Source organism: Aquarana catesbeiana, linkage group LG03 (genome assembly GCF_042186555.1).
Source record: "Aquarana catesbeiana isolate 2022-GZ linkage group LG03, ASM4218655v1, whole genome shotgun sequence".
Lineage (NCBI taxonomy): Eukaryota > Metazoa > Chordata > Amphibia > Anura > Ranidae > Aquarana > Aquarana catesbeiana.
The window spans coordinates 60,919,166-60,991,254 of NC_133326.1; the positions used below are offsets into that span (position 1 = coordinate 60,919,166).

A 72,089-nucleotide genomic window follows, 5' to 3' on the forward strand; every position below is an offset into this window, starting at 1 on the left:
GGGGGAGGCTACCGTCATGTGAGAAATCAAACATTAAGGCAGTCCCCAACTCAGAGATGAGCCACTTGTGTGCAGCAATAATGTACAAAGTAATTCTGTGAGATGTTTTGTCTCATGTCACTACACACTTAACTGAGATGTTTGCATTAGGAGGGACATGCAGAGCCTGCGCCCACTCCACCAGTCCAGTGCCCTCTGTTACCTCATTCCCAGTAACAGAATGAAGTCCCGCTGAGCACCTAGCGGGCCCCATGCATGCTCATTAACGCTATCCTTCCCATACTTCGTGACCAGGCTTTGAATCTCTGTAATGCCAGTCTGCTCCCAGTGACCAGAGGAAATGGACGCTACACCTAACCAGGTACCGTGCCAAATGACTGTTTGCTGTAGCTGTTGTACTTTTCGGTTACCCAGGACAATCACCTCCTCTTCCTTGCCTTTGCAGAGTTAACCTTCCATAGTGCTGTTACACATACTCCATAGTGCCTTTACAGACCTTGGTTCTTTGGGATACGCCAGAACCCAACATGCACTCCTTCTGAATAACTTCAGATTAGGCTCAAAGCAGCTAACACTCAATGCGGCTGCCCCAGCATACCTCTACAGGTAGAGTCCATAATTGGAAGATCCAGAGTGGTAGTGTCCATAATTACGACATTACGGCATGCCTGGAGCTGACAACAGGTCCCAGCAACCTTCCTCGTCTTCAATAGTTCCCACGTGCCCTGGGGCACTGACCTCTCTATTTCATAATACAAAAGGCCAGACCCCAAAAAAGCCTGTCAACTAACCCAGAGAAGGCGGTAAAACATTAACCTCTTCTCCCTGACTTGGGCAGCTGATCTGGCTAGCTAACTCACAGTAGTCGACCTGCCTACCAGCTCACACCAGAGCAATTAGATAACTGGTCTTAAGCTGGCCAAACATGAGTAGAATTTTTTTTAAAACATTTTTTCAAAACATTTGTTTTTCGAATAGGTAAATCAATATTGGTTTTCAACTGTAGTGCTAAGCACTACAATGCTCAGCTGTAGGTTTCTGTTCATATTGATGGACAAGGAAAGCAGCAAAGATGCCACCAGATAACTCAGGGTAAAAACAAAGTGATAAAGGCAGTTATTTTTTAACCAGCTCAATCAATAGTTGTCCCAGACAGCAGCTGGCTGGTGGGTTGTTGGCCTCCCATAGACATGAATTCAATGCCAGGACAAGGTCCTTTTGCACCCAAGACAAAACCACCAAACCACCCCATATATTGTGAATGGATTTAGCAATATAGTTTGTAGGTCTTGCTGTTTTTGTGCCTCTCTTCCTGCTAAATCGCCCAAGGCCTACCCCTCGGCCTGGCCCTGCATGAAATTATCACCCAATCCCACCGTAATGGCTTATTAGGTGACTGTTATCTCTTGTATATGAACAGCATTACTTATCCTTCTAGAAACAATTTAGTAAAACAGTCTGTCAGAAATCATGCTTAGTACTATGGAATTTGATTGGATGTGAATGATATATGACTATCTTACAGTCACCAGTTGTACCTATAATAACAGCTGCCAGTTTTATTCTGTAGCTGCATTATGTGTATTGGCCTGGCAGATTTTGCCTTGCTTTATGTTTTTACACATTAATTCCCACTGTCTTGCTGCAGCTAAAAAAGGGTAAAGGTGCTATATTTCTTGGAAGAGACACTTGCTAATCTGGGAATTTGTGACCTTTAGCTTTGACACTATCACCACCTGTTATCAGCAGCAGCCAATAGAGAGGGCTGGGGAGTTCATATAAAGAGCTTTTGCAGCTCAACTCTACCCAGACCACTTGGCTTGAGTTGTGGGATAACACAAGGCTTTTGAGCTGTCTCATTCATTGACAACATTCCTTCCTTTAGGTAGCCCAGGCACCATGCTGCGTGTAAGATGTGTGAGAGGAGGAAGCAGGGGAGCTGAAGCTGTCCACTACATAGGATCCATGGTCTGTATCCTTATAGTTCATACCTTAAATGCCATGACTGTTCACATTGCATAATCCTGGCTCAGATGTACTGGTTACTGCAACTTATGCCATATTACATCCGATCCAGTAATATAATTACATACAGCCAGATATATGTTTAGCTGCAGAAATCTTGCCATGTGATAGCTGCATTTTTGGTATAGTATCTTGTTATAGAACCATCACCCTTGATATGAATTTAGCCTTGTGAACTGACATCATCTTCCCTGATCACATTGCCAAGGCTGCGATTTGTAGAATGTCTGTTATCAGATTTGTGCTGTTCTTTCCATTTAGCTCATTCATTCATCAAATCCATGCAACTGTAAAGTGAGTCTGGGAACAGCTGATCAATTTTCACTCCAGTTTCAGAAGTAGGCATTGCTCCAAGTTCAATCTATGGAGCACGGGAGTTTAAAAATAGGGAGTTCCAAATTTCTTTTCATTCACATATGTTCTATCCCTCCCTAGTCTGCAGTAATATACAGAGAATACTACAATCCCTCAAAAATCAGTAAGGTTTACATGTTATATTGAGTGTTCCTAAAATGAAGGTTCAGCAGTTTTTCTACATGCTTGGTAAACCTGGACTAAGCCAATTTTTTTTTTTTTTTTGCAATCCGCAATCCCCTTGTTTTTTTTTAATTATCACAGCAGTTGAAAACAAATTACATTTTTGTACATATGTTTGGGGGAGATGCCGAAAGAAATGAAATACCCCAGCCCCCCCTAATCGATTTTTTTTTTATTCTATTTTTATCCATCCAATGGTAGTATAACACACAACAGAACCAACATTGCTTATATTATACTGAGCATTATCTATGCATCTATGTCTTTGGAGGAGGGAACAATTCAAACAATTGTCCATGGCTTCAACCTTGCCTGACTGATCATTGACCCTAGAACAGATGACCACGATGATTACTTTTCCATATGCATTTTGTTGCCCAATCTTTGGTCATCTCATTTCTGTTGCAAGCTAGGCTAAACTTAAATCACTTCCAAAATCGGGCTTTACAGCTTAAATACACAGAACTTTGTGTTTAAATGTTTTTGAATGGTTACGAAAATGTAAACAATATTTACCTGCCTTTGTGTTCTTACGTTACTACAGTTGTAAATATGCAGACAGAAGGGGATGTGTACATTGTGTAGGGATCCTTTTCAGAAATTGTGTTTCACACTTGCATTAAATAAATTGGACTGCTAAAAAAGTAACATGCACTGGTTTATGCATATCCTGAGGACGCGTGTCCTCTGTTAGTAAATAACCCCCCAAGTCCTTGCAATGCAATCCACTTAATGGACTCAGTGTGTGATTGTTTCAGGAAGGGCTGAAGCTCTCCAGCTGTTACTCAAAATACAGTTCCCCATGAGAAGGCCATTCTGGAATGTCCTCCTCCCAAATTCAGCACCAAGGCGTAAGAACGCCTTCTCTAGTTTGCAGGGGTCTAATTTAGTTTTCTTCTTTGTAGATAATGGTAGGAGGAGGACTAAACTTATTCAAGCTTTATTTCAGCAGTGAGTTCAGCAGCAGTGGCTGCTCTAGGCAGATCTAAATAAAACAGAAATTGCAATGCAGCTTTGCCACCAACAGTCTAGATTGCTGGGACCTTTAGTTCCACAGTGGCAGTAAATGAGTTACTGACCTTTAGCTTTTTACATTATTATATGGTTTTGTATTCCATTGATTGAAAATGTTTCCAGCAATTATATGGGGGGCAGTAATATGTTGGCCACAAGTTAATCAATTGTACCAGACAACAGTTATCACAAATTAGCCACAGAGGTCCATTAATGCTTAAAACTGTTTACTTAACAAAGTGAATGTTCTAATTTCAAAGTGAAATTCACTTTTAGTAAATAGGGTGAAGTTGTGTTCATTTCTTCATCCAATCATTTACAAGCAAAAATCAATTTTTTGAAATTCTCTTGCACATTATTGGGTGTTTAAAGTACGTTTTTTTTACGAAGCTAAGCGAACAATCACTGTTTGAGTGAACAGTTCCTACTTTAGTAAATCAACTATTAATTTTTTCATAGTAGAAATGAACTTCAGCCCATAGATTAGTATCCTTCCTTGTCATAACTGGCAATTCCCTTCATACCACTAGATAGAAAGCAGATGGTTTGATTGTTTGACTTTATACTGAACCCCATATGTTCCCTGTGAACAGCATTTTATTAGTTGTAATTCCATAAACATTAATATGGTCCAGGACCATAGTTCTGTGGTTAGCTTTAAGATCACATGCATGTGTATTGATGGAGCGATCCTTGTTGAAATTAAAATCACCCAAAGCAGCCAAGAACATGAATGTGTTGCAAACTGAGGACTCGTAATATGTGCAGACAGTGCGGCTGTACAAAGGTCCTCTGGGACTCTTTTTTAATAGAAGGGGGGTCATTGGGTGCCTGGGACCCCTCCCATAGTCACGTACATTTAAACATGGCTCGCTTCCATCATCTAGCTGTCACTTCATACACACAGAAGTCTTTTTATTTGACAAACAGTTCAATGGGGGGCAAAAAAAATTATTGGTTTTGCACAAGAGTCCGCCACTGGCTGCAAATGTACTATAAGACCATACTGTATTGCGCACATATCCTTAAATATTAAAGTGGCCATTGTAAAAGTTAATGAAGAACTTAACATAAAGACAAATCTATCACAATAATCAGCCATTCAACACAAGGGGTTTGATTTACTCAAGGCAAAGATGCTGATCACTTTACAATGTATTTTTTTCCTAGGGCTTATAGAATGTGGTGTAAATTCACTATGCAAAGAATACTAAGTCACATAAAAAAAAAAAACTGCATTTTTGCTTGCACATGATTGGATGATGGAAGTTAGCAGAGCTTCACCCCATTCACTAAGCTCTGCAAATTCCTCTGCAAACTTCCCTTCCATAGTGAGCAGCCTATTTGCCCTAGTAAATCAACCCCAAGGTCTATTGGATTAATATTGCTTCCTCTATTTCTGCTTATTTAAGGGAAGCGTTATTTTTTATGTTGCTGATTTTACTATTCCTACTATTTCTGTCCAGCAGTCCAAAGCAGCGTAGATTGAAAGGCAAGGGGTAACAAAGGGGTTAAACAAACAACTGTGCAAAGCAAGCTAGCTGTTACAGTCAGGCAACCATAGGAAGTTCTATGTCCATAGGAAGACCACATGCTCAGCTCAGAGGTCCCTGATAAGATAAGGGCTATAATCTTGTTTACAGCAGCTGTTACATGGTTTACTTTGACCACTGGTTCTCCAGGAGCACAGTGCAACTCTCTGGAGTGCTTGATAAAAATATGTCACATGTGTACGTGCAGTGTGGCATGAAAGACCTTTCTACATGGCCATTAATCTCAGCTCACACAAGAGGCCTTTATGCAGAAGCATGCATCCTAGCTATAATGTACAGCAATTGGGCATGAACGCTGCAGTGCCCCCAGCCACCACTAGGTGGATGCATGCGAACACACTCATTTCTACTTACAAATCTCAAAAGTGCATTATAACTTTTGGCTTTTTATTATTATTAATATTGGCATTTCTATAGCATGGATAATTTTCTTTACATACTGTATAGTCACATCAATCCCTGCTCTAAAGGAGCTTACACTCTAAGGTCCCTATCTCACATGCTTACATACTAGGGCCAATTTTAGACAAGATCCAATTGCTCTATCAGCACATAGTTGTAGCGTTTACACTTTTATTATAGAAAGAAGTTTGTATACCAATTGGAAGAATACATAAAATTTAAGCCATATCTAAATTTTGTCATTGGTAAATTATTATTAATATACAGGATTTATATAGCGCTAACAGTTTGCGCAGCGATTTACAACATGAGGGCAGACTAAGTGCACTTACAATACAAATCAACACAGGAGGGATCAGAGGGCCCTGCTCATTAGAGCTTACAATCTAGAAGAGCAAACTTATAAAGTATTTAAGTGCAGTTTTAGGTAGATATGATTTACTTAAAGGGTAACTCCATTTTTTGTGGGAAAAACAAGCAAATAAAAATAATATAGCAAATGCTATGCAAGCCATATTGTTGAATGTTTTTGAAAACTACATTTCCTTGTCAGTTTGCAGCTTTGTCATTGTCTGTAAAATTTAATGCAATATGGCAACTGGGCGGCCTTTTCATGTGCACACGGTAGGTGTACAGAACCCCCGGAAATGTACATTTCTGCTTGTGTGATTGTATCACTGATTTTCCCAGAAGTCTCCACTAAGATATAAGTGAAAATTCATTGTTATCCAGATTTACTCTGCAGACAACAAACTGATTTTTCTTCAGAGCAGAAACAGGTAGGACTCTGTAAAAAAAAAATTGCTACAATCCTTGCAATGTACATTGATCACCTAGAGGAGATTGTTTTCTCAACAAAAGTAGAGTCAGCCTGTAAGGACTAAAGACGATTTACTTTGCACTTCATGGTGAGATGGAGGGAGATTTACTAGAACTGGAGCTGGCAAAATCTGGTGCAGCTCTGCATAGAAACCAATCAGCTTCCAGTTTTTATTGCCATAACTCAATTGAACAAGTTAGAAGCTGATTGGCTACCATGCACAGCTGCACTAGATTTTGCACTCTCCACTTTTAGTAAATCCTCCCAAGTGTTTATTAAAGAAAAAAACATTTAGGTCTGCTTTGTCCTCACTGAGGTTCTTTTATCCTTTCAGCTGAGTAAAGGCCTCGTCGGATGGGTGCAGCGAACTTTCCAGAGCACCCAGGCAGCTGCAGCTACCCAGAAAGACTGCACTGCTGACGAAACCATCCTCCAAGACTCTCCTGTCTGCTCCTACAATGAGTGGGACCCGCTGGAAGAAGTCATTGTGGGGAGACCAGAAAATGCAAGCGTTCCTCCATTTACAGTGGAAGTCAAGGTAAGCTAATTGACGTCTATTTACACAGGATTTGATGCGAAGGTGCTAATTTATGCCAAGCTGTGGCAAACACAGAAAACTGTTGTCTCTACTTTCTCACAGTACAGTCATTAACCCCAATTGACACAACACGTTTTCCCAAAAGGCTGCAAAGCTGCCAAGAGTAATGTGTGCACAGCAGCTTGCATGAGCGGTGAAAGGATTCCAGAGCTTCTTTGCTATAGTGCCATCCAGTGCCAAAACAAATATTAAAGATCGCAAAAATGGTCTGTGCCTATAGCATAGCTCCCAACTGTCCCTGATTTTGAGGGACTGTCCCTGAGTGGGAACAAAGTCCCTCTGTCCCTTGTTCCTCCTCATTTGTCCCTCATTTTGGTTTGATCCATATTGTCGTATAAAGTTTTCCCCAGTGCTAAACCTTTCATCAAATTTCTAAATTGCTGCATTTGTACATTTGAAAAGCCAATATAAAGAAATAGTAGTGGTTAAAAAAAAGCCCTTAACTGACCTTTTTTTTGGTTAATTCTCCTTTAAGGGGGTGTGGCAGGGGGCGTGTTCTATGCCTACATACTTTTGCTAGTAGGTGTCTCTCATTCCCATCTCAAAATGTTGAAAAGTATGGATCCTTTATAGAAAAAGGTAATGCCTATAGGTATGCCTATAGTATGGATCCTTAAGAGCCCTTTCCAACTGGGGCGGTTTGCAGGCGCTATTGCGCTAATAATAGCGACTGCAAACCGACCCGAAAGTGCCGCTGCTTTCATTCCAGTGTGAAAGCCCCGAGGGCTTTCACACTGGAGCGATGCGCTGGCAGGACGGTAAAAAAAGTCCTGCAAGCAGCATCTTCGGAGTGGTGAAGGAGCGGAGTGTATACCGCTCCTTCACCGCTCCTGCCCATTGAAATCAATGGGATGGCGCGGCTATACCGCCGGCAAATCGCCTCTGCAGAGGCGCTTTGCGGTGGTATTTAACCCTTTCTCGGCCGCTAGCGGGGGTTAAAACCGCCCTGCTAGGGGCCGAATACCGACGGTAAAACGCCGCTAATAATAGCGGCGTTTTACCGCCGACGCCGCCCCCGCCCCAGTGTGCAAGGGCTCTTATAGAAAAAGGTCATGCCTATAGGTATGCCTATAGTATGGATCCTCTATAGAATTTGGCTAGTAGAAATTCCCGCAGTACACCTAAATGTACTGATAATTTATAGTCTCGGCTCACTGCTTTTCTCAGAGTACTGAGCCAATGAACGGGGTTACCCTCCTGTAAGCACATTCCTATTGGCACTGTAGCTTTTTTCCACTGCAACCTTTTTGGCAATATGTGACTTGGGGTAATTCCAGAAGCATTTAACTATGGTTTTTGTTCATAATGTGAATCACTTCCTTTATTTCATAAACAATTTTACGCCTTTTAGCATAAATACAGGACTTGTGACTTATCGATAATGATTTCCATAATGGTTAAATTAAATCAATCCACTCATTTATGTATTTTTAGCCACACAAAACATCAACAACAACATTTAAAGAGAATATATAATGCTTTCAAATATATATCATTTTTTTATGATTAAAGAGGAAGTACACCCTGATGGGTTTTACTTCCTCTTTTGTTCCCTGCAAAGCCTGCAAATTAAAAGCATAATGGGCTAGTATGCATTGCATTCTAGCCCATTTTGTGACACTTACCTGCAAACGAATCCATCACTGTCCCCTGTGCAGGCTGCGTCCATCTTCACACCTCTTCCTTCTGGGGACCGCAGACTCCGGCTCTGTGACTGGCCCGAGCCACATGACGTCACTTCCCGCATGCGCGCGGGAGCCATCAGTAACGGCACACGATGGGGGAAGAAACGTCAGGGAAGTCCATTTCTTCACAGCGCATGCGCTGATTACATCTTCGGCGCACTACAAGTGAAATATCTCATAGACCGTGCACGTTTAGGAGATATTTCCACTACCTATAGGTAAGCCTTATTCTAGGCTTACCTATAGTTAAAAGTCACTAGAGAGGGTTTACAACTTTTTCTTTTTAGAGGGATGTGAAATAATGCATACAAATTTTTCATATTAGCCAAGTGCAACTAGCAGGAGGCATAATCTTCAGGTTTTTTTTTTACCAAAAAGCAAGGTCCATAAAGACATGGAGAGTGAGTTTGGGGTAGAGGAACTTGACTGGCCTGCGCAGAGTCCTGACCTCAACCTGATAGAACACCTTTGTGATGAATTAGAGTGGAGACTGCGAGCCAGGCCTTCTCGTCCACATCAGTGCCTGACTTCACAAATGCGCTTCCAGAAGAATGGTCAAACGTTCCCATAGACACACTCCTAAACTTTGTGGACAGCCTCCCCAGATGGGTTGAAGCTGTTAAAGCTGCAAAGGGTGGGACAACTCAATGATGAACCTTACAAAGAAAGGGATGCCATTAAAGTTCATGTGCGTGTAAAGGCAGGAGTCACAATACTTTTGGTAATATAGTGTATATACTTCCTACTTTCAACCTGGTCTGGTCATGTGATCCACTATTCTAGCCAATAACAGCTGCAAGGGAGAGGAGAGGGCACACAACAGCTGGTAAAGCTTGGAGCAGGGACGTCGCCCATAGGCTTCAATGGCCTATCCGTTGTCAGAGCTCCCTCCTTTCCCCTGTAGCTGCTGCTGGCTGGCACAGGTGAACAGGATCACGTGACCGGAGCGGGCCAAAAATAGTTATGTATATACAGTAGATCTTACACAGGTTAGCCAGCATAGATGTTAGGAGGGGGAAGGGGGACATTTTCAAGACTAGTTAGTTTTATGCCAGAATTTTACTTTAAGTTCTGAACAGCAGAGAAAAACATGTAGCTTTTCTAATAGGCAAATGCAGCCAACAATTCAAAAGGATGAGCAAGGTCGAGTCGCACTGTGTGTCTATGGATGCACACAGCCTGGCTCGGGAGTGAGCATGCGCCTCCATAGAAAGCAGCTTCCTAGGGGAGCATATAGAAAAGAGGAGGAATGGATAGTACCAGTGGGAGACCTCAAGAGGAGGTTCGAGGCCACTCTGTGCAATGCCACAGAGTGGGTAAGTGTAACATATTTGTTATTTTAACCACTTGCGGACCTGCTACCATACATTTACTGTGGCAGGATGGCCACTCTGTGCCTAGTACATGATCTGACACTTCCAGGTCTGCAGGTGGCCCACTCCCACTGTGATTCTACACAGTGGAAGCCGATCGGCGGGTAAGGTGGACTCGATGTCCGCCAGCACCCGCCGATGCTTTGGTACACAGAAGGCCAGGATCCTGTGTTCCTGTAAAGCAGAAACACTGATCCTTGGCTTCCACTAGTAAAAGCACCTCCCCCACTATACTGAATCACTGGCTAGGCACACAGTTAACCCTTTGATCGCCCCTGATGTTAACCCCTTCCCAGCCAGTGTCATTAGTAAAGTGACAGTGCATATTTTTTTAGCACTGATCACTGTATTAGGGTCATTGGTCCCCCAAAAAAGTGTAAAAAGAGACAGTTAGTGTCTGATTTGTCTGACGCAATATTGCAGTCCCGCTATAAGTCGCTGATCGTGGCCTTTACTAGTAAAAAAAAATTTTGAATATCCATAGTTTGTAGATGCTATTGAGTATTTCGCTGAGTGTTTCTGTGTTTTTCATTTTGTTCTTCTTAAAGCCCTAAAATGCCACCCTAAGATGCTGCCCTTCATCTTCTAAGGCTACTGGCAATGAACCTAAGAAGCAGTTTAAAAATAGGCATTTTTTTGACCACATCCAAAATTCTCGGTTTTTCACAATTCGTGGGAGCTCTACGAACGTAACCCCATGAATTTCGGGGATCTTTTTATTTTACCAAAAACATGTAGTAGAATACATATTGGCCTAAACTGAAGAAAAAAATGTTATTTATTTTTTTCAGTTTTTTTATTGGATGTGTTTTATAGCAGAAAGCACAACATTTTATTTATTTTTTTCAAAATTGTCGGTCTATTTTTGTTTATCGCACAAAAAATAAAAAACGCAGAGGTGTTCAAATACCACCAAAAGAAAGCTTTATTTGTGGGGAAAAAAAATTATTTGGGTACAGCGTTGCACGACCACGCAATTGTTAGTTAAAATAACGCAGTGCCGTATCGGGGGGATAAATCTTCCGGAGGTCAAGTGGTTAAGGAAAAAAGTACTTTACAACCTCTTTAAACGTTCATAAAATAAAATGTATATACAATAAAAAGATCAGTTAATATGTAAATGTAAACAAAAATGTAAAATAATACTGATAGAGAAAGCATTATAGCTTCCTTCTAAAGCAAGCATTTTTTTAATTTATACTTATTATTTTAAGACTATAATATGCTGAAATGTTTGTTTTGCCTTTACATTAAAAACCATTTTTTTCCAATCTCTGTTGTCCACACATGTAAAATCATTAGAGTATATATGTTGAAATGAGAGGACTATAACAGTCGTTTTATATGCTGATCACTACATAGTCCCGGTTTGATTCTAATGTACATACGTGGACATGGGAGGAATGTGAGAAATATCACATGGGAAGCATGTGACAAAAGCACAGCTGGGGCTCTTGTTTGGCTGCAGAGCTCATTACATAGACAGGAACAGCGGACTGTACAAGACGTCTTCCCAGGGGACTCTTCCCGTCTGAATACACTGTGGTTTTTGAATGGGAAAACTGTAATATGCTACAAAATCATGTGCAAAATCAACTACGGAGCTTCCTTTACTTGTACTAGGGTGCAACTACCCCAATAGCCATGGGGGGGCCCAGCATAAATGGCCTATATCTTTTCTTTACCTCCCCTTACCATTCTATTTGTCAGCCCTATGAAAGCTTTCTACACATGCTACCCAGATAAATGTTAACACTTTAGCCCACTTTTTTTACATTTCACACATACTTAATTTTCCTTAAATACTGTAGTGGTTTTAGGCAATTTTTTTTTTTTTTTTTTTTTACACAATAAATTTTAAAGTATGTTTGTTTTATATCTGCTTTTACATGTGTATAAAATCTTAGTTTTACTAATAAAAAAGGATTCCCAGAGCACTATAGGTGATCTAAAGACACAGAACAGAGGTAGCTGTCTACCTTGAGGTTCGCTTTGTTGGACTGAAACCTCGGACAAAGTTGTTTGATATGGGAGTTATTGCTCTAACTCATGTATGTGCACATTTTTTTCTTTTCTTATGTAGGTGCTCAGGAAAAACATGTAAAAAGGAGCCTAGAGCTCCACCTCTTGGCTGCCTAGAAGACTACAGAATAAACATAGGAATTATTTTATTTTTACCTGATGAATAAGATGAATTTTAATATTTAACATGATCCTGATCTTAATAAAGTATACAAACTATACATTCCCTTTAAAAGAAGTAAATCTACCCAACTGTAGCAATTCATTAATAACAGTGGTAGAGACAGGCAGCATTCATCGCTAGTCTTTCTTCGTGATTGTGTGATAAAAAGCTACAGAATTTATTTCAGGCTAAAATAATTAGCGTAAAAATATCAATGCCTCATAATGGGACAATTAAAAAACATTGCTTTATGACAGTCCTTTAAAAAAAACAACCAAGAAATAGGAAGGGTTAAAAGCATAGTCGTCATAGTCGTCAACAGAGAAATGCAATGGTGACGGTGCTGGTCTGGCAAAGCCATTAACTAGCGTCAAGAGGCAGCTGCCTGTGACATCTAGTATTGCATCTGTTTCTTAAAATATTTTTGCCAGAGAGTAAGAGAAGCTGAAATTACTGTATTATATAACATAGAAGTCAGAGACGTTGACGAGGGTGACAGATGTCTGTTAGACAAATTACAATTTGCTAACTTGACATATCGCATTACCAGATTTGTGGTGGTTCCATCAGAAAATGATCTGCACATTATTTCTAAAGTACTAGCATAAAATGCGCATTTTCTTGTCCACATCAGGCAAACACGTATGAAAAGCACTGGCCTTTCTACCAGAACTATGGAGGACAGAGGTTTCCTCATGAGCACGTGAAGATAGCTGTACAGGAAATTGAGGAAATGTGCAATATTTTACGACACGAAGGCGTTATTGTCCAAAGACCTGAAGTAATCGATTGGTCAGTTCAGTATAAAACTCCTGACTTCGAATCTACAGGTAAGCTACTAATACAGTAAGTATTGGGCTTCAAATGAAATGAGCATAACACCTACTTTAAATTTGTTACATGTCCCCATTAACATTATTCCAGCATAACTTCAAAAACAATTACAAATTGCAGCTTACCTTTTTTAGATGCTCTATTTTGGGCTCTCCAGCAAGAAGAAAATCTATCAGGTACCTGGTAGCAGACCTTGAAATGATGAGGAAGGCCTCTCTTATCCCTCTGACTCAGGGCCCCTGTAGTGTGAACAGAAGGCGCAGGAGTGCAGGGTGGCACGAGTGCCTGCAGGTCTTGCTAGTAACAGAGTGGGTGTCCACGCTAGGCAGGAGAAGTCCTCAGTAGTCTTCAGTGAAGCAGGTGGGCTGAAAGACTGCTGGTGGGTGGCAGACAAGCAGCCTGGTACTGGCGACAGCGGGTGGGTGAGGCATACACTGGTAGCAGACTGTAAAACAGCAGGCACAGCAGAATGTAGGGCAAGTACTGGAAACCTCAGGAAGATTAGCAAAGTCGGGCAGGTATGGTCATACACTGGCAGGACGAATCGGGTACAGAGGAGCAAGCAAGAGCGTGGTCAGGGTACAAGCCGGGTCAGGAGCCAATCAGTGGAAGACAAGCAAATGGAGTGGACAAAGGTCAAGGACAAGCCGGGGTAGAGTTCAGAGAGTGGTCAGACAAGCTGGGTCAGCAACTGGAATCAGGATGTAGAATCACAGGGTCACAGGATACAGGGGAAGCTGAAGAAAAAGCAGCACTGATCCTGAGCACTGACACAATTTAAATAGCCCATTTATTGTCACGATCTGTGATGAGTGCACGTGAGCACTGCACACGAGCACGCTGATATGCATGTATGCGTGTGCCCATATGCAAGCACGCATAAGTATTAGCTAAATACCTACGGCTACGAGAGGAAGCACGAATTGGCCTTTGAAGAGGCCCAGAAGTCCATCCAAAGGAACCATGTTGCCTACTGGCATGCCCTTCCTGACAAAATCCTAGGTGGTTCTCTTTGTTTGAGGGAGCTGGGCAGCTGTGTTTGCCATAATTAACCCTGTCTGTACTGTGCAGGCAGATCTTTATTAATTGTAACTAGGTTTGAACCCTGGCTATCCTAACAAAGGGTTAAAGGTATAGAGGCTGGGCAGACATGGTACAGGCTCACTCTAACATTCTTCAAAAAACCTTGCAGTCAGCCATGATACCTCCTCCTGAAAAACCATCTAAAAGGTAAGAAATATATTTTTTTTTTAAAATGGTATTTGGTGTGTATGGGAACACATAAAAAACAGTGAGGTTTTCTCAAAATTGACTCTCTCGTGCTGACTGACTACATTGCACCTCCCATTAATGTTATGGACAAAAACAAAGGGAAGTGTTCTGTAGACCTGTCCTAGGGTGACTATGTTGCTCCTCCATAGATACAGTACAATGAGTGAGCGTTGTCATCCAAGGACAGGAAATGTGTTGCTGACAGGATTACTAAGTGAAAATAAAGTAAAAAAAACACTGCAAAGGAGAACTAATGCTGCCACCAGAACTGGTATGCTGTAATACATAACATTTTTATTTATTGGTTTCGATGCACTTAAAGATCATACATATTTACCATGTGACTGTAGCACAAGGGCCTACCCGATGGCCTATACATTGGATGGATTGTTTGGGTAGGACCTTGCAGTACATCATTCCTTCCTAAATCTAAATAAAATTGTACAGAGAGGTGTGTATATTTTAACTACAGGTTTTGTCAGAAATATGACTGTCCTTCTAGTGGACAATCACAGCTGAGCTAAGTCTGATAGCTATCTATACATTTCTCTATGATTACCATATGCCTGGTTCTCTAGTTGTATTTATTGTACCAACACCCGCTGATTTTATTTATAAATGCAAACCACCCATGAAGGATTCTTTCAGAAAAGGAAATCAGCGTCTCAGCGTAAATATAAGTACCTTCCTAAGGCCCTATTTACACCTCAGCGGATTGGAGGTTGAAGCTCCAAAATCCTGGAGGAGAAAAAAAATCTAATTATTATCTATGGAGATGGTTCACATCTTTACTACAAGTTGCCTGAAGCCAAACACCTGAAGCTCCAACTTCTGGAGCTTTTTTTGTAGCTTGAATTGGGCAGATTTGTGCGTTTTTTTTAAGTGTATTGTTTTAAAAAACAATGCATGGAAATGCTTGATTTGGGCGTTTTGAGCATTTTAGCGCAGTTTGTTGCGCATGTTTGAGCTTTTTCTGCTCAAATGCAATAATTAACCGGTTCCCGACCGACTCACGCATATTTACTGCGGCACAATAGCACCACTGCACGAAACCTCCTACGGGTACAGGGTTCCCTTTAAGAGCTGCCAGAGGGCGCGCGCGCCCGCTGCACGGCGAGGGAGACGCGATGTGCGTGGCCGGCGGGCGCAAACCCCGCCAGCCAAGTGCAATCGCATGCACAAGAGCCAGCATGGGGATTTGTGTGTGTAAAACACACAAATCCCTGTTCTGTCAGGGGAGAGGAGACATATTGTTGTTCCCCCAGTCAGTCCCATCCCTTCACAGTTAGAACATATCTAGGGAACACACATTTAACCCCTTGATCACCCCCTAGTGTTAACCCCTTCCCCACCAGTGACATTTACACAGTAATCAGTGCATATTTATAACACTGATCGCTGTATAACTGTCAATGGTCCCAGAGGTGATCAAATACCACCAAAAGAAGGCTCTATTAGTGGGAAAAAAAGGACATCAATTTTGTTTAGGTACAGCGTTGCATGACCGCGCAATTGTCAGTTAACCCCTTCCCGCCGACCTTACGCACATCTGCGTACTCGGCTTTCCGGGGTTATACCGGGATGATGCCCGCAGCTGCAGGCATCATCCCGGTACTGTTGTTTCGAGCGGGCGATCGGCTACCCGTATATAACAACCGATGCGGCTAAAAGCCGCTCGGCTGTTATACCGGAGGAGTGGGAGGGGACATCCCGCCTCCTCCCGCCGCTCTTACCAGGCCTCCCGTGCGATCGGGAGGCCCGGTGTCCAATCGTCTGCCTCCGGCGGCTGTGGGCGGGCTGGAACGAAGCTGTGGGCGGCTTCGTTCCAGCCTTCTCATTGTAAACCCTGAAGCAATGTCATGACATCACTTCCCGTTTACTCGGCTGCCAATGGTGCCGAATTTAAAAAAATACACAGTATTCAGAATCGCCGTTTTCGGCGATCTGAATACTTTGAAGTGTAAAGGAGGGATGGGGGGTCTTTTAGACCCCCCATCCCTCCATAAAGAGTACCTGTCACCACCTATTACTGTCACAAGGGATGTTTACATTCCTTGTGACAGCAATAAAAGTAAAAGAAAAACATTTTTTTTTTTTTTAAACACAATTTTTAAGTATAAAAATTAATAAAATAAATATAAAAAAAAAAATTTTAAACCGCTCCCGTCGCCGCGAGCTCGCGCAGCGAAGAAAACGCATACGGAAGTCGCGCACGCATATGTAAACGGTGTTCAAATCACACATGTGAGGTATCGCCGCGATCGTCAGAGCAAGAGCAATAATTCTAGCCCTATACCTCCTCTGTAACTCTAACCTGGTAACTGTAAAAAAAAATTTAAAGCGTCGCCTATGGAAATTCATAGCTACCATAGTTTGTCGCCATTCTACGAGTGCGTGCAATTATAAAGCATGACATGTTTGGTATCTATTTACTCGGCGTAACATCATCTTTCACATTATACAAAAAAATTGGGGTAACTTTACTGTTTGGATTTTTTAAAATTCGTGGAAGTGTCCCTTTTCCAAAAATTTGCGTTTAAAACACCGGTGCACAAATACCGTGTGATATAAAATATTGCAACAATCTCCTTTTTATTCTCTAGATTCTCTGCTAAAAAATATATATAATGTTTGGGGGTTCTAAGTAATTTTCTAGCAAAAAATATGGATTTTAACTTGTAAACACCAAATTTCAAAAATAGGCTTAGTCATGAAAGGGTTAAATCGACACAGTGCCGTATCGCAAGAAATGGCCTGGTCATTAAGGGGGAAAATCTTCCGGTCTGTAAGTGGTTAAACTGTCACATTTTAATGAAGGACCTGCTTTCGGACTTTGCTTTGTGTTATGCACAGCTTACTCAGAAGAGGTCAGCTTTGTCCAAATAAAAGTGACTAATCTTTTTCTCTAGCATGGGAAAATCACAGGAGGCTGATACGTCTTTGTGTAACGTCCCTCATGCTGTAAAAATCCTGGAAAGTTTGTACTGGTAACTTTTAATCAGGTTAAATGATATAAGCTGGCGTTGTATTTTGTTTTGAAGCATGCCAGTTAATTTTAGCCTAGGCAAGCCCCGGAGCATATTGGTCAGACCTTGTTGAGGTGGCAAAAGAACAGTAAGGGGCACTTGTATTCCCACAGGCGAGCATATGAAAAGGACATTCATTAAACAATCCACTCCGAGCTCATGACTAGAAGCTTTGTTGCTGGGATTCTCATGCCAGTGTGTGTGTGTTGTCATAGCAGCAAATGGCTTTCAACCATAATAACCAGTTCCACAAAATGCGTGGGCTTACGCTAACCATTGAGGGAATGTCTACTTCCTGACGTAACATAGATGGGTCAGATTAACCACTCCTCTGGCAGGTGACCAGATACACCCTGAAACATTCTTGAGTGCTCGTGATATTGCCGTATTACACTGTCAAAGTGTTCCGAGAAAAATTTTGTGTTTTTACTGGACAATGTTAAATCATCTAAAGGACGCTGAAAAAATAGTAGACTTTTGTGACCACTTAAAGTGTATTTCCACCTTTTGCTGTTAAATTTCAGAAAACCCAACTATGTTTGTCATGTTGCCATCCACACAGCATACCTAAAGAAAAAAAAAAACATTTCATTACATATTAGATGTTAGGAGAAGGTGTCACGGAAGACTGCAAGCATTTCTGAACAAGTTTATTATGAGTGTCGCAAAGTGAGGCTAAGGACTCACCCATTGTGGTTACTCTAACCGGTATCTAGCTATCATTTAGGGGTCCATCCCATGGGCAGGAGATTGACCCTGGCCCGGGCTCCAACCAATTACCCCGATCCCTTCACCTCTACTATTTTTCTGCTTTTTCTTCTGGTTTCTTTTCTTTTTTTCACCTGGACTCTATGGGGGGATTTATTAAAACTAGTGCACACAGAATCTGGTGCAGATTTGCATAGTAACCAATCAGCATCTAATTCAGCTTGTTCAATTGAACTTTGACAATTAGGCTAGGTTCAAACATATGCGATGCGGGAACCAGCGCGATTCCAGTGCGGGTTCCCGCATCGCATGTCTCTCGCAAGCAGTTCACACTGCCCTATGCGAAACCACTGCGGGTGTCATTACAAAGTTAATTACACGCCCAGATTGGTTACCAGCCCGCAGTAGGAACTGTGCAATGGTGCAGGAATCGGATTGCATAGGTGTGAGAACCCATGTAATCCAATTCCAGTGCAGACCAAAAAAAAGGTCCTGCACCATTTTGGTCCAAATGAAATGGGAATTCAGCCATACAATCTGTATGGCTGAATTTGCATCGCACAGACATCGCATGTGATTTGCACAGAAATGTGGTGCGAATCATATGCAATGTTTGATATTGCAATAATGTGAACCCAACCTAGAAGCTCATTGGTTACTATACACAGCTGCACCAGATTCTGGGCACACCAGTTTGGGCACACCCTCTGTCTATACTATGTTTCACATTTGTTCCCTGCACGTCACAGGGTTCTCACTGACCCTCTCCTGTGGGGTTGGGTCCCTCTTATAGCTACATGTATTCCTTCCCATGCCTCCTATAATTTTTGAAAGATGTGGTCCTCTTATGCCCTGTACACACGGTCGGATTTTCCAACGGAAAAAGTGCGATCGGATTGTGTTGTTGGAAATTCCGACCATGTGTGGGCTCCATCGGACTTTTTCCCTCTGAATTTCCGACACACAAGGTTTGAGAGCAGGCTATAAAATTTTCCGACAACAAAATCCGATCAGTTAAATTCCGATGGTGTGTACAAAAATCCGACGCACAAAATGCCATGCATGCTCGGAATAAATTAAGAGACAAAAGCTATTGGCTACTGCCCCGTTTATAGTCTCGACATACGTGTTTTACGTCACCGCATTCAGAACAATCAGATTTTCCGACAACATTGTGTGACTGTGTGTATGCAAGACAAGTTTGAGCCAACATCCGTCGGAAAAAATCCATGGATTTTGTTGTCGGAATGTCCGATCAATGTCCAACCGTGTGTACAGGGCAATACACTTGTGCCTTTTTGATAGGAGGCTCATATATTTTTGCTGCCCACCTTTGGCTGGAAAGATGGCCATTATCTGCTTTTGTGTGGGCTCATTATTATTATTATACACGATTTATATAGCGCCAACAGTTTACGCAGTGCTTTACAATGCTCTTAAACAGTTGTGAGGTTAAATATGCCTATTGTTTACCTTTAGTAAAAGAGTGCTTGTGTTTCATATACTAACTTTGTATTTATGTGAAACCTAATGTTTGATTGATAATTATATTCTCACTATTCTTAAATATCCAGTACAAAATCTAAAAACATACTAGGGACTGGCTGAGTTGCCACTCATTAATATATAATAGAGAAGCCCAGCTTCTAAATCTTTAATCTTAAGATAGACAGTGTTCATAACTAGTTTATAACTCGTAATGAGATCTGCCAGCACAGTACACACAGCGTTCATTATGGCAAACACAGTTTGCCAGTCCCCTTATAATAGAACTAAGTAGAATTTTTCAGTGCTGGGTTCAATCGTGCCACATACAGGTGTATAGATAACATCTGAAGACAGATTTAATACTGGATCAATATACTGGATCAATATACAATAATAGTGTATATGCATGAAGAGGGTCTGACCTTTTGGTTCCAAAAATATATCTAGATAAATCTAACTCTAAATTATGTTGGTAACACAAATCTATAATGATGATGAAATGTGATTTTATTCTATTGCAGGTCTGTATGCTGCTATGCCTAGAGACATCCTGCTGGTTGTTGGTAATGAGATCATTGAAGCTCCCATGGCATGGAGGTCCCGCTTCTTTGAATACAGGGCCTACCGTCCCTTAATTAAGGATTATTTCCGTCGTGGGGCAAAGTGGACCACAGCACCTAAACCAACAATGGCTGACGAGCTCTATGACCAGGTACATTCTCTGGATTTTTTTAAATGTATATGTTCTAAAATCTTACATTATAAAACAAATAGAACCAGAAAATATTGTCCTGATTCAGTTAGAGCATTGCAAAGAAATACAGAATGCACATTAGAAGTTGAAAGATTCAGAAAGAGAAAAAAGTGATGTATTCTATTAGCCAGGAATAAAGGGAACGTATTGTCAAAGTGATACCTTCAGTGGCTATGGAAATAAGAATGAGTTCAGAAATATGCATCCCCAAATCTTTTTCTTCTTCTCCAGGGCTTCTAAATGTAGCATCATACTGTAACATAGAGGATATATTTAGATGAGTCAACAGAAAAGTATCTCTATACAGTACATGGTTACAAAGCGTGAAAAGGCACAGTCTATGCAAAGCTGATAAGTCACTACTGGGGGGGGAAGCTGCAAATCAAATACTCTGCTTTACAGTAGTAGTACCTTGGATTATGAGCATAATCCGTTCCAGAAGCATGCTTGTAATCCAAAGCACTTGTATATCAAAGCAAGTTTCCCTATAGGAATTAATGGAAACTCATATAATTTGTTCCAGTGTCACTGCTAGTGTATGCAGTACTGCATGTGGCCAGAGGGGGGTTGGGGCCGGAGACACTCAGGAACCAAGTGTCTTTAAGTGTCTTCGAGTGGTCTTCAAGCGTCTCCAGCGCCCCCCACCTCTGGCCACATGCGGTACTGCACATCCCAGAGGCTTGAATCCTGCTCGTCTTGTGAGACAACGCTTGCAAATTGCGTCAGGATTTTTATAGAAAACGGCTCATATTGCAAAACGCTCGTAAACCGCATTACTCACAATCTGAGGTTTTACTGTATTCTGAGATCTGTCTGGGTTATCAGCAATTAGCTCTTCTTCCAGTCTGTAAAAAAAAAAAAAAATTAAGTCAGCAGCTACAAATACTGTAGCTGCTGACTTTTAATACAAGGACACTTACCTGTCCAGGGATCCCGCGATGTCGGCACATCTAGCCGATTCATCAATCCGCTTCGGGTGCAGGCAATGGCATCTATAGTAAGGGAAACGGGAAGTGAAGCCTTGCAGCCTGTTTCCTACTGTGCATGCATGAGTCGCGCCGTCTTCTGGGACATCTGTGTGTCCCAAAAGGCCGCGGGGGGAAGGAGGAGGGTCGAGAAAGGTCATAGATTGCCATGCAGTGATCATACCCGGAAGTGGGAGTGGGTACCTGTCAAAACCAGGTACCCGCTCCCCCTACAATCCAAAAATTACCAAATGTGGCAGTGGAGGGGGTGAAGGGGAGGTCCGAACAAGCGGAGCTTCCCTTTCTGGGTGAAGCTCCACTTTAAGTTCCTGGCAGTTCACCATAATTACTACCACCACCTCTAAAAAAAAAAACATACTGCTTGGATGTAATCATGGTCTGATACTACCAATTCATGAAGCTGACCATACATGGTCTGAATGATGATAATAATAATAATATTAATAATAAACTTTATTTTATATAGTGTCTTTTAAAGGTAGCTTCTCAAAGTGCTTTACAAGGAAACACAAGTAATACACAGGATAACATAAAGGAAAAAGGGACAATTAAGTGAAAGCTTGTCTAAAGAAAAACATTTTTAGATTTGATTTGAATTAGTTTAGAGATGACTCTCTGATGTTTTTTGGAAGTGAATTGCAGAGTTTTGGAGCATAGCAGAAGGCTCTGTCTCCCATCGAGTGTAGGTGAGTAGAGGGGACACACAGAAGACCACAATTTGACGAGCGGGGGTTATGAGGGGGGGAAATAAATTGATAAATTGACGTTCAGAGAGATAATAGGGTGCCAAGCCATGAACAGTCGTCATAGGTGTGCGCAGCCTCTTGCATTAGGGTGTGCACCCCAAAGCTCAAATACATATGCATGTGTATATGTACTGATGGTGTCAGTAGGGCAGTGGACAGTGTCAGTAGTTTTATTAGATTATTTTTTAAATTATTTTATTTTGTAACATTTTTTGGGGGGATGAAATATCAGTGGTCTAAACAGGGGGGAATGTGCACCACACAAAGCGATTAGGGTGTGCCCAGGCACACCTGGCACACCCTGTGCGCACGCCTATGACAGTCGTATAGATGAGCAAGAGGAATTAGGCCAAATCCTGCTGATTTTGCTGAAATTTCAGCCATGGGTAGCCCTGTCAAAGCCATCCAGCTTGACAAACTTTGAATTGAAAAATTGAAAGAGCCCGGTGGAAAATTGTTGGCTGAACAGTTACTGCATCTGACTGGTTCAGGCTTTCAGACAGCCATGGGAGCTGCACCTGTATGAATAAAATGAGTGGCAGGGAAGATTCCACTATGCACACTGTTTAGCATGGATGGAAGAGTCTCTTAGATTCCTATTAGAAATCTATGCCTGCATGGCCAGCTTGGGGAAAATCCAGCAGAGAAAGTGTGATTACGTGCCTTAGTTGGTCCAAAACCACATGTTCTTGATGGCCTCAGCAAATAGGAAGTGGAGCCTGGGCAATCTCACCTCGGAGTATGGGTAAGATCTAAGAAGCTTTTGGGTGCTTCAAGTAGCTATTATCCACCCAGTACTGTATTATCAGCTCCTAGTGGACATATCCTTTATATAGAACTAAGAAAAAGAATGCTCTTGGGGCAGAGGTGAGAATAGGATCTATTTCTAACAGCAAGATACATATTTTCATAATTTTTTTTTTACATTGTGCTGAAATTGTAGACCTAGAAAGGGCTAACATGCTACATTTTCCAGCTTTTATTCCTCTATTGGCACTATCTCTCATGTATCCTTGGTGGCAGGACTGAAAAAAGGGGAGAAAAGGAGAGGAGATGCTGGCAGTGTGTAGCTCTCTGCACTCCCCAACCACCAGAGGGTGCTGAAGAGCACAAGCCGCGGCTTCTTGCAGGGCCCTGGCTCCTCTCTGCAGCATGATGGCAGGTGTGTTTTGTGTGTGCTGCTATACTGTGTCCTGTGCAACCTGTGTTTATACCGCATGTGTTGTATATGTCTGTGTACAAACATGGTCACAACACCATTATCATTTCACATGAGCTCATATTACTTTGTATGTAACCATATACTTTATTTAAAGCAATGCATACTGAAGGTCTATATTCTTTGCCCAGGAAAGTTAATTTCATTAATGGCCAATCAGAAGAAGATATACTGGAAATTAAAATATTTGAATATACGCTGTACTAAGAGTCCATTCTACAGGGAACAATGAGGGTGATATTATGAGATTAGTAACATTTTATAGATACCTTGAGCAAATATCTTGAAATTTATAAGCACAACAATTTACAACACCCATATAAAATGGCTCAATACAAAGTATTTAGTAGTAATTTATATATAATCTGCTTTTTTATCACCATTCGCCATTAAACTTCACATATCATGGAACCATTGCAGCCACCAGAAACGGTCGTCCTAATCAAAAATATATATTCCCATTCTTACACATAATCTGGTCACCCCATGAGGTGCAGTTCATGTAATGTTTGCATTGAAAAGTTTTTCTTTTTTTTTTTTTTTTTTTTTTAGACTTAAATCAACTCCTGTGCATGACAGTTTTCTATTTTTTATCGCCCCAGACATTCCCAATAAGTCTGATTTTCTACGTTAGTTTACTGTCTACAAGAAAACAATAGTAGGAGGTGACATCATTATGGCATCCATCTCGAAATCCCTAGGTGACTCATAGCTTGACTGAGACTTTCATAGCAAATAGAATCATATTTTAGGATAACACTAAAATATCTAAAATACAAAAATTACTTTCAGCTGTTGTAATACAAAAAAATTATAGCTCTATATTATAAAGGAGCTGTATAAAACCTGTATTATAATAATACTAATAATACTACTACTAATAATAATAATAATAATAATAAATAAATAAAAAAGTAACAGCAAATATTAAGTAGCCCAAAAAAATCTTAGTCTGTCTAAATTGAATAGGCATTATGACGCTCTTGCTAATGTCTAAAATCCAGGCTGAAATCAGAAATACAGGAAACGTTTCCCTATCCCACCCTTTATCCTATGGTAGACATCCTGTTCTATATAGTAAACCAGAGGCACAGAACTACAGTACAATACCTGTATTTCCTCCAACAGAGGACGCTGTGGTGCAATTTAGTGTGAGCCATAACCTATCATTACCACATTGCACATGACCTCAACTGCTACATGTAATCACCATCTAGTTAATTTATTATTTCTGTGGTTTTGAGATGAAATATTTTTTTACGTGATCTACAACGTATGATTAATACCTGAAAAGAAATAGCAGCTAGGAAGTCACCTAATTTTAGGCTTTCAAAAACAGTATGGCAATTTGTATTTCAGGAGTCTTGGCTATATAGCATATTGAGTTTAAGCCCAATAACAGCCGAATTAAAAAACTTAAAAGTAATCGTAATAACACAACCAGTATGAAAATTTAAAAAACCTTTTATGTGCAAAATGGGATTTGCTTTCATTTTTTTAAATATATTAAAGCCATGTGTGTGGCTCTTTGACAGATCATCCCTAAACTGGACGACTCTAAGCTATTCAGTCAGAGTGATGCAGTGCTGGGCACAGGGAGAGGCAACACAAAGTTTTCACCAATTCTCAATCGTGATTTAAAAAGTTGGGCATAGACTACATATATATATATATATATATATATATATATATATATATATATATATATATATATAAAATTATATAACCTCTATAGCAGCTAACCCAAAATTAAAAAGCCAGTACAAATGCAAACAAAGGGAGTGTTTAATAAAGCAATCTTCCCACAATTATATAGGAGGTGTCAATTTTTTTTAATAAAATATAATAAATGCAATATTTTAAAGTCCAAAAGTGGATTTATGGATTTTGTTTAAGAAATTGTATTTTTTATTTCTTTATTATATTTTCTTTAAATATGAGACATTCTATATACGGTAATTGTGGGAAGATTGTTTTAAGTAAAGGTTGACTTTGGCTGTATACACAAAATGATTTTGGTTTAGGATATTCATTTTTATATTGGCAACTATTCCAGGGCTACAGATTAGCTAAACATATATTCAATGACATAGCTAGATATATATTTAATATACCATACTTACAAGTCTAAGCAGCTCGAGCTATAAGAAAATGTACATTTTGTATAGTGTTTTTGTTTGTGTCTTTTTTGGCTTAATGTACCTGGGTGCGGATAAGTTGAATTTCAATAATGGTTGATTATGGACCTCAAACATAATTTTTTAAACTCTTGTGTAATATATCTGTGTACCTCTGACATCACTAGGCTGTGTGGATTATTGTGTGTATAGCACATGTTGTATGTGAGGGGTGAATACAGCATGGGAAACACTGGAAAGGTCAGGATCTGCACTTATACCCAAGGCTGGATGTTGACTTCTCCTAATGTCTGCCTTTCAGGAATATCCTATTCGTACTGTTGAAGACCGACATAAACTTGCTGCTCAGGGAAAATTTGTTACTACAGAACATGAGCCCTGTTTTGATGCTGCTGACTTCATGAGAGCCGGAAGAGACATCTTTGCACAAAGAAGCCAGGTAGGTGGCTCTGACTGCCAGCCATTGTCATGCTTTCTGTTTAATTGCCTTTTATTTTACTGCCTTCAACATGCTGACATCATCTTGGGTGCAATGGCTTCTAAAGAGCACCCCTGGATCCAGTACATTTTATACAGCCTCCACTTAACAGCAACAAGATTGGCGCCTCATTTTGTTACATTTTCTTTATTTCTTGTGTACAGGACTAAGAAAAAAATGTAAGCAAATATTTTTAGCCAGGGAATTAGGAATTATTGTTATATATAAAATTTACCACTACCAGCAAGTGAGGCTGTAGGCCATTTTCACGTTTTACAAGCTGAGGTTGCTATTTTGCTGTCAATTACACATCTTGTGAACACACATTAGGTCCTCGTTCACACCTATGCATTTTTTTTAGTGCTTTTTCAGTTTTCCAGAAACACACTACAGTCCATTTAACATGGTTTCCTATGAGTCATGTTCACATCTGTGCATTTTATGGAAAGGGCCAGGGACGTTTTCTGGTTCCATAGACTTCAATGGATCAAAAATGTGTATTGAAAAATGTAAAATGCACCTCTAATATGCAAACTGTGACAGTGGTGGGCTTTTTTAAAACAACCCAGAATACTCTGTAGAATATCAATTTACAAAGTTCGTAAGCTTAAAATAACATTTCAAAATAAACTAACCACAGTCAAAGTTCCCTTTAATAATTTAATAAAACATCAAATCTCTGCTGGTTCTATGGCTAACTGGATTCATTCAGCTTTTTGTATTTTTCAGATTTGCACTGCAGTCCATTTAACATGGATTCCTATGGAACATGTTCTGTAGTGCAAATCTGCAAAATGCAAAAAAGCACTAAAAATGCATGGGTGTGAATCAGCCCTAAGGCTCCATTCACACTAGCGCGTTTTTTGATGCATTTTGCATTTTGCAGAAATGTGGCGGCACAGTGGTGTAGTGGTTAGCACTCTCGCCTAGCAGTAAAAAGGGTCACTGGTTTGAATCCCAACCACGACACTACCTGCCTGGAGTTTGCATGTTCTCCCTGTGCCTGCGTGGGTTTCCTCCGGGTACTACGGTTTCCTCCCACACTCCAAAGACATGCTGGTAGGTTAATTGGCTTCTGTCTAAAATTGGCCCTAGTATATGAATGGGGACCTTGGATTGAGAGTAGGGACTGATGTGAGTGTGCGATGTACAGGGTTAGGTACAAGGGTCAGGGTTGTAGACACACACTCACTCAGGTTGAACTGGATGGACTGGTGTCTTTATTCAACCTTACTAACTATGTAACTATGTAACTATGTAACTATGTAAATGCATGGGAATTTTTTAACATGGGTTCACATCAATGCCTTTTTGTTTCTCTGCATTTTTGGAAAGGGTCAGGGACTTTTTTTCATGCAAAATGCAGCGTTTTGCATGTAATAGAATTCAATGGACAAGCATGAAAAACGCAAGTGCACCGTTTTTGCAGCGTTTTTGCAGCGTTTTTGATGCGTTTTTGATGCGTTTTTGCCGTTTTTTTTTTTCTTTTTTTTAATTTTTTTTACATTTTTTTTTAGACTGTAAAAAAAAACTGTAAAAAAAAAAAAAAAAAACGCAAAACGCAAATCGCGGCAAAAACGCCAAAAAAACGCCGCAAAAACGCTGCTCAAAAACGTGGCAAGCATGAAAAAAAAACCTCCAAAAACACTCAAAAGCAACATGCATAGGTGTGAATCCAGCCTAAGGCTGGATTCACACCTATGCATTTTTAGTGCTTTTTGCATTTTGCAGATTTGTACTACAGAACGTGTTCCACAGGAAACCATGTTAAATGGACTGTAGTGCAAATCTGCAAAATGCAAAAAGCACTAAAACTGTGTAGGTGTGAATCTAGCCTTAGGCTCGATTCACACCTATGCATGTTGCTTTTGAGCGTTTTTGGAGGTTTTTTTTTCATGCTTGCCGCGTTTTTGAGCCGCGTTTTTGCCGCGTTTTTGCCGTGATTTTGCCGCGATTTGCGTTTTTTTTTTTTTTTTTTTTTTTTTCATTTTTTTTACAGTCTTACAAAAAAATTACAAAATAAAAAAAAAAAAAAAAAACGGCAAAAACGCACCAAAAACGCATCAAAAACGCATCAAAGACGTTGCAAAAAGGTGCACTTGCGTTTTTGATGCTTGTCCATTGAAAACCATTACATGCAAAACGCTGCATTTTGCATGAGAAAAAGTCCCCGACCCTTTCCAAAAACGCAAAGAAACAAAAAAGCATTGATGTGAACATGTTCCATAGGAACCCATGTTAAAAAATTTCCATGCATTTCTGCAAAATGCAAAATGCATCAAAAAACGCGCTAGTGTGAATGGGGCCTTAGGCTCGATTCACACCTATGCATGTTGCTTTTGAGCGTTTTTGGAGGTTTTTTTTTCATGCTTGCCGCGTTTTTGAGCCGCGTTTTTGCCGCGTTTTAGCGGTGTTTTTGCCGCGTTTTTGCCGCGATTTGCGTTTTGCGTTTTTTTTTTTTTTTCTTTTTTTTTTACAGTCTTACAAAAAAATTACAAAAAAAAAAAAAAAAAAAAAACGGCAAAAACGCACCAAAAACGCACCAAAAACGCATCAAAAACGCTGCAAAAAAGGTGCACTTGCGTTTTTGATGCTTGTCCATTGAAAACCATTACATGCAAAACGCTGCATTTTGCATGAGAAAAAGTCCCCGACCCTTTCCAAAAACGCGGAGATACAAAAAAGCATTGATGTGAACATGTTCCATAGGAACCCATGTTAAAAAATTCCCGTGCATTTCTGCAAAATGCAAAATGCATCAAAAAACGCGCTAGTGTGAATGGGGCCTTAGGCTCCATTACACTAGTGCATTTTTTGATGCATTTTGCATTTTGCAGAAATGCATGGGAATTTTTTAACATGGGTTCCTATGGAACATGTTCACATCAATGCCTTTTTGTACCTCTGCGTTTTTGGAAAGGGTCAGGGACTTTTTTTTCATGCAAAATGCAGCGTTTTGCATGTAATAGAATTCAATGGAATTTGGCAAAACATTTTTTTTTTTTACAGTTTTTTTTAGACTGGAAAAAAAAAACCCGCCAAAAACGCAAAACGCATCAAAAACGCAATCATACCCGAAGTCACCAAAAGTAGTACAGAAACTACTTTTGGTAATCGGTGCGGCACCGCAAAGTCGGTGTCGTACGGTGCCAATGCCGGCAATAGCCGTCAATTTGACACGTAGCCAAATCGCATCAATGTGAACCTGGGCTAAAAGCAGCTTAATGTTATCCTATGTGTCCATGCATATTAGAACGATTACAGGCATATTTTGAGCTCAACGTTTAAAGGCAGGAAAACAACACTTCTGGTTCGCGTTTCTGATTGGATCTTTCTGGCAGAAATAAACACAAAACTCTCCTAAACTCATCTAAACTTTGTACAAAAAAATGCTCTATATGAGAGGTTTTTTTTCTGCCAAGGGAACTGGAGTTTTTTTAAACCCAGTGTGAATGGAGCCTTGAAAGTATTTAATCAGCCACAGGCCCTGCATAATTAATGATGTGAGCTAGCATTCTCAATAGGGTTGACCTGGCTACATTCCATGAAACCCAGGACCCAGAATTAAAGATTAAAAATATTGGTATCTGTGCTAGGAAAGCAAGGCAAAAAATATACTGTAGAATTGAAGGGCTTGCAGCAAACAGGAGGCAGCTCCAGTTTTACCAACTTTAGGCAAGCTTAAAAAAACTTTTTTTTAACCTTGAAATGTTTTGCCCATTTGTCCATGTATTTATGTGTCATTCAACACTGTTAGCGAAGAAAAATATTTTTTCTATAAAGCAATATGATTTATTTATTTTTTGCATTCTAGCTTTGTTTTTTAACAGTTTACAGAGCAAGTATAAAAAATATAAATACAAAGACAAAGAAAACTTTGGAAAGCAATGTGAATTTTTACATTTCGGAGCAGCCTTTTTGTTTTTGTCCAACATTCTAGACAAGCAGGTCCTCTATTGTGGAACATGGGAACTACACCTCAGCACTGCCTCCTTTTTGCACCAAAACAGCAGATTTTGCTGAACAAGACAGTATACACAGTATAAGTGAACCCTTCAATTGTTAAATTTATGCATTCATTTTATTTTCTGGTTTTTGTGCTCTGGAAATGATCTATGTGGATAAATCCTTTTTTTTTTTTTACTAGGTGACAAATTACCTTGGAATTGAATGGATGCGCAGGCATCTGGCTCCAGAGTACAAGGTGCACGTTATCTCATTTAAGGACCCAAATCCTATGCATATCGATGCCACCTTCAACATTATTGGACCAGGCCTTGTACTTTCTAACCCAGATCGTCCCTGCCATCAGGTAGATCAAAGACATTAGGTTACACTAACTGAAAATGCAAGAACATAGTTGATTCCATTGGTAGCACACATGCTAAAACTGGTTTCTTTTCTCTGTTCCTAGATTGACTTGTTCAAGAAAGCTGGCTGGACTGTTGTCATTCCCCCCACTCCACTCATCCCAGATGGTAGGTATTGGCATGTTTACATGCATGCTGTCATGTAATAATGAGCCATTATATTAAAATACAAATATCAGAGATAACCGGTTTGGGGGTTTTGACGCATTGACTGAAACAAGACCTTTGCATCAAGCAGTGCAGATTGTGATAGATGTATCTTCTGAAACAAATTAGCCAAACAGTTGCTTGCTTTAGAAAATCAATTTGTATACTTTGCAAATGAGAAGAATTTCAACTCCATAAATGATACTAAAATATTTACCAAAATATGAAATGGTATAAAATGTCCACAATAGATCCTGGTTATTTTACACCATTTAATACTCCTTTTTTTTTGTATTTAGATCATCCTCTGTGGATGTCCTCAAAATGGCTCTCAATGAATGTGCTAATGTTAGATGAAAAACGTGTAATGGTGGATGCCAATGAAACTTCCATTCACAAGATGTTTGAGAAGTTGGGTAAGTGTCTACGGATCCTGCTATCTTATAATTCAATTTAGCTAGCACTGCTTAAGTTTTTATCCAATATAAATTAAACTGATATAAGTCCTTTAGGTGTTAGCAATTGCCTTTTCATGATCATTTTTATAATGTAAATTAGCATAAGACATTTGAATATGTTCCTTAGAATACATTTGGTTAATCATTAATGTAACTTTTGTTTTAATTGGCAGGTATCTCTACCATTAAAGTGAGTATTCGCCATGCGAATTCCTTAGGCGGTGGTTTCCATTGCTGGACCTGTGATGTTCGTCGCCGTGGAACCCTGCAGTCCTATTTCAGATAAAAAGCTGGAAATGAGCAGTGAACAAGCTTTTAAACGCCTCAATCTATATATAAGCCAAATATCAAAACATAGCTAGCTTAGAACAGCCTGCTTCCAATTACAATCCTATCTGGTGATGAAGGGTTTAAACCTAATTATTTTGCTCTCTAAAATAAGCTTTATGACCGAAAAATGCAGACTGAAACTTATGCTGCTCTGAGTTTCAACATTTAGAATGTTACATTTACATTGAAGAACCATCCAAAATTTTCCAGGACTGCAAGGTGCTGACAACATCAATGCACAAAGTATACCAATCTGCCTGTCTACCTCTGTCTTATCAAAAAAGCAGCTTGAAATGTACCATGTCATTTCCATTTCCTATACAGATTTATTGGTTACACTCTAACAAATTATGAGATTGAACCTCAAAACATTGACCCCAAATTATTAAAAGTTTAGTATGTTTGCTAAGAAATCTATAATTTAACCAGGGCTATGCTTGGTTTCCTTTTCATTAAATGGTTCAAATTTTTTTATAGCACCACTTTAAAATGTACAGTTTGCTTTGCACTTTCTATAAAGTCTTTCACTCACAAATTGACATGAAAAAGTATTAAAGGGAAGTATATACGTTTTTTTTTTTTATGGTATGCATGTACAAGAGATAAGCATGCTTTGAATAATACTGTGTGTTTAATATTTGAAATAAACTTGCTTCTATTCATATTTTGTCATTCTATATATAGTTGGAGGCAGACATAATTGCCCATTGCAAGCTGAGTTTCCTGCTTTGTAGTGATACATGGTGATTGTGTTTTACTACTCCTTCACATAGCAAATCAGTATGGGTCTGCTGGCCCTCTCCACTCAAAACAATACACTCCCAATGTGGACAATATATTATTCCAGCAGGAAGGCATTATGTTTGCAATACAACACCAAAGCATACTTTATGGCATAAACATAATACTGTATTTAGACGCTGCCTAATCAAACCAATAAACATCATAAATATATACACTTAAAACCCATTAAAAATTGATAATATACAAATCAATAATGTACAAAAGAATCAGTTCATGTCCACATGTTATCTTCATGCATGCACTGACAATAATAATGTAGTTTCTTAATGGTGCTGTGCTCTATTACTTTAAGTGTGGTGCCATGCTCTGTTTCTTTAAATACGGTGCAAGTTTTCAATGTTTTGCGCCCCTCCAGTGATCCAACTCACTCACCGACCACTGTGGACTCTTAGATATATATAAGTCATGCACACTTTGGATAGATATCCTGGTTATGCTGGGGCTTCTGGTTCTCCTCAGTAGTTGTATCCTGTGTTCTGTCACTTTAATTGACAGGGACATGTATTCCTCACATGATGCATGTAAAAATGAAGCAATAGAAGGGATCCACATAGCGTAATTCCATTTATTATTTCAAACACTTAAAATTGGTTACACTCACTGTAAATAAAAATACAAGCTAACCGCTGCACTGGAAGTGACGCATCAGTGTGCACTCCACTGGGTGGATATGATGTCACCAGTAGCTGTCACCGGATGCATTTCGTCCCTCCTCCGGGGCACCCTCAAAGGCTAAACTACTGGTGATTGGTAATGCTTCTTATGTACCTTAAACCCCTCCTATTAACCCACTGAACCTCCTATTAGTCATGATGTAACTTCCGCTTCCTCCCATGGCCATTTTGGGTGTACTTGCCTCCATATGCATATGGATTCCTTATCCTCCATATTGCTACACCCCAAATATTACTTTATGGCATAACTGACAATATGTGCTTCCTAAATACAAACCATACTTTCCCTTTAATACTTCCAAATTCATCCTGTATTGTGAGAGCAAGTCACTGAAACTATTGCCGTCCATGGAGAATTTCAGTGACTAAATCTTTTCTGAAAAGTAAAACAGATGTGCCTAAAAAGCCAGTTTACAGCTACAAATTGAGGACATTTAAGGCATGTTTACATTTGTGTTGGTCTGTGCAAAGTGATCCATAGAGGAGAATTTTTCAGAGCAGCACAGTAGTGGTCTATAGGACTTTGGGAGCCGATACCGCCACCACCTGAATGCCTGTTTTTTGGGGGCTTTTTGAATGGGAATACCACTATGCAACCACAACTCCTCTATAAAAAGTTGCCCTCCCTATGCCTGCCTTGGAATGGAATGCAAGCTAGAGTCACATCTGTTCTCCTCAAAGCCTCTGGTGCTAAAATCCAGGTTATCTACAGTAGGTGAATCTACATCAGATTATAAATCATTACCTGTAAAAATGAAAAGGCAAGGTGAATGAATGCTTTAATGTCCATCCATTTAAGAGAAGTGAAACAAATATTTAAGAGTGAAAACCATAAAAAAAGAAGTGAAAATAATGACTTGTGATGAATAACTTGCCTAGCTGTTGCCAAGCCAATGTGGCCTGAACCAGTACCTTGTGAATTAAAAGTAAACGTCCATCTGTTCCTTGTCACTGTGAAACTCTCCGCTTGCTGGCTGATGATTACTATCGGGGTCACCACCCTCTTGGACCTCCTTTGATCACTTCTGCTGATTAGAAAAATAGATATGTCTGAACATCTGGATTTGATCTGCGCTGTTCAGTTCAATACAGTGATGGCATTTAAAACAAACTGAATTTCTCTGCCTAGCCTCTGCCATAGATAAAAGTAGGGCTCTCACAATGATAAGGTAATCTGAGAATCCGATTCAAGCCCAGTTTCATATATTAGAGCTTAACATATATTTAATAGTAAAAAAAAATTCTATAAGGAAGTAACCCCCATAAATATCTAAAAGAGATAACACATTGCATGGTACAGTATGTGTGTGGACTGTGGAACAATTATTTGCTATCATTCAGTACAGAAATGTGTTAGATATTGTTTTCATCTTTTGCAGCTATTAGAGCCAATAAATGTTTTTTTTGGGAAAAAGCATATACATTATAATTGTGCTTTAATAAATGACATTTTTATGCCGTTATGTGAGCCATGACTCTTTTATTGAAAAATACAAAACCTTTTTTTGTTATGTTATCACAAGGGTGTAGTTCAAATAGCTGCCATTTGCAAAAGGGAACCAAACCAGAGGTCCAAGTTTGAGGAAAATCCACTCAAATCTCATACATGGGAATATGTACACTGGTATCATTCAATTAAACTCATTTGGAGAGTTCAACCATGTAAATTGGGTGGTCGGCAGGCCAAGAAATTCAGATAGTAATCTTGGATGTATACCAAATATACTGTTATACAAAATGATCTCCCTCCCTGTAAAGCCTGTCTATTTCCAGTGCTGATGCAAATTTGAAGACCTGAAGCCAGTGATATGGTAAAAAGAAACTGTCAGGTAAAAAAAAAAAACTAAACTGAGAAGTTTATGCAGCCACAAATTCTACCTTTAAATAAGGTATACGAGGATTGATGATTGGTACTTGTATGTAGAATTGAAAGTGGTAACTAAACATTCAATGGACACATACAGTGAAATGATTTGCAAATAATTGGAGGAATAATACTGACCTTACCCATATATGGTATATAAAGAAAAATATTTAAAGTAATAACATGATTATCAATTTTTAGACAGAAAATTAACATATAAACAGAGTCTGAACAATTCACAGTAAGCTAAAATACAAATCTTTGTGTACTTCACCACCAAACACCCTACTGGAATGGCACTTACCCTTTATAATAGGCCTCTTAAAGTGGAATTCCAGGTGTTCCCTAAAACCATCCTTATACCTGCTCCCACTCCTATTCTAACTAACCTGTGAAAGGAAGATGTGTATACTTACCAATTCTGAGGGCACTCTGGTATGGTCACATGATCACCTGAGTGGCCGGCTTCAGAGGGGAGGAGAGATCTCCAACAATGGCTGAAATGCCTGTGCAGTGACGTCAACCTTAGGCTTGCTATGATGCATCCATTGTTGTGGTCCATCCTCCTACCCTGAAACAGGCCGCTAGGAACTGATCACGTGACTGAACCCGGGCGTAATTATAAGCATCTTCCTTTCACAGGGAAGTTAGAATTGGGGTGGGTACAGGTTTAAACATAGTTTGGAAAAGCCTAGGATTCCACTTTAAGGTCGCAATAGATGTCCAAGAATGGTCAGGCACGATGCAGTACTTCCCTGAACATGTGTTTTTATGCCTAATTAAAGTATAACTAAAGGCAGAACTTTAGTGGAGTGGAGAGGGATTAGAACACCTGTCAGTTTTTATTGCTGCCTGTGCCCCGCCCCCGGTTAAGGAGATTCACCCTCTCGATTTGACCTGTTTACCATTATCATTGAAAGTGAAAGTAAACGAAAATCCCGAATTTTGGGTTATCCCCAGAAAAGTAATAGAGGAAAAATCTTCCAATGGGGACACTAGTTCTGGTGACCTGGGGGCCCCCAAGAAATTCTCTTAATTTGCAGGGATTTTCCCTCACTTCCTGTTTGACGATAGGACTAAAAGACAAATCTCTGCAATGGGACACAGATGGCGAAAATAAAAAATCTGATAGTGATTATAACCCTCCCTTACTCTATCCAAAATGAAAAAAAAAAAAAAGTTTTGCCTATAGTTCTACTTTAACCCATAGGAGAGTCAAGGAGGTGCTTTGCAGACACCTCTAGTGTCAGGTTATATCAGGTAAAAGTCAATTGAAGGGCTTTCACCAATAAGGAGGCAGATTGGCAAATTTAAAAAAAAAAAACCGTTTGCGTTCAAAGTGTTAAACCCACTTGTTGTCTATGTATTAAAAGTGGTATTAAACCCAAAACATTTTATATATTGCAGCTTACCAATCATAAGATGTGGCGACTCCATTAGTGGTTTTGAGTTTTTTTTCCTGGTGATCTGGCCAGTAACTCACCTGCTGTACTGGAGTGCCTACACTCTGAATGAAGGAGCACAGTGGCACCTTTGTACGGCAGCATTGTTAATCTTGGGGAGAATACACAAATCTGCTTGGATATAAAAACATTGTACTGAGAGTAAAATAAAGCATGACAGAGGCTGATACACAGTAGCAGATCCATCTAAACATCAGAACGGTATACAAGGAGTCATCAGAAATGAGTAGAGGGTTTAGAAGTGCACAAAGCTAGCCTAGGCATTGCGTAAAAGGCTTCCCAGTAGAAAAGAAGATTGTTAAAAAAACTTCCACCTAGTGTTAGAGCAAAAAGGGAGAAGGCAGGAACATCTGGAAAGAAAACCAGACACCTGAAAGGGAGAGGGGGAAAAAGCACTTTGGATGAAGTTGATATTTAACCACTTCAGCCCTGGAAGAATTTACCCCCTTCCTGACCAGAGCACTTTTTGCGATACGGCACTGTGCCGTTATAACTAACAATTGCGCAGCCGTGCGACGTTGCACCCAAACAAAATTGACATTCTTTTTTTTCTTACAAATAGAGCTTTCTTTTGGTGTTATTTGATCACCTGTGCGGGTTTTTTTTGTTGCGCTGTAAACAAAAAAAGTGACAATTTTTTAAAAAAAGCAATATTTTTTAATTTTTGCTATAATAAATATCCCCAAAAATATATAAAAAAACACATTTTTTCCTCACTTGTATTCTTCTACATATTTTTGGTAAAAAAATCGCAATAAACGTATATTGATTGCTTTGCGCAAAAGTTATAGCGTCTACAAAATAGGGGATAGATTTATGGCATTTTTATTATTAATCTTTTTTTTATTAGTAATGGTGGCGATCTGTGATTTTTATCGTGACTGCGACATTATGGCAGACACATCGGACACTTTTGACACTATTTTGGGACCATTGTCATTTATACAGCGATCAGTGCTATAAAAATGCACTGATTACTGTATAAATGACACTGGCACTGAAGAGGTTAAACACTAGGGGGCGATCAAGGGGTTAAGTGTGTCCTAGGGAGTGATTGTAACTGTGGGGGGGATGGGCTACCTAGGACACGACAGCGATCACTGCTCCTGATGACAGGGAGCAGTAGATCTCTGTGGTCACTAGGCAGAACAGGGAAATGCCTTGTTTACATTGGCATCTCCGCGCTCTGCCGCTCTGTGACACGTTCGCGGGATACCAGTGGACATCAAGTCCGCAAGTCCCATGGGCGCGGTCATGGAGCACGCGGCGGGCGTGTGCGCACCCACAATGCCGCGTCTTAAAGGGGATGTACCTGTACGCCTATTTGCGTAGCCGTGCCATTGTGCCGACTTATATCGTCGTGCGCTGGTCGGCAATCAGTTAAATTCCTAATATGTCATAGAAACTTTATTTTAGTCCACGTATCATATACATATTTTGAAAGGTATTTTAATGCTGCCATATCTAATTAAAAGAAATACAATTCCACTTCGTTTTTGTGTATTTTCTGTTTACACCAATCAGGGTATTATATATTTCTTAGAAATGGTTTTATTTCAAAGGTTGTTTTGTTCACCCTGCCATCGTGACTCCATAGCTTAGAGGGGTTTCTTCATAGAAAGTGAGTTTGTGAAGTCAGTTATTTATGCAGACACATCTGCCAGCACAATAATGTTTTGAAGGACACAATTCTATCCTCAGATCATTTCTGACAAAAGGAGATCTTGTTCTCCATGAAACAGCTTGTGTACTACCATAATAAGTGTGTCTGCTCACATAAGTGATGTCATCCTTTCGAATACATTTGGCTGCCTTCTAGTTCTATTTATTAGCACACTAAACTTGAGGTGGCCGTGTACACATAGGGAGAAGTTTGTAGAATACAAAAAAAAAATATGATGCCTTTCTACGATACACTAAAGTTACATGAATATTTGACTAAGGATGCAATTTTCATTTGGTTCCCCATTGTTCTCCATTGTAAGTGCAGCCATAAGGCCAGAGCCTTCTGTGGTATGTTTACTGTGGGGTTGTTTTACTAAAAATCAAGAGTGCAAAATCTGGTGCTGCTGTGCATGGTAGCCAATCAACTTCTAACTTTAGCTTGTTCAATCAAATATAGTGCTACCCCCTTAAGGGCCACTGCATTTTGGGTCCCTCTTCTACACAGCCAGGCAACAAGCATTTTCAGCAGGCACACAAAGTCAGTAAATCAGTCCAATGGGCTTTGTTTTTTATTTTTATTGGAGTAAACAACTTGGATGGGATATAGGAAGGTATGGGATGCCCAGAACTGACTTGGAAAAAGAACCTTTGAGGATAACTGCAGCTACTCTGTTTTCTAATGCCGTGTACACACGGGCAGACTTTTCGACCGGACTGGTCCGACGGGACGAATGCGTCGGACAATCCGAACGTGTGTGGGCTTCATCGGACCTGCAGAGGACTTTTTTGGTCGAAAATCAGATGGACTTTAGATTTGGAACATGTTTCAAATCTTTCCAATGGACTCGAGTCTGGTCGAAAAATCCGCTCGTCTGTATGCTAGTCCGAAGGACGAAAACCAACGATAGGGCAGCTATTGGCTACTGGCTAACAACTTCCTTATTGTAGTCCGGTCGTACGTCATCACGTACGAATCCGTCGGACTTTGGTGTGATCATGTGTAGGCAAGTCCGCTCGTTCGAAAGTCCGTCGGAAAGACCGTCGGACCTATGATGCCGAAAAGTCCGCCCGTGTGTACACGGCATTAGTCCAACTCCAGACTGTCCTATGGGAGACTACTTCCAAACAGACTGGCAACAATTCCAATACTGATCCCAGCGCTGGTATTTCAGCAGCAAATCTTCCCAAGCAGGTGGTGATGGTTTGGCAATAGTTGTCCCTCCTGTATGTCTAGCTTGGTATCGCACCTGGCTGCATTCCCCTATAGGCTGTGGGTGATGAACAAACAGGTTACTCGCTTAGTCCCTAGTGTCCTGTAAGGTTTGAAACAAGAGAATCTGGATGCCGCACACTGGATAAAGTTGAAAATTCTTCTTTATTGTAAAAATAGGATCATCAAAAATACAGGACAATCAGGCAGATGGTACAGACACAGCTGACGCGTTTCGCACTCTAGTTTGAGTGCTTACTCATGGCTATGCACTATGAGTAAGCACTCAAACTAGAGTGCAAAATGCGTCAGCTGTGTCTGTACCATCTGCCTGATTGTCCTGTATTTTTGATGATCCTATTTTTACAATAAAGAAGAATTTTCAACTTCATCCAGTGTGCGGCATCCAGATTCTCTTGTTTCAAACCTTGCTTCAATTTGCATTTAGCCAGCACCTGGGACTCCCCTCCTCTGAAGGATCTACTCAATACACACCTGGGAGCAAGTCTACCTGAGCGGTGAATCACCTTCCCTCTAGTGTCTTGTAGCAGGGATGGTAACATCTGGCCTTACCTCCTGCTGAACAGGTTCCATGTGCTTCCAAGGTGTCTCAGCCAAGCCCGGCTGAGGCTGAAGGGAGTTAGGGTTCCTCTCAGCATCCTTCCTTCTGACTTCTTCTTGCTCTCTCTCTCTCTGGCAAACACCAACACAGGGGTCCCCCTTCAGGCCTCTGGATCCTGGAATCTCTCCCCACCTGGCCAGACTCCACAATATTTAAGGGGCATCTCCCCATCTTCTGGGCCGTCCTACCCAGGGGTTGGCAGAGATCTCTTGAATGATCAGGCCCTGATCTCTGCCCCTCCGCCCACTAAGTTCTAGAGCCTTCAGGGAGCTTCTAGAAACCAGGGGGAGGCGGCAGAGACTCAGCCTGCAGAGCCGGCCAGCTAACTGAGCAATTAACACTGGCTACAGTGGAGCCCAACTAAATTTACATAAACTGTACAACCATGTACACAGGGGGTGCTACGCAAAGAAGCTGATTGGTGTCTATGCAGAGCTGCACCAGATTTTGCACTCTCTGGTTTTTGTAAATTAACCCCTGTATGTTTGGTGGTAGGTAGAGAGATCATTTGCCAAATACAGGGATATTACAAGCAGGTTAGAGTGTATTTCTGCTTTTGCAGCAAAACTGGGATAACACTTATTTTACAATTTGCAGTTTACTATTGTACATGTTCTTTTATGATAACTCCAACACTGAAAAATCCTACTTCGTTCTCTCTTGCCATAATTAACCCTGTCTGTACCTTGCTGGCAGACCTCATTATCAGTTGTAAACTAGAGTAGAACACTGTCTATCCTAACAAAGAGTTACGATTTAGAAGCTGGCCTACTGCATTGTATGGTAACCAAAAAATCGATGATTTAAAAAAAAAAAAAAGGGATTTTTTTAATTTAAATCTGATTTTTTTTTAATTTTTATCAAATTTACAAATTTATTTTAAAGAGGAACTGCAGTCTGCCTACATAATTTGTAATAAAAACATCTTTGCCATTCTGAAGCTTCCCTCCAACCACTTTGCATATTATTTTATATATATACTGTTATTCTGTACGCCAAATATGCTGCAGAAATCTCCCTCTATTGAGTCTTACTGCATCCATTTTAACTGTGGGCAGCTGAAGCTGCTGCCTGTTCACTTCCTGGATTTACACAGACACACAGAGGCACGCCTCCAGCTCTGCAGCTCTGATTGGCCCTCTTGTGACCCATCCCCCCTCCCTTCCTGGGAAACTCTCAGGAGTGAGAGAGAGAGAGTTGTGCATGATGCCAAACGCCTAGGCTTTTTTTTCCAGACAAGAAACAGGAAGTGGACTGTATAAGGTATTTACTGGCAGAAAAAACAGGTTTACTATCCAAAGTTAAAACAACAATAGCAGAAGATTTAATAGATGAAAAGATGAAAAAAATGACTGAAGTTCCACTTTAATAAAATGCCTTTGGAGTAAAAATCTAAATCTAAAGTTAGTTTTCTATTTAAGAAACATTAAATATTTAGTTTATTCAGCATGAAATGGAGCTTAGTTATGTAGCATGATGCTGTATATTCTGCAATATTGAAAGTTTTGGTAAACTCATTCAATTAATCCAAGCTCTGCAAGCTGAGATAACATGCATTGATGCATTCACACAATTTCACAGTAACCATGAGATAAAACAAAGTTCAGGCATATTTCTTTATCCCATTGTTTTGCAAATCTATGTACACTGCAAACTGTATGATTGTTTGAAGAGAAATGCATCTGTACCAGGCTCTAAGTGTGAGGAGGAAGGGCAAGCAGTAAAAATTAAAGTTAAACCTTCTAAGCAGCTTTTAAACCTTGTGATCTTTCTGCACATACTTTGAAGTGCTTTATTCCTCCCTTGAGGAGCAAAATGGCAGCAGGACATAAAAGAGACCCAGTTTGGGAATATTTACTAACCTGACAGTTTATGATTCTAAATAGGAAACCTTCATTTTGTTTGCAAATATTAAAGATTCTAACTACCAGCAAGAATAAGTCCTAATATTTAAAGACCTGTCATTTCAGATCCATCATGGCAGCGCCTGTTAGCGGGCATCCACTCACCTGCTGCCGCCACGTCCCTCACCTTGTTGTGTCACTGCCGCATCACCAGCCGTCCCAATAAAGTGAATGGGACTGTCGGTGAGTCAACAGCGGGTCAGAGGAGGAGCCCCTGCAGGACAGAGATGACAGTTGCTCTTTAAAAATTATTATTTAAATCAAGTCTTTTTACTTGTGATTTAAATCATGATTTAAATCAACTTGATTTAAATCAAATCCACCCTGATGTTAATGAGGGGAAACCCAACCAGCCTTTGGGGCAGCTTCACTTTAAAACTATTCAGAAATGCTTACAGTCTGCCATGAGGCCTTTTTATAAGAAACATCTAAAATGCATGGCATATTTTTTTAACAGATAAAAGTGTTTACTAGGTTTGTACTTATTAAACTTACAGGACACAACTTTGTACGTAGCTTACAGTTCACAATAGAAACATTGAAGTGCAGCATCATAACCACACATAGTATAGTACAGCGTCAAGAAGACATTTTAAAAGAATAGAGACATGTAATGTCAAAGTAAAGTTAAATGAACTTTAGCCATCTGCCAAGTACAAATTTAGCGGTCCAATGTCATCAGTCCGTGCAACAGGCATATTCATTCTGATAGATCAAATTTTAGCCTTTTCTGACCAGAGCACCTTCTTCCACATGTCTGCTGTGTCCCCCACATGGCTTCTCGCAAACTGCAAACGGGACTTCTTTTGGCTTTCTTTTAACAATGGCCTTTTTCTTGCCATTCTTCCATTAAGGTAAGATGTGTGGAGTGCACGACTCATATTTGTCCTGTGGACAGATTCTCCCACCTGAGATGTGGATCTGCAACTCCTCCAGAGTTACCGTGGGCCTCTTGGCTGCTTCTCTGATTAATGCTCTCCTTGCCCAGCCTGTCTTAATCGGTTTGCAGTTGTGCCATACTCTTTCCATTTTCGGATGAGGGATTGAACAGTGATCTGTGAGATGCTCAAAGCTCGGGATATTTTCTATAACCTAACTCTGCTTTAAACTTCTCCACAACTTTATCCCTGACCTATCGGCGCGTTCCTTGGCCTTCATTTTTCTGTTTGTTCACTAAGGTTCTCTAACAAACCTCTGAGGGCTTCACAGGACTGCTGTATTTATACTGAGATTAAATTACACACAGTTGGACTCACTTTACTAATTAGGTGACTTTTGAAGGCAATTGGTTCCACTAGATTTTATTTAGGGGTATCAGAGTAAAGGGGACTGAATACAAATGCACACCACACTTTTCTGATATTTATTTGTAAAAAAAATTCAAAACCATTTATAATTTTCCTTCCACTTCACAATTATGTGCTACTTTGTGTTGGTCTATCACATAAAATCCCAATAAAATACATTTACGTTTTTGGTTGTAACATGACAAAATGTGGAAAATTTCAAGGGGTGTGAATACTTTTTCAAAGGCACTGTAAGTAGCGCGAAACCTATAATACAATTAAAATTGTTCTAAATTGTTATAAATATTTTTATTTATTTTAGCTAGAGATATAATAAAGTACATGTTAAGCCAAAACTTTTATTTCATTTTAGATAGAGTGTAGAGGAATTCAAATACTAGTCAGGTTTTATTGCTGTCTGGGAATCCCCTTAGGAAGATTCACCCTCCGTTATCAATAAAAGTGAAAGAAAAAAACATTTTTGGGGCGGTCACCAAACAGTGACAAAAGGGAAATCTTCCAACGGACACTTGCTTTGGTGATACTTTGGAGACATTTCTTCTCCCTTCCTGTTTTGGCTATGGGGTAAGAAGTGAAGCCAAATCTCCCCCACAGGACACAGAGGTCAAAAGAAAAACTGACAGGGTTATAAGTCTCCCTTCTGAAAAAAATGTTTTGCCTTTAGTTCTACTTTAAATATTGCTTATAATAGGGTGGCTACCATTTCCGATCAGAAGGTGGAGCCCTAGGATAAATGGTAGGTTTATTTTAACAGTGAGAAACAGAATAACAAATAAAATAGCCAGAAAAACGCATTTCAAAAAAGTTTTAAATTAATTTGCATTCTAATGAGTGAAATAAGTATTTGATCCCCTATTAATCAGCAAGATTTCTGGCTCCCAGGTGTCTTCTATACAAGTAACAAGCTGAGATTAGGAGCACTCCCTTAAAGGGAGTGCTCCTAATCTCAGCTCATTACCTGTATAAAAGACACCTGTCCACAGAAGCAACCAATCAAACAGATTCCAATCTCTCCACCATAGCCAAGACCAAAGAGCTGTCTAAGGATGTCAGGGACAAGATTGTAGACCTACACAAGGCTGGAATGGGCTACAAGACCATCGCCAAGCAGTTTGGTGAGAGGGTGACAACAGTTGGTGCGATTATTCGCAAATGGAAGAAACATAAAGTAACTGTCAATCTCCCTCAGTCTGGGGCTCCATGCAAGATCTCACCTCGTGGAGATTCAGTGATAATGAAAACGGTGAGGAATCAGCCCAGAACTACACGGGAGAATCTTGTCAATGATCTCAAGGCAGCTGGAACCATAGTCACCAAGAAAACAATTGGTAAGACACTACGCCTCAAAGGACCTCCTGCAGCGCCCGCAAGGTCCCCCTGCTCAAGAAAGCACATGTACAGGCCCGTCTGAAATTTGCTAATGAACATGTGAATGATTTCGAGAAGAACTGGGTGAAAGTGTTGTGGTCAGATGAGACCAAAATAGGGCTCTTTGGCATTAACTCGCCGTGTTTGGAGGAGGAGGAATGCTGCCTTTGACCCCAAGAACACCATCCCCACCGTCAAATATGGAGGTGGAAACATTATGCTTTGGGGGTGTTTTTCTGCTAAGGGGACAGGACAACTTCACCACATCAAAGGGACGATGGACGGGGCCATGTACCGTCAAATTTTGGGTAAGAACCTCCTTCCCTCAGCCAGGGCATTAAAAATGGGTTGTGGATGGGTATTCCAGCATGACAATGACCCAAAACACACGGCCAAGGCAACAAAGGAGTGGCTCAAGAAGGAGCACATTAAGGCCCCGGAGTGGCCTAGCCAGTGTCCAGACCTTAATCCCATAGAAAATATGTGGAGGGAGCAGTACTCCCCACTTTCTTATATTTATTTTATTTAATTGATGCCTATGTTTGTCACTTTTTGTCTTTTTATGTTTGTACACGGTTTGTTGCATTGTGTGACGAGTAGGGATGCGGGTCCTCGGGCCAGCCCTGAAAGTCTTGGGAAGGGGTGGACATGGCCTTTTGGCTTAGTTCGCCCTCTTTTATGAGATCTCCCTTCGGGGGAGCCTCACCTAGTACTTTGGTGGGTTCTGTTTTGGCAGGCCCTCCAGAGAACGGGGTCCGTCTGGTTTCGGCCAGATGGACCATTGTAAGTACCCTTGTCCCTGTCTGGAGCCTAACGCCCCGGGGGAATCAGGGAATCGGCATGTCTGTGTACCCATTGCACTTTTTTGTGTTCACTCTTTATGTGTGTGCACATTTTTTTGGCACCGGGTGAAGTTTTTTGGGTGTGTTATGCACGCCATAGGCTTTCAAAAAAAAAAAAAGTATGTAAATTTCTTTTACTAATGTAATTGTTGACAAATGCTCTGGCCCTCAAGAGTGCTAAGAATTGCTCTGGGTATCTCACAATGCAATTGAAGACCTCATCAACCTATTTAGAAAAGGAACCCCACGGAGAAAACTAGGTTGTGCCAGATAGATTGTGCCAAGGTAGTTGCTCCTGTTTTTTTAAGTTTTAGTTTGATGGATTCATCATTTGTGACAAAGCTCTCCCTTGGCTCTAGTTCTGAACTTTTCTGAAATGTAATATAGTGCAGCTTCCTGGTCCTTAGATGTGTTGGCTGCATTAGTTTCCCTTTACAGGCCAAGTACATTTTCCTTAAAGGTGTTATATAATCACACATATACCTTCATTTTATAACATCAGCATTGTCATAACAACACAAACAAAAGTTATTTTTGACAAAACAGTTTGTTTTTGCACAACTTTGGATTGCCTGCATGCTTTTCAGCAGCTCCTCTGCTGTTTACGTTCCATTTCTAAGAACTACATATCCCATGGTACCTTGCTGCTTGCAGGAAGTGTTTCCTTTACTGTCTCTTGAAATACCTCTCAGCACCTCTGTAATTCAGAAGGCAGGCACTGTGATATCTGTGTCACAGCTTTCCTATTCACAGAATATAGTGAATATGTAACTCAGAATTCACAGTTACATAGTTGGTAAAGTTGAAAAAAGACACCAGTCTCTCCAGTTCAACCCTATTTCCCATACCCCTGGATATTGCATTTGCTAAGATGCCCATCTAAGAGTTTTTTCCAAATTATTGTCATTCCCCACTGACACCACCGACTGTGGAAGAGTACCACATCCTTACCTTCTCTCACAGTAAAGAACCCCCTATGCAGTTTAAGGTTAAACCCATTATTGTCCAATTTCATTGAGTGGTAACGTGTCCTCTTAACCTGCGACTGAATAGTTTTCTCCCTATGCTAGAATCACCATTAAGATATTTGTATATCGCTAATATATCCCTCTCTTCCCCAGGTAGAATACATTTAATGCTTGTAACTGAGGATCTCCAGTTCCTTATTACTTTTGCTGCCCCTCTCTAGACTCTCTCCAGTTCCAGTACATCCTTCCAGGGGACTGGTGACTAGTAGGGATGGGCGAACGGTTCGGGCCGAACTTTCACTGGTCGGACGTTTGGCGAACAGCCAAACAAACGGGTCGTTCGACCGTTTGTTCGGTGCCCCAAACCGACCACAATGCATTGCGGCGCTGAACAGTGCAGTGCAAGCCCTGATTGGCTGAAGCAGTGAAAGCTTCAGCCAATCAGGGCACAGAGCACTGTCAGAGTCATGATTGGACACTGTCATCATGACTTTATCCAATCATGGCTCATTCCCGCCCCACAGTATAAAAGTATTCTTTCAATAGCAGCCATTTTCAGCGTGATTTTGGCGTGGAGAGAGATAGAACATGGCTCTGTTCAGTGCTAGTAGTTAGTGTGCTATACTCTGCTATTTTGCTTCAATTGTCAGTGTAGAATATTAGTTTAGTGTCAGTCTAGGGATAGTATGAGTGTAATGAGGAGGACCATAATTCAGCTTTGCATAGTGTACAGCTAGAGTAGCGACAGCTCAGATAGTTTCACTGTAGTGTAGCGAGACCGTGTCATTCATACATACATAAGTGTAGAGTAGGGACAGCTCAGATAGTTCCACTGTAGTGTAGTGAGACTGTGTCACTCATACAAACATTAGTGTAGAGTAGGGACAGCTCAGATAGTTTCAGTGTAGTGTAGTGAGACCGTGTCAGTAATCTTTACATTAGTGTATAGCTAGAGTAGGGACAGTTTAACGCCATTTACTTCTGTGTGCATTACTGCTAGTTTAACGCCATATAGTTTTGTGTGCGTTACTGCCAGTTTAACGCCATATAGTTCTGTGTGCGTTACTGACAGTTTAACGCCATATAGTTTTGTGCGTTAGAGCCAGTTTAACGCTGTTTATTTCTGTGTGCCTTAATGCCAGTTTAACGCCATATAGTTCTGTGTGCGTTACTGCCAGTTTAATGTGATATAATTTTGTGCGTTACTGCCAGTTTAACACTGTCACAGACTTTGGGCTACAGAAGAACCATGGCCTGGAGAACTCTGTGTTATAATGTGTTCTTAAATTATCCAGAGCTGGTCACTAATTGCTTGTGGCTTCTTATGCAAATTAGTCCGCTGAGCCGGACTGTCTAAGGAGGTCATTGTTATGATAATAGGACTAGCTCTACTGTATAAGGTGACCTTTGTCTGAGATAATAGGAGTAGCACTTATCTGATGGTTTGCTGTATAAATTCAGTGTGTTTCTAAAAATAAAGCAGTTCATTTTCTGGTGTACTCCAAGACTGGTGTTGTCTGGTCCTTGGGGTTTTCTATAGCCAGATCCATTGGTCTTGTGTTCCAGGACTTGGGAAGCAGCTTCTTGGTGGAAATACCCAACAGGGTGTCCAGAGTCCGTCACTTTTGGTGGCAGCAGTGGGATGCTTTCTTGTGCCTGGAACATCCAAACCACCAATGGGACCTTGTTGGATGGATCTTTGCTACTCCAGCCTTAAGCGAAGCACACTCAGGGATCTGCTGGAATCAAGGGGACAGAACGCCAGCAACAAGTCAAAGGCAACTCTAATTGCCAAGTTGATGGAGAGTGACTAGACCAGCGACCGAAGGAGAGGGCCAGCTATGGAGGGGTCCAGGAAGGCCGAGCTCCAGCAAGAGATCCAATGGTGGCTGTCGCTATACAGCACCCCCCCCCCCAAGAGGTGATCACCCAGATAATTGCAGACACGACACGTCTGAAAATGCTTGAGGTTCAGGAGATCGGGGGTACTGCAGCTGCAGAACTTCCCTACGCAGCTTTTTGACCCTTCAAGGATGGGGTGGAGGAAATCGTCCGGTACTTTCATGTCTTCGAGACCCATCTCTCGGATGCCATCTGGTCCTGGTGATTTATTTAAGTTTTTGAAGTCTTTCTTGGACACTGGCTTCTTTCAGCCTTAAGGGTACTTTCTGTGTTGTGTTACTAACAATACAGTCTTGATTACTATACCCCATCATTTTCCTTTGTAAAAACTGAGAAGAATGTATTTATTACAGTTGCCTTCTCCTTGTCATTTGTACCCAACTTCCCCTGGTCATCCTTTAAGGGGCTAATATGCTCTGACCTCGTTTTGTCACTATTAATATATTTAAAACATTTTGGGGGATTTGTCTAGGATAATAGAGTTATGCTAGAAATAATTGAAATACAATGTGGAAGTGAATATATATGATTTTAAATTTTGACCATCCTTGTATCCTTGCAAATTCTTAAATTAAATCTTATGTTATCAGCCTTCTCAGTTCACTTCTGTGAACTACAGGACACCTCCCTCTTCATTATAAAGATATGGAGAGGGTAAGGCGTTTGTAGTCCAAATCGGAAGAGCAGCCTAGAGTGCTGCTCCATAGATATAGTACAGTGAATGAGTGTTGTCACCATTGGACTCAAAGTGCATCACTGGCAGGATCAGAAAGTAAAAGTTGACGATAAAACCCCAATAGTAAAACAAATGCAAACAACACATCTAAGGACTAGCAAGCTGCAGCATATTATTTTTGTTCTTGGATTTAGATACACTTTAAAGCGGAGTTCCACCCAAAAATGGAACTTCCGCTGTCCAGATTCCTCCCCCCCTCCGGTGTCACATTTGGCACCTTTCAGGGGGGAGCAGATACCTGTCTAATAGAGGTATTTGCTCCCACTTCTGGCGAAAGATCGCCGCAGTATCTGCGGCAATCTACGCCATGTCCGGCCCCTCCTCCGTACCCCCCCCTCTGTCTTCTAGGAGACACACAGGTCCCAGAAGACAACAGGGACCACTCAGAACAAGCAGGGTTACTCGCGCATGTGCAGTAGGGAACCGGGCTGTGAAGCCACAAGACTTCACTTCCTGATACCCTTACTAGCAATGCTGGCGCCTCCGAGGGAGGAGTCGGCTACGGGTGAGGACATCGCAGGCATCCTGGACAGGTGAGTGTCCTTATTTTAAAAGTCAACAACTGCAGTATTTGTAGCTACTGACTTTAAATTTTTTTTTTTTAGTCGGAACTACACTTTAAGTATTTTACTACTATCTATCTAAATGAATATGACTGCACACACTGAAAAGCAATATAGATAGACAATCAGAGCTTTGTGTACTAAAAGATTATTATGTGAGCATCATTTCACGCATCTTATATCAAGTATCCTTATAAAATGTGGTTTTCATGCCTACAAAAATACAGATACATTTAACCCAAAGCTGTTGAGCTGTATGCTCTGCATAATATAATAAAGTGGAAGAAAAGCGTAATTATAATTATTTTTTAAAAAGTTCCCTCTGGGCAGGACAGGATAGGAGAAAGTACTGACAATGGCTGGGATGTAGGAGCCTATGGGCAACGTCATGGCTCCCAGAATTCACAGCTGTTACTGAGAGCTCCCAGACCAGGACGGATTGAAAATAGGTAAGTACACAGATCTTTTTTTACAGATTAGGCAGAATAGGTGGGGGGGGGGGGTTCAAGAATAGTTTTAGTTTCCTGTAGATATGTGTACAGCTGAAAAATGTGTTGGTTTTAGTTTCATTTGGTTTTTTCGTTTTTCGGGGCATTCATTATGATCGAAATTAGTTATTTAAAATAACTAATTCGTATCATAACGATACGAATTCGTAACTTTGTAAATTTGTAACTTTGTAAATTTGAATTTCGAAAACCGAAAATCTGAAAATTCGGAAATTTGAAAATCCGGAAATTCTAAAATTCAAAAAGCCGAAAAATAGAAAACTAGAAAATCCGAAAATAAGAACAAAAATCTGAAAATTAGAAAATCAGAAATAATAACTAACTAACTAAGAATAACTAACTATGAAATCATAGGTATTGGAATTTTCTTTAAAATTTGGCTGTTAGTGAACGTAACGAATAAGAATTTATCTGAAGTTACGAATTATCCGAAATAACAAATGCCGCATCTAAACTAATGAAATCTAATGACTTAATAATAATAATAAATAATGATATTAAAAAGTTTTTATTATTATTATTTATTATTATTAATTTGTTACATTCTATTATTTCGGATAATTCGTAACTTCGGATAAATTCGTATTCGTTACATTCACTAGCAGCCAAATTTGAAAGGAAATTCCAATACCTATAATTTAATAGTTAGTAATAGTTAATATTAGTTTGTTATTATTTCAGATTTTCAAATTTTCGGGTTTTCGAATTTTCGCTCTTAATTACGGATTTTCGGATTTTTTAACTTTCGAATTTCAGATTTTTGTTTTTTCGAATTTTAGAATTTACATTTTTGGAAAAATTTGTTAAACGGGTTTTCGTTAATTTGAATATTTCCGAACTAACAAATTTGTCTAATTGCATTGAAAAACGAATTCGGAATGAAACGAATTGCACATGTCTAGTTTCCTGGTGCTCACTGTGACCCCTTTCTAGACCTTATTCTACTTGTTTACTTTTAAACCATTTTTTAAAGAACTAAAGAATTCATACTGTCATTTTCAATTCTTTCTTTTTGCCAAATGTTGACCCCTGACATTGTTAAATGCGTTATCACCTAAAATGGAAATTTTAAAAATAAAAATAATAATTATAGTTAAGGTTTTATTACACTTTAAGATAAATAAAAATGATTTATTTTTGCATTTAGTTTATTATGAAGCCTCAGTTGTGGAAATAAGAATAATTATAATTGTTATCATTTTTTTATTGTTATGTACAGTATATAGCACCAACATCTAAGGCCTCTTTCAGACGTCAAGCGGATCCGCCTGCTCAGTCAGGAATCTGTCCGCTAATACCCGCTAAGCAGGCGGATAACAGATCCGTGTCCGGTCCACTATGCAGAGCGGACATGGACACAGCCCACTCTTCACTGGGGTGGTCAGTTTTCATCCAACTGTCATCCGATCTGATCTGCTAGACAGATGGGGAATGGATCCCCATCCATCTGTTTTTGGCGGCCCTGATTGGATTGGATGCAGGCAGGTGTAGACGAAACACATGTCCATTTACATCTGCCTCCCCATAGAGAACAATGGGTGGTCCGATCGGCGGGTCAGCCTGAAAAATCGGTTCGCTATTGTGAAAGGGGCCTTACTAAAATGATTTGTCTACACATGCCAAGGGCTCTTCAGTTGAGCTTACATCATAGAAGAGCACCTTCCCAATCCTTGTACGTCACAACAGTACAATTGTGTGAATTCATGTTATTAAATACACCTCCACTGGCAAGTGGAAGAAAAAAGTGCATTAGCAGCACTTGCATACAAGTGCATCCCCTGCATCCTTGAGGAACACAGGATGAAGAGGATTTTAAGAAAAAGAAGACAAAAATGAATGCTTTCACACAAGATTGATAGGATTGAAGGAAATAGAGGAGGAAGTGGAGGAGGAGAAGAAGGAGATGGAGGTAGAGGAGGAGGTGAAGGTAAAGAGTAGAAGGCGGTGGTGGAGGAGTAGAAAGTGGGCATGCTTGCCACCTACTGCCGTCATGCTACCTCCTTTCATTCCTGCCTTTCTTTTTTTTTTTAATGCAGATATATGTAGCCTATATATGTAGGATTCTATGTTTAACTTTTTGCTGCTGCCTGCCCTTCCCCCTGGCCGAAGAATTTCCCCCTTCCATTTGCTGCTGCCTGCCCCTACCCCTGCATTGCGGAAAGGCGGGCAACCTATGACTAGATTTTTCATTTTCAGCTATGCCTTCAATGCCCTGATTATAATGACATGAATATATAGATAAAATCTGTCTGACAAGTGCTTGAGAGGAGGAAGACTATATTGTGTATTGTGTGAGGAATTGCAGGTTTGCCTGGCTTCTGATGTGTGCTTCCCAACCACAGCATCAATACATAATAATATAGAAAAAAAATAATGTAAATAAAAAAATATATGAAAGCAACAATTAAACAATATAAAAAAGTCAAAACGACATTGTTTCAAAGTTGTCCAGCATAGATCCTTTATCAATCACAATCACAATGATTGACACCTCACCAATAACAACCTATGCCAAGATGATCGTCTCCCACCAGGCTCCCACTGCAATTGACAATTTCTTAGTAGGCTGCTGAATGTCAACAAACTGGCCACTAAAGAATGATTTTCAGCTACAGCAGCCAGAGGTTTAGGTAGATGGGCAAACTTGCCAAATCTGGCCATTTAGTTCGCCCGTTCAGAAGACGGTGAATAGTTTGGGTTTGGCTCCCCAGCTTGGGTATGGTGGACTCAAACCCAACGTTCATCCCTAGTTATGAATATTTATTTTCTATCTGGCTAACCACTAGGAGGTGTATTACCAGTGATGCATGCTGAGGAAGGAGATATATATGTGGGATGACATTCTAGAAAGGTCTTTTGTCTTCTGGGCTGCTGCCAGGGGTGGTAGGCCTTTCCTCTCAGGCCTGGAGAGGATGCCAGTATAAGGGAATTTTAGACCTTGCCTCAGAGGCCTGCTGCCTGTTGGATTTTACTAAAACCAAAAAAAGGGCCTGAGGAAGCATAAGTTAGCCTTTGTCTTGGAGCCAGAAGATTTTTTGCCGTCCTGCTTGCAGGTACATGCAATGGGATGTGTAGCAAGATGGCTGCCTGTGAGAAGCATCTTAGAGAGGAGGCTTCTATGCTGAGGAGTAGCTTTGAGAGCTTGGTAAATCTTTGTTCCCATTGCTCAATCACTAAGGCGGCATCTGTACTTGATTGTATAGGGTTTGAGTTCTGTATGGCTGCTACCTACAATGTTGTACCTCATTTTTTTTCCTAAAAATGTACATTTTCTCAGTTTAAACATTTGATATGTTTTCTATTTTCTGTGATGAATAAAATATAAGTTTATGAGATTTGCAATTTTACACGTCCCAACTTTTTTTTGTTATTGGGGTTGTACTTCAACTAACAAAACGTTCACACCTATGCGCTTTTTTGTGCGTTTTCCATTTTGCAGAAACGCACTACAGTCCATTTAACATGGTTTCCCACGTTCACAGCTATGCGTCTTTCAGCCAATGTGTTTTTGGAAAGAGTCGGGGACTTTTTTCCCGCAGCAGATTGCGTTTTGCATGTAATACTTCAATTGGTGTCTCACCAGAAACGTAAGTGTTGCATTTTTGATGCATTCTTTTGTGTTTTTTATTTCCCCTTTATAAACACTGTATAAAGCTGGTTGCTAAGGAGAGGGCCAGGAAGCCCGCCGCCCCCTCCTTAATAACCAATGAGTCATCAGCTGTCAGCGGGGTTCCCCACTGACAGCTGAATGTAAAGAAAAGGATTGCTGGCTAAAATAAAATTGAGAAGAAAACGGCAAGTTCTTTATTAAAAATGAGGAATGTCCCTCGTCGTAGCTCCATCAATCACAATGTCTTCTTTCTCCGTTTCCTCTGCAGGTGTCTTCTTTCTCGGCTTCCTCCGCCGATGTCTTCTTCCTCCCCCGCCGTTGACCTGCCGAAAATAAAAACAAACGCTCCTCCTCCGAAGGGGGGCCACGTAATTTTTTTTTTTTTCATTTGACGTGGGGGTCTCCTTCAAATCCATACCAGACCCGAAAGGACCTGGTATGCATTGAGGGGTGACCCCACGGCGTATTTTTCTCTAATTTCTTAGCCAGAAATTCTTTTTTTTGCTGACAGCTGATGACTCATCGGTTGTTAAGGACGCAGCGACAGGCTTCCCAGGCTCGCTCCTTAGCAACCAGCTATATACAGTTAAAAGTAATATACTGCTACAGGTAGCAGTCCAGAAATGTCACCTTCCCTGCATTATACAAGTGGCTCACTGAGCCACCTAGGGGTCCTCCTCCATCTGCCCAGGGATAAGGGGCTGCACAATTAATATAGACAATGCTTCCACTTGAGCGATTTTAGATGTCCCTAAAACTAGCTAAATTAAATAGCTTCATTATTATTGTAGTAGAATCTGACATGTCAGACTTTACATTAAATACAGCCATCATTATGTGACACTTGCTGGCTTAAGGTTGACAACTTTTAACCATGGCTGAATCAATTAAAAAGAAATAGTTTCCTTTGTGTTCTTTGCTGCTTTCCCAGTCATGTTAAGTACAATCTAATGAATTCCTTTGAGGGCAGTTTCAGGAAAAGTACAGTCTGTCTTTTGATTCACATTAGTATGCACTGGAGCATGAATTTGGCTGAATAAGAAATATTTTGTAGTTCACAAGATTACAGATTGCTTTAATGATGGTGTATGACGCAGTCTACTTTCCAAATAGTAAAGCCTTTTTTTTAATCATTACATTCATTGTAAAATCACTCTCTGCTAGTATTATCATTGTAATTTGTTTTTCAGGTATATGGGGCTTGCCTTTATAGTATATTGTGTATATCAAGCAGAGTGATAACAGACACTCCTTACTGAGTAATATTTTAATAAACGGCTTCTTGTTTTCAATAGGTAAAATAAATTTTGTATCTTTAGTGGTAAGAGAATTGTAAGTGGATGTAGCACCCTCTGCTAATTAGGTTGTTAGGTAAATTTTGTTTTTGATTCCTTTGTAGTGAATGGATCAGTGATTGATTATGTTGGTCTGTTCAGGTTTTTCTGAACTGAGAGCTTGATTATACCCCCCTGCCTCTGAAAGAAGTTTCCAGAGCATAGGGCTGGGAGATCCAAATCATCAGTTGAATATTAATCATGTCCCAGCAAATCCCTGGAAGGAGGCATAAAGAAGGTGGCTGGGGAGGTGATAAATGTGCAGGAGGCCTGAACAATTGTTTTTTCCCTCTAGTGAGGATTCAAGGTTCTCGTGGGGCTGCTGCCCCGGGGGGCAGCCTTACCAAGACAAAGAACTGCAGTCTAGGCCTCAGCAGCTCCTTGGCTGAGGGCTTGGGAGAGATTTCCTGATGATTACATATGCCGAAAAGCACTGTAGTGAAATCCTGGGTATGGAGAAGGTGTTTGCTATCTCTGGGTGGCAGATAGCTCCTGGCACACTGTAACTAAAGACCTTGCTGGGTACTATTAGTTGTGCAAGTGCCAGAGGGAATTAAGTGTCAGAGGTTTCCGTATAGACTGCTGCTGTAGGGTCCTAGATACAGTGCCTTGAAAAGTATTCATACCCCTTGAAGTTGTCCACATTTTATCATGTTACAACCAAAAAAGTTAAATGTATTTTATTGGGATTTTATGTGATGGACCAACACAAAGTGGCACATAATTGTGAAGTGGAAATAAAATGATAAATGTTTTTCAAAATGTGTTACAAATAAATATCTGAAAAGTGTGGCATGCATTTGTATTCAGCCCCTTTTACTCTGGCAGCCCTAACTAAAATCTAGTGGAACCAATTACATTCAGAAGTCACCTAACTAGTTCATAGAGTCCACCAGTGTGTAATTTAATCTCAGTATAAATACAGCTGGTTTGTGATGCCCACATAGGTTTGTTAGATTACCTTAGTGAACAAACAACATCATGAAGGCCAAGGAACGCACCAGACAGGTCAGGGATAAAGTTGTGGAGAAGTTTAAAGCAGCGTTAGGTTATAAAAAAATACCCCAAGCTTTGAACATCTCAAGGAGCACTGCTGAATCCATCATCTGAAAATGGAAAGAGTATGGCACAGCTGCAAATCTACTAAGACATGGCCATTCACCTAAACTGACAGGCCCGGCAAGGAGAGCATAAATCAGAGAAGCAGCAAAGAGGCCCGTGGTAACTCTGGAGGAGCTGCAGAGATCCACAACTCAGGTGGGAGAATCTGTTCACAGGACAACTATTAGTCCTGCACTCCACAAATCTGGCCTTTATGAAAGAGTGGCAAGAAGAAAGCCATTGTTGAAAGAAAGCCATAAGACGTCCCATTTGCAGTTTGCGAGAAGCCACGTGGGGGACACAGCAAACATGTGGAAGAAGGTGCTCTGGTCAGATGAGACCAAAATTTTACTTTTTGGCCTAAAAGCAAAATGCTATGTGTGGCTGAAAACTAACACTGCACATCACCCTGAACACACCATTCCCACTGTGAAACATGATGGTGGCAGCATCATGTTGTGGGGATGCTTTTCTTCAGCAGGGACAGGGAAGCTGATCAGAGTTGATGGGAAGAGGGATGGAGCCAAATTACAGGGCAATCTTAGAAGAAAACCAGTTAGAGTCTGCAAAAGACTTGAGACTGTGGCGGAGGTTCACCTTCCAGCAGGACAACAACCCTAAACATACAGCCAGAGCTACAATATAATGGTTTAGATCAAAACATATTCATGTGTTAGAATGGCCCGGTCAAAGTCCAGACTTCAATCAAATTAAGAATCTGTGGCAAGACTTGAAAATTGCTGTTCACAGACACTCTCCATCCAATATGACAGAGCTTGAGCTATTTTGCAAAGAAGAATGAGCAAAAATGTCACTCTCTAGATGTGCAAAGCTGGTAGAGACATCCCCAAAAAGACTTGCAGCTGTAATTGCAGTGAAAAGTGGTTCTACAAAGTATTGACTCAGGGGGGCTGAATACAAATGTACCCCCCACACTTTTCACATATTTATTTGAAAACCATTTATCATTTTCCTTCCACTTCACAATTATGTGCCGCTTTTTGTTGGTCTATCACATAAAATCCCAATAAAATACATTTAAGTCTTTGATTGTAACATGGCAACATATGGAACATTTCAAGGGGTATGAATACTTTTTCAAGGCACTGTATACTGCCCATTTCCTGCTACCTCCAGAAGAGTTGCTGTTTTAAGATTAGTGAGACGTTTGTCCACCCATGACTTGCTATTAATGTTTTGGAATGTCCTGTGACCCTAAACCGCATCCCTGTTAAAGTTCTACAGCAATTAATACTAAAATGACATCCCCTAGGCTTAGACTGAGCCATAATTGTCAGTGTGCTTGTGTGACTGTCAGCCTCTGTACTACTATTGTACTACTACTATTCTCGGCGGCCCCTTTGGGGGTGAGCGCTACATGTACAATTATTGAAATATTTTTTCTACATGAAGGAGTAGGTGAACGAAATATGGCAAATATCAAGTGGCTTACATCTGAATTAAATGCTGGTTCTCTATTTTGGTTCTATATTACTAAGGGTTTGCTAGTCCAATTAATCCATGTTCACATCATAAATTAAACTTGCCAATGTCCAAATTTTACTATAAAAAATTGTTTTTCATTTACACTCAGTATGCACAGGTGCTAGATTTTGACATTTAACGTACATTGCTCTGGCACTCAACTGATTATAAAATATCAAAGTATCTGCATTCCGAGTCAAATAATATCATTATATATTAGCATGCTGTTTATACAGACATAGGTGCAACAACTATTCTCTTATACTGTATTATACTCCAATTTAGTGGACTCCAAACTGCGGCCCAGGGGCTGGATGCGGCCCTTTGCTTGCCTTTATCTGGCCCTTGGGGTACTGTTCCATCCACTGACACCAACAATGGGGCATAGTTCCTGTCGCTGAAATGAGGCAAAATTCCTCCCACTGATACGAATGATAGGGCACAATTCCCTCCATTCACACCAACGATGGGGCACAAATGCTTCCATTGACACCAACGATGGGGAACAAGTCCTTCCACTGACACCAACGATGGGGCACAGTTCCTTCCATTGACACTAACGATGGGGCACAGTTCCTTCTGTTGACACCAATGATGGGTTACAGTTCTTTCGATTGACACCAACGATGGGGTACAATTCCTTCCATTGACACCAACGATGGGGTACAATTCCTTCCATTGACACCAACGATGGGGCACAATTCCTCCCACTGACACCAAAGATGGGGTACTATTCCTCTCACTGATGCCAAAGATGGGGCACTATTCCTCCCACTGATACCAAGGATGGGGCACTATTCCCCCTACTGACACCAACGATGGGGCACTATTCACCCCAATAATACCACCTATGGGGCACTATTCCTCCCATTTATACCAAGGATGGGGCACTATTCCTCCACTGACACCAACGAGGGACACTATTCCTACACTGACACCAAAGATAGGGCATTGTTTACTTCCACTGGATCTAGTCTGGCCCCCTAAAGTCTGAAGAACAGTAAACGGGCCCTTTGTTTAGAAAGTTTGGAGACCCCTGCTCTAATTATTAGTTCTGCTACTAGGTGGCAGTGTTCTTGTATAATTGTCATGTTCTTCCCTGGGGAACTACTGTACATAGTTATAATGTAATTTCCTGTCTCTGTGTTCCTGTCGTTTTTCCAATAAAACAAGACTAGTAGGAGTCATATCTACAGTAGCTTTTAAACAATATATACTGTATATTGTAAGGAAGACCAGCTCAACTGGTTTTGGCCCCAGTAACCCAACCCATGCACAAATCGGGGTTATCCAGGAACAATCCAAGCAAGTTTGTCCTGCACTTTTTTCAGCAAGACCATAAAAAAACACAGTTCAATGCAGGAGGGCTTTATCAAGTGATTAAAAATAAAAACAAAATATCTGCTCACCTGAGCCATTAACTAAACTTCTATCAATTCCTGACTAACAGGACCCCTTAATGGATTCCCCAAAACAAACAAGCCACCTTGAACATGTTTTATAATATATGCAAAGCAAAAATTCCAGTTTTAATGTGTAACACTACCACCCCAGGAGCCGCTGGTAATTTTGGGTCCTCTGCTGTTGTATAGCACTCTGTGAGGTCTCACCCACAGTGACACCACCAGAATAACTTGTCTATACCTTGTCTGCAGACACACAAGAATTGTACACCACCCTTTAAAAGATAAACAGACTGTATTGGCAGATTAGAGTCAAAAAGTATAAAATAGCAAATTGGCACATGAATGTCAACACAACAGTAACTGTATAGCACCATGAAATACAGAACAGACTTTTGGGCTATGTAGGGCTTTGCCTAAGGGGGCTTGGCGATGCATAAAGCAGCAGGGGTAATTGGTCTCTGATTAGGAATTTTCAACAAGTGAATGCAGCTTAGTAATAGATCTGGAGATGTAAGTTGCTTGCAAGTGGCTACAACTTAATAAATGGTCTATGACCCTTTCACCAACTCTCTTCACAGTCCTCTGATTTTGATGAGTCAATTGCACGGTATTGGCCCTCTTTTCCTGCTGTGCAGCGATAGTGGCAACTGATGCGATGGCGGCCCTCTCAGCCGCTCTAGAGGATGATGTAGAAGGTCACCAGTAGCAGTCCCGGGCAGAGCACAGTAACTTCCCTCCAGTCCTGCTCAAGTTGGCGCTTCTTAACCCCCTTGACTTTTTCCCAGGCTTTTCCTTATTACTGACCCCTCCTGCTCTCAGGTGTTTATGAGCATTTTAGTTGTGGCCCAGGGATGGTTATAGTTTGAATCCTCTTCCAAACTACATCTCCCAGACTGCTCCTGAGTAAAGCCAGTCATAACTAAATAATGTTTAGCTAACATCGCCATCTTGTGGGCAAAAATAGTTCTACAGTCAGTAACATTGCCCAGTGTTACACATGCAAAGTCGTTTAAATATATGATATTTGTGATCACCAGTGATTATGAACACGCATTGTAGCATTTAAAAACCTATTGCTTCTAGCAGTGATGATATTGATTTCAAGAGAGGTGATTAGCTGAGTGGCCAGAGGCTGGCAGATATACTGGTCTCTGTTAAACTACCAATCCAGCTGCACAGTTGTCCTTTTGTTTTTTTGTACTTGGTCTTCTGAGCGTTTGTGAGCATATTTTTAATGAGCCTTAATAAATGTATTTGAATGGTATATTATGTGAGCTTCTTTTTGGCTTACATATGCACATCCTGTAATTACTAAGTGGAAGGTAGTACCCTGAATACGGAGCAAGTGTAATTCCCATCTGTTTTTAGCCTGCACAAGCTATGTTTGACTGTACTATACTAAGATAGGAATGCACTTTTGGTAAGTGCATTTCCTAGGTGTGGTGGAGGGAACACTTTAGGATATATTCAAGATTCTTATGGTGGTGGAAATTTTAGGAGGAAACACCATTGGATTATACACACAGTTTGTTGAAGGAGTGTTTACATGGATTTTGGATTGCTATCTTGTCACATTTGGAGGACTTTTGTATGGTGGTAAAAAATTTAGGACAATACATCATTGGACTACACACATATCTTTTTGAAGGAGTTGTAGCGCACAGACTGTATTGGTCTGGCTGTTTGATTCTAGGTTCCATTCCCTGATAGGTACATAGCAGCCAGGCACACAGTATGTCCCAATCACTTGAGTCAGAGAACAGGCTGTGCTTGTCATTTTTTTTTTTTGGGTATGAACTTGGATGGGTTGAGGGTTAGCCTAGGAATACTCCAATAACTAAAGAACTGGCAAATGAGGACAATAACTCTGCACTAATACTTCAGGGTGAAAGTATCCCCTTTGAAGTGTAGAAGAACGATACAAAACAGGGGCCCAGTCCTAAGTGTACAAAGGGAAGCTCTCCCATAAGAGGCTAAAGAAAGTCTCTAGGTCCAGAAGTCTAGTACTTGCTGTTTGCTGAATACTGTGTAGATGCCTGCAGTATCAGTCCGTTCTTGTTCTTTAATTGCCTGTATCCTTAGAAGAGATCTCCGCAATCTTCAGGAGGCTAAGCCAGAGGTCCCCCAGCCAAAGCAAAGCTGGGACCCCATAAAGGATTCTTTGAGCTACAGGTGAAATCCCAGGGTTGCAACAGCCCTCAGGCTGGGTCTTACTCCCCCAGGAGCAAGAGAGCTCTGCTCTGGGTTCCAGCCCATTTATACCCCCCTCAGCTCACTCACCATACTGACCAGGGATTGGCTCAAGAGGCATTAATCTGCTGGCCAATGTCTGTATTCTTTCACCTAATATGTCCCAATGCTCTCTGGGAAAACAGGGGAGGCATGCACCAATGGAACCCAGAACAGCCCAAACGATAAATGCTCTCCCAGGCTACAGAGAGGCCAAAACCTAAATTTAGAACCTAGTAGCCTACTGGGGCTCTACAAAGTATTACATGGATTCTTGATTGTGACCTTGTCATATTTGGAGGCCTTCTGTATCACAATTTTTCACTTTATTGGGAGCAATTTTTTTGTTTGCATATGTGTTTGCTTTTATTATCAGCACTGTATAAATTGAGATATACTGTATATGTTATTGCCCCTTTCACACATGCGGACCGTTCTTTTCCATACCTCCCAACTTTTTGAGATCGGAATGAGGGACACCTATCAGCAAAAGTATTCAGGCATAGGACACACCCCTTGGCACGCCCCCTAAAAGGAGAATTGTACAAAAAAAAGATTGGTTAAACCCACAAGTGCTTTTTTTACCACTACTATTCCTTTATATTGGCTTTTGGAATTTACAAATGCAGCAATTTAGAAATCAGATGAAAGGTTTAAGGCTGGAAAACACTTTTTGATAGATAAAAAGTGCATTTTATTATCAACTCTAAAGATCAGACCAATATTATAAAGAAAGTACCCCCCCAAGGAGTAATAAGGGACTGGCAACTGGTCAGAAATTAATGAAAAAGATTGAAATTTATTATTAAAAATATAGGCGCATACAGCACCAAAAAAAGATTTTACATGTACAGCATGAACAAAATCATATAACAGATATGAATCTAAAAAAGCAGATCCTTCAATACTAATCCCAACATGTTTCTGCACCTCTGTAGAGTCCTTTCTTTAGGGGCATGTCGTATGAGGTAACACTGCTGTATTGGTATTCTACAATGAGACAAAGTCACACATAGAAGAAGCGACAGTTCAGGTCGCGAAACATGTAGAGCAAGCATTTCTTTTAATCTATGAGGGTTGTGGGAATAACCGAGAGGAATACATACATCTCAGTGCAGGCATTTTCTTGATACCTCCAGTATTGCCCCACAGGAAGTATATTACTCAGTATATCCTCTAGTCCATTATTCCCAACTTTAGTATTTCTAGTTCAAAGTTTTACCCCAAATTCTTCTGTACCCAGTTTCTATCTGTTGTTTCAGTCTGCGTTCTCAGTTTGTAAGAAGTCTCTGAAACCGAGACATAGAAGTTTTAGAAAAACTAGGATAGAGGATAGGATAGACTAGGATAGACTAGGATATATGTTTCCATAACTAACTAAATAGGATGGATGACCAAGAGAAGGAGAAGTGTTAGAAACTCTGTATATTGCCCTACAGTACAGACAGACAGTGCACAGTCCATATGGGCTTTGCTGACTGCAAACAAGAAAGCTTTATTATACAGAGAAAAGACAGCGTTTATCATAGAGCAGCTACAAACTTATAAACACTGCCATCCACTGGCTGATGTCGTTGTTGCACAAAATACATGAACAATGTTTTCCAACAAGAAAACTATCTGTGAGACTGCAATTTTGATGTTTGTTAATATTGCTGGTTTGAATAAGATTAGGAAAAAGTAACTGGTTGCAAACATGTCCCAGTTTGTTTAAATCTGAGGTCTGTGAAGGGTTTGGATTGTGGTATGCTGTGCTGGAAGAACTTTTGTGCTGGGAGACATTTAGGTTGTACCCACTGAGTGCCAGGCCTAAAACATTAGATATGTTAGATAAGCAAAAGGCATTTCTCTGCCAACTTGGTTTTCTTTGTAAAAATATGGCACGGCTACCCACCTAAAATCCACATCAGAAACTTAAGGGGCTGGTATGCATTTTGAGGGATCTTTGGGGGGTCCCAATGTCAAAAGAAGCCAGCAGGGAAATGTAAATTACTAGGATTTTTTTGTTTTAAAAAAATTACTTTTGTATTGCATTACTTCCTACAGCATGAATGACAAACAAATTTATGCCAGAACCATTATCCTTGGTGATAGTCAGTTTTTTAGGGGAAACACCACGCTAACAAAACAGTGTGGGGTCCTTTGCATAATCTATACCAGACCCTTCTGGTATGGATTTTACTGAGGTACCCCAACACAATAAACAAAAAAAATTACATGATGCCCCCCTTCCCAAAAATTGTATACCAAGCCCTTACTTGAGAATGAATGGCAAGAAAAGGGTGGAACAGAGTCTGTGGACCACCCCCCAAGAAAAATACCAGGCCACATGCACTCAACATAAGGAGGGAGTACCTGGCCAGGATGGACACCCTTGCATAGCTCCTTGTCCTCTGCTTCCCCACAACCATGGATCACAGGCCATTCATATTCATCCTGCGGAAAGTGAACAGGGGGCCTCCTAAAGTTAGGTCTCTAGGAGCGCCTCAAGGGTTGAATCTTGGTTTCATCTTCCTGAATAAGAGGGGATGCATTTCTGTCTTTAGATGATTAAATGGATGGCAGTTCACAGGGCTCCACACTGAGAAACTAGACCTGAGTTGGGTGACTACTGGCCTATGTAATATGGATTTTCCCGGGAGTCTTGGGGATAATGGAGGAACAGCAGGAGGCAGCCACCACTGAACCTCTTGCTACAAAGATGTTTGTGGCTCCCAATTTGGATGGATTTTTCAAAACCCCCCATCAAGATCTCTGTGGGTCTCGATGGGTTTCAGAAGATTACAGTGTAGGCATCAAGGTTTTTCTTGGGTTTTCCCTCTCTGTATATCATAGACTGGCACTCCTGGAATGAGCTGTTGTAGGACAACTCTATGGACTTCTTCCCACCTTGCCGGTGTGTACTTTATGTCAGACTAGCACTCTGTCCCTGAGGACAACTATTGGATTCTAACCCTGTGTCTCTGTCCAGTTATATTCTTCCCATACATAGATGAGGTTTCAGTCTTTTCAGCTTCTTCATCCACATCTTTGGTTCTTTGATGTGGAGTTGTTCCACTTTGCCACCACACTGATTGACTCCCGGCAGCAGGGCTTCCTAGTTTATTAGCTTCCTCTGTATATAGTTGGGAAAGTCAAAGAAGAAAGTGCAAAAATAGGCCACGTCCGTAAATATATGAAGACAAAAAAAATAGGTAGTACTACGTATTATCAGGGGGGCGGATTTTTAGGCTGAGAAACACTGGAGAGGAAGTAACAGTATAAAAATATAAATTTAGTGAAGGTTACAAATACATAAAAGTAAGAATGAAGATTATAACATAAATGCATCTATGATTATTGTGCAGTGAGCCCTTGTATGTCTACGCGTTTCGCCGCTAGGCTTCCTCAGGACACGGCCAAGGTTCACAGACGAGACAGATAAGAAAATATGTTTCTCTATCTTGTTTGGAATGCACAATCATGTACAGTCACGATACGGTGGGTAATTCACTCAAAGGTTAAAGAAATATATTAGGTATCGCTGAATGTATGAACAGGGGCATGTGAATAGTATTCCTTATTTTGGGAACGGCCATCAAAGAGAGGAGGGCCATCAAAGAGTATCCCACAGTGAATCCTGGATTTGAATTCCAGTACTGCTGATGGCTATATATAGCCCAACAGCCAATCGCTGTATGATTAAAGTTTCAATATTACAGCATGCCCCTGGGAGACAGCAAACCACTGCACACCGTGTGCAGTAACTTGAGTGAATTACCCACCGTATCGTGACTGTACATGATTGTGCATTCCAAACAAGATAGAGAAATATATTCTCTTATCTGTCTCCTCTGTGAACCTTGGCCGTGTCCTGAGGAAGCCTAGTGGCGAAACACGTAGACATACAAGGGCTCACTGCACAATATTCATAGATGCATTTTCTTACTTTTATGTATTTGTAACCTTCAATAAATTTATATTTTTATACTGTTACTTCCTCTCCAGTGTTTCACAGCCTAAAAAGTCCGCCCCCTGGTAATACGTAGTACTATCTATTTTTTTGTCTTCATAGTTGGGGAAGTCTCTTTGAAGAAGTCTCTTTGAACTCGACAGTCCCAGCACGGGGATGGCCCCACAAGGGACACCTCCCTGGCAGCCGGAGGAGTATTCAAGTCTGTACTTCAATGTGGATAACTCTGGAGATGAAACCTCTTTTTTTTTTAAGTTTCCTGGATGGTCACCTTCCGTGCAACCATTTGTTTAGTTGCAGGTGGATCTATTGATTTCCCACTTATAACAGACCTTGTCAGGCAGCAGTTCATCTACAAGTTGGTCCTTCAGTTATCTGTCTGTATCATCCCAACCAGGCTGTCCCACTTGGTCTCTTTCCCTTTTGGCGTATCTGGGCAGCTATGTCTAGCAGTTTCAGTGCATATTGTGCTATGGATTCTTCTGTTCTTTGCTTTCTGTCAATAAGCCCTTAAGTCTCTTAGGGGAAGATTTACTAAAACTACTGGAGATGTACATGGTAGCCAGTCAGTTTCTAACTTCAGTTTGTTCAATTAAGCTTTGGGAATAAAACCTGGTAGCTGATTGGTTTCTATGCATAGTTGTACCAGAATTTAGTTCGTTTTAGTAAATAACCCCTTAATGTTACCGCTTGGCTATACACTGCTTCTAAGTGGTTAACTATCTTTTCAGGAATCCTGGTCTTCTGCTGGGATATGCAGGGTAAACCTTCTTGCTTCCCCCTCTAGTGAATAAAAAGTGATCAGTTCTGTCTGCTTAGTGGGACCGATCACATCTGGTTTGATCAGGTCCCGCAATCTTATTTACTTATTTACCTTATTTACTTGGGTAATTGTAGAGGCAGGAATTCTGCCAGAAACAATGGGATCATTATTGCAGGGGGAGGTAGTCTGCCTTCTTCCATTCATTGTCTAACATGGTCGATCCTGTTGGTAGAGGTCAAGTATAATGGAATAGTTAATTGATTGAGTAATCAGACGGGAGTAGCTGTAACTTATAGTACAGTAAACAGGTGCAAAGTTAGGAGCAATTTTGAAAATCAGATTTAGAATGGCAAAGGTAATGCATACACCACATAATAATGAAAAACATGTTCAGGATGGCAAGGAACATGCATACACTGCATAGGTTTTGTAAGTTTCTATAACAACAGAGGGTCTAGCTGAGAATCACTACTTCAGGAATACAGTACAGAACACAAACAGATACCTGTGATTATCCTCATAAATAACATCCCTTTTAGCAAAGTCCAGGTTAGTACTAGTATCACAGGCGGACAGCTGGAGGAATCTAAGGCCCAAGGACAAAGAGCCACCCCCTTGGAACTGCAGTAATTTTGTAGCAATTGTGGAGGGGCTCCCCACAGTAGCTGGGTCTTCAGGAGAAGCTGCATGTTATTAGGCTCCTGCTTCTGACAGTGGAGAGCCTGGCTGCAGATCACTTGCCCAGTTACCTCGGCATTCTCAGGTGTGGTCTCTCCGAGCTTCTGAGGAGGGAAGCTGAGGAACCTATTTTCCCTGGGCATGTCCAGAAACCCAAAGAGCTGTGGGAAATGGAGTTAAATAGATCTGGGTCTGCATTTTAGCATGCTGAGTTAATGGACGCTCTACTAAAATCATCTCCACATAACAAAGCTGAAATGAATGCAAAAGTTGATCTTATTTAAACGGAGCACTAAAAAACTTAAAAACTTAAAAAAAACAAACCTACATACTCACCTCCATGCTGCAGCATTGGTGTGATACTGCAGTTGTCCCAGGTTGTCTCTAAGACTGAGAACTGAGTAATCACATGACCACTGATCGCTCAGTTCTTGGTCAGCTGAGAGCAGAGAGCAACCTCCCTCTGCTCTTACCCTAAAATGATAATTGGAGTGCCGAGCTGGGGAGGGGGTTGGATTAATTGGCTTCGGCTCTCAACCACGCGCTGAGAGACGGTGCCTGATGTAATTTAGGCAGCTGGGTGGATTCTGACAATATCGCTTGGGTGCTTCCTGAGAGCGGAGCAGATCTGCCGTGTCAGCTGCTAGCAGGCAGGGCAAAAATATTAGTACTTCTGTGAACCACAAGAGAAGTATGTCCAAAAAAGCTTTCACCCTACTTCTTTTTTACCCCTCTCCAAAAAAAAGTTAATAAAATATGCTGTCAATTCATTTGAGTGATATATGAGTATATATAAGTGGTATATGAGTGATATATTACTATCACACTCATTTTACACTTTTATTGTATGCTGCCCATTTTCACATGAGCATCCCATCTCTGTACCCTGAAGCAAGCAAAGACAGCATGACTAAGCAGCTGGATGCCCAGAGCAAGCAGGCTGCATACCATCATACACACAAATATGGTACTAATGCTTTGTTTGCTGAGAACTGTACATTAATGTTGGGATAAGTGTGCCTGTCTTCTATGACATAGACATGTGTTTTTCTCATCTACAAGCTATATTGTAGTCAGAGTAAATCACTAATTTCTGGTCTTGGATGGGCAGAGCTTGCTGAACACTTACCAATCTTCTTATGGTTCACTGAGCACTTAAAAAGTTCACAACTTTTCCATCCACTCAACAGACAGTGAGTTTAATGCATGCACAGTGAAAGGGTTCTTCAAATGCTCCATTGCATGTTAGGTAAATATGCACCGGAAGATGCAAACCATGGAATTGATTTAGCAAACAAGAACACATGCTGCCATCACAGGTGAACAATAATTAAAGCAAACAGAAAAAAAAATTTGGAATACATATCTCAATTGTTTTACATGTCAACGTTTTTGTAATTATGTGCTGCCAGTCTTGTAACTTAGGCCTCATTCACACAGGTGTAATTAAGCCTACATCCCTGCGAGGGCTGTGTTTGTCAGGACGAGCATGCACACAGGGCCATCTTACTGAGCGGGCACCCCTGGGCACTGCCCCATCAGAGCCAGACAAATAGAAGTAGCAGTGGGGCAAGGGAGTCAGGCTTAGCGGGCACAGGTAGTCCAGCGGGCAGGGTCGCCATCAGGGGAGTACAGCCCATACACTAGTGTGGGGCCCGAGCATCTAGAAGGGCCCGGCTGTCTGGCGGGGATGGGAGAAGGCAGGGGCAGGAGAGCTCCGTGGCTGCACTGGCTTTCGGAATGTGTGCGAGTTTTTATTGAGCTGACATCGGGCTCTTTGCTGTCCACTCTGGTAAATTCCTGCATGTGCACCCCTCGTGTGTCCTGCACAAGAGCTGGGACCAGGAACATCACTTAACAAGTAAGGGCTGTTCTACAAGTGGGGGGGGGGTTGTGTGTGTGTGTCTGTATACATTTGTGTGTGTGTCTGTGTACATGTGTGTGTGTCTGTGTACATGTGTGTGTGTGTCTGTGTACATGTGTGTGTGTGCCTGTGTACATGTGTACATGTGTGTGTCTGTGTACGTGTGTGTGTGTGTCTGTGTACATGTGTGTGTGTGCCTGTGTGTCTGTGTACATGTGTGTGTGCCTGTGTGTGTGTACATGTGTGTGTGTCTGTACATGTGTGTGTCTGTGTACATGTGCGTGTGTGTCTGTGCACACGTGTGTGTATGTGTACGTGTGTGTGTTACTGTGTACATGTGTATGCTTGCATGTGTGTGTGTGTGTGCGTGTGTGTGTGTCTGTGTACATGTGTGTGTGTGTGCCTGTATACATGTGTGTGTCTGTGTAGATGTGTATGTGCCTGTGTACATGTGTGTGTGTGTGTGTGTCTGTGTACGTGTGTGTGTGTGTGTGTGTCTGTGTACGTGTGTGTGTGTGTGTGCCTGTATAGATGTGTGTCTGTGTACGTGTGTGTGTCTGTGTATATGTGTGTGTGTGTGTCTGTATAGATGTGTGTCTGTGTACGTGTCTGTGTACATGTGTGTGTGTGTCTGTGTACATGTGTGTGTGTGTGTGTGTGTGTGTCTGTGTACATGTGTGTGTCTGTGCACATTTGTGTGTGTGCTTGTGTGTCTGTGTACATGCATGTGTGTGTCTGTGTACATGTGTGTGTGTGTGCGCCTCTGTACATATGTGTGTGTGTGTCTGTGTACATGTGTATGTGTGTCTGTGTATGTGTGTCTGTGTACGTGTGCGTGTCATGTATACCCATGTCAGGGGGGGTGAGACCGTACAGGCATTAGAGGGGCTGCGAGCGTACAGGTGTGAGGGGGGGCTGAGAGAGTACAGGTGTGAGGGGGGCTGAGAGAGTACAGGTATGAGGGGGGCTGAGAGAGTACAGGTATGAGGGGGGCTGAGAGAGTACAGGTATGAGGGGGGCTGAGAGAGTACAGGTATGAGGGGGGCTGAGAGAGTACAGGTATGAGGGGGGCTGAGAGAGTACAGGTGTGAGGGGGGCTGAGAGAGTACAGGTATGAGGGGGGCTGAGTGAGTACAGGTATGAGGGGGGCTGAGAGAGTACAGGTGTGAGGGGGGCTGAGAGAGTACAGGTGTGAGGGGGGCTGAGAGAGTACAGGTGTGAGGGGGGCTGAGAGAGTACAGGTGTGAGGGGGAGCTGAGAGCGTACAGATATGAGGGGGGCTGAGAGAGTACAGGTATGAGGGGGGCTGAGAGAGTACAGGTATGAGGGGGGCTGAGAGAGTACAGGTATGAAGGGGGCTGAGAGAGTACAGGTGTGGGGGGGAGCTGAGAGCGTACAGGTATGAGGGGGGCTGAGAGAGTACAAGTGTGAGGGAGGGCTGAGAGAGTACAAGTATGAGGGGGGCTGAGAGAGTACAGGTATGAGGGGGGCTGAGAGAGTACAGGTATGAGAGGGGCTGAGAGAGTACAGGTATGAGGGGGGCTGAGAGAGTACAGGTATGAGGGGGGCTGAGAGAGTACAGGTATGAGGGGGGCTGAGAGAGTACAGGTGTGAGGGGGAGCTGAGAGCGTACAGGTATGAGGGGGGCTGAGAGAGTACAGCTCTCTCAGGGATATTTTATACCAAAGACATGTAGCATGTAACATGTAACCTGCCTCCAGTTTGCCATATTGCATTGAATTTTGCTGAAATTGCAGCACTGTGGATTGAAAAGTAAATTTAATTTTTAATAGCCTTAAATTACAATATAGCTTGCATAGCAATTGTATATACTATATTATTTTAATTTCCAAGTACAATGAAAAATGTAAAAGCTACATACAAAACAATTCCAATTGGGTGTGAAAGCTGTAATCAAACATAAGCAGCTATCATATTATCAACATTCAAAGATAGTGAAAACATCATATAAAGAGGTGTTGCCACTACTTCCTCCATGATACTGACATATCCCCAACTCATCAATACATTCCCAAAATAGCAAATCTGGGGGTTATGAAACAACACATCCGAAAAAGATAGGAAATTAAAGCAAGGAAAGAAAAGAGCTTGATACCAATTTCAGGAATGTCACCAGGCTCTAGGTATTTCCTGAAAGATTATTGTATACTGTATTTTTTTTTTTTTTTTTTATTACCTACATTTTTTCCCACAGAAGTGGAGTTACCCTTTAAGTAATTCAAAGGACAAGCCTAAGAAACTATTGTGGGCTCTACAAATAATTGAAAGAATAACACAGAATCATCTCACTACCAAACAAGGAACAAAACAAGAAAATGTGTTCCAGACTCATCCAAATAAAGAAACCATCTGAGGCTTATTAGGCTATCATAGAGAAGAATGCATGAATCAGATATTTTCTTCACCATGCAATGGTCCTTCATTATAAAGTTTGAGTAAATATTATGGAGCTGTGACACATATTTCTACATTTTCACAATAAACCATACATTCAGTAAAGTGCAATGACAATCTAGAGACATGCGTTTTCCACTATAGTTACAATTTTGTAACCCCACAAAGCAGATCTCCGGGATTTTCAAAAAATCCCCCATTAGTACCCCCCCCCCCCCCCCCACACACACACACACACACAAAACACTAAACAGTTGTTACATTTGTGAAATTTCTTACTGTTTATAAGATATGCCTGATTTAATTTTCAGGAAGTCAGCTCTGAGATCCAAAAAATGCAGCCTGTATCCTGGCAGGTAGGAGGTGATAGAACAGTGATGGAATCATATCCTCTTCTCTCTCTATGGTGTCCGTTTATGAAGCAGTGAAATCATTCTCCGGCATTCACAGTGAAGATCTTTCTCCTCTGTGTGCCAGTTTATGAAGTTTTGTAGATCGCTTCACCTTCTGAGGAGTGAAGAGATCTACAAACGCTTCCAACAGTGGAGAACGGCCCCTGATACCGGGATCTCGTGAGACTTTACAAGATTACAGCACCAGAAATTCACTGAAACACAAAGATGTCAGTTTATTAAGCAGTGATAAATTATCACCGCTCAGTACACGGACAGACGGCGTGGATTAATGTTAATAAAATAATGAGTCCCCCTACATTATATACATATGTATACACACACACACACACATTATATATACATCTATATACACACACATTATATATATATATATATATATATATATATATATATATATATATATATATATATATATATATATATATATATATATATATATATATATATATATATACACATTATATGTATATATGTATATATATGTATATACATAAATATGACAGGGGGACATGGTTACAGTGTTGGGGGGTCTGAACGAGGCATAAGGAAGTTAAAAATCTTCCTCCTTCCCCCTCAGATCCCCCCAGATTTCCTCTTCACTCCCCGATTCACCACCTCTGAGCTGGTGAACCTGGGAGTGTGAATTCTGACTCAGAACGCCAGTGAAGCGGTGAGATCACCGCTTCATAAACTGGCCGTTACTGTGTCATTCAATGAGGATTCTCCATGTGTAGAGATAATCGGCGGGAGAACAAGTTCAAACATGTTCTCCCCCGATTATCACTGTTTCATAAACTGTTTATGGACTGTGATCAGCGGCGATCCTCGGGATCACCGCTGATCACTGTTTCATAAATGGACACCTATAACTGTAATCAGCCTACATTTCCCATGAATCCTTGGGATGGGAGTGAATGTGGGAGGTACACTAGGATTGTACATGTAAATGTGACTCACCCACTTCAACATAAATCACACCCCTAATTCTGCAGCCAGCAAGCCATACATAACACACAGTATGATAGGTTACAGCCTTATAAATACAATGCATTTTAATATAAATGTGAACCAGTGCAATGGGTCAGTGTCCACCATTGCCAAATGTCAGGGACCACCAGAGCCAAATGTCAGGGACCACCAGAGTCGAAAATCAGGGACCCACCAGAGCCAAATGACAGGGACTACCAGAGCCGAATGTCAGTAATCACCAGAGCCGAAGGTCAGGGACCACCAGAGCCGAATTTCAGTAATCACCAGAGCCGAAAGTCAGGGACCCACCAGAGCCAAAT

The 72,089-nt window shown here is 40.9% G+C and overlaps 1 protein-coding gene across 1 annotated transcript; it reads left to right on the forward strand.

Moving 5' to 3' along the window:
* The first annotated feature begins 1,797 nt into the window (after window positions 1-1,797).
* Window positions 1,798-34,092, forward strand: GATM (glycine amidinotransferase). The gene is made up of 9 exons (XM_073618597.1): window positions 1,798-1,968; window positions 6,686-6,889; window positions 12,827-13,022; window positions 20,042-20,232; window positions 25,665-25,802; window positions 29,989-30,153; window positions 30,256-30,319; window positions 30,658-30,774; window positions 30,990-34,092. Exons 1-9 carry the CDS (start codon window positions 1,900-1,902, stop codon window positions 31,100-31,102), a joined length of 1,257 nt encoding a protein of 418 aa, XP_073474698.1. The 5' UTR covers window positions 1,798-1,899; the 3' UTR covers window positions 31,103-34,092.
* Window positions 34,093-72,089: the final 37,997 nt, after the last annotated feature.

Excerpts from the sequence above, each read along its gene's own strand:
- GATM (XM_073618597.1), top strand. The coding sequence starts at position 1,900 with ATGCTGCGTGTAAGATGTGTGAGAGGAGGAAGCAGGGGAGCTGAAGCT. Across the intron at positions 30,154-30,255 it reads CAGATCGTCCCTGCCATCAG|ATTGACTTGTTCAAGAAAGC; the intron begins GTAGATCAAAGA and ends CTCTGTTCCTAG. Across the intron at positions 30,320-30,657 it reads CACTCCACTCATCCCAGATG|ATCATCCTCTGTGGATGTCC; the intron begins GTAGGTATTGGC and ends TTTTGTATTTAG.